Genomic DNA, 72,089 nt, shown 5'->3' with positions numbered 1-72,089 from the left:
CCTCAGTGTTTCGTCGACTAGCCCACGACACCTCAAGAGGGCTCGACAGTGACTCTGGCGTCCCAGAGTCACCCCCCTCCGTCCCCCACTCATCTCAGCCCAGCTTACTGACCTCTACATCCCTCCTGCTGCTGAGACCTAACCACAATCTCACAATCTCTCCGCAACCCGGCCATACGCGCCAACCCGTTTGACTAAGGCTGTCGAGCCCCACTGGTGCGTTAATATGCAGTTTCAGTGGACAACGGTTCCGTATGGCATACCACCTACCGCAAAACACAATATCTGCCCAACCACCCGTCATTCACGCAATATCCACAGGAACGTATACAAATAAACCAACAGACTCTTCAAGTTTTCAAGAATTCTACGAAACCGTAGCGTGGCGGCCTGTACACAGCCAGCTAGAATCTTTCCGTCTCAACCACAGCCAGTTGCTGCTCCTTTCTGCTGCTTCAGATAAGTTCTTTACTGTGCGACGCAACTCTTGGCCGCTGAATCCGATGTCTCTGAGGAACCGGGTTGTAGAGTGTGCCACAAAACCTCGGCAACCCACTTCCACTGGATAAACCTGGACTCTCCATCCTCGCTGTTCTGCTTAATTATCTCATTAACTTTAACACTCTTGAGTGTTAATTTAACAATCATATCTGCATCATATCTTCCATCTGAAAGCAGGTGAAGGTGATTTACTACTAATCAAGGAACCGGCTTTACTGAGGAGATGCGCATAACATTTCATTTATTTGTGTTAAGGAAAATACAAATTACATGTATTTGAAATACGTATTTAATTACTTTTGAGTATTTTGTAATTAAAATACTGCCCATCTCTGGTTATGTGGAACCGGTGGAACCTGTTTACATAAAAAAGTTAAGTAAAGCCAATATATTATTTTTTTTAGTGTGGGGAGAAATACTCTAATAATGTGACTTTAAACATCATGTGTGAGTTAATGATCACCTGCACATTGTTCAAAAACTTCAAATTCATAATTTTCTAGTATTTGTTGTGAATTTTCATTTTTGTCTTTAGATCCTCCCAGGAGCGTCTCAGTGTTGATGCGTGGATCTAGTGAAATAGTGGAGGGAATATCATCATCTTCATACTGTTTATACTGTGAGTTCAGTAAACAACGTCAGTGTTTGTACAAGTTCAGTTTTGGTCTGATATAGAAGAAAATGGCTATACACTCACCGGCCACTTTATTAGGTACCCCATGCTAGTAACGGGTTGGACCCCCTTTTGCCTTCAGAACTGCCTCAATTCTTCGTGGCATAGATTCAACAAGGTGCTGGAAGCATTCCTCAGGGAGTTTGGTCCATATTGACATGATGGCATCACACAGTTGCCGCAGATATGTCGGCTGCACATCCATGATGCGAATCTCCCGTTCCACCACATCCCAAAGATGCTCTATTGGGTTGAGATCTGGTGACTGTGGAGGCCATTTTAGTACAGTGAACTCATTGTCATGTTCAAGAAACCAATTTGAAATGATTAGAGCTTTGTGACATGGTGGAAGTAGCCATCAGAGGATGGGTACATGGTGGCCATAAAGGGATGGACATGGTCAGAAACAATGCTCAGGTAGGCCGTGGCATTTAAACGATGCCCAATTGGCACTAAGGGGCCTAAAGTGTGCCAGGAAAACATCCCCCACACCATTACACCACCACCACCAGCCTGCACAGTGGTAACAAGGCATGATGGTTCCATGTTCTCATTCTGTTTACGCCAAATTCTGACTCTAACATCTGAATGTCTCAACAGAAATCGAGACTCATCAGACCAGGCAACATTTTTCCAGTCTTCAACTGTTCAATTTTGGTGAGCTCTTGCAAATTGTAGCCTCTTTTTCCTATTTGTAGTGGAGATGAGTGGTACCCGGTGGAGTCTTCTGCTGTTGTAGCCCATCCGCCTCAAGGTTGTGCGTGTTGTGGCTTCACAAATGCTTTGCTGCATACCTCGGTTGTAACGAGTGGTTATTTCAGTCACTGTTGCCCTTCTATCAGCTCGAACCAGTCTGGCCATTCTCCTCTGACCTCTGGCATCAACAAGGCATTTCCGCCCACACAACTGCCGCTCACTGGATGTTTTTTCTTTTTCGGACCATTCTCTGTAAACCCTAGAGATGGTTGTGCGTGAAAATCCCAGTAGATTAGCAGTTTCTGAAATACTCAGACCAGCCCTTCTGGCACCAACAATCATGCCACGTTCAAAGTCACTCAAATCACCTTTCTTCCCCATACTGATGCTCGGTTTGAACTGCAGGAGATTGTCTTGACCATGTCTACATGCCTAAATGCACTGAGTTGCCGCCATGTGATTGGCTGCTTAGAAATTAAGTGTTAACGAGCAGTTGGACAGGTGTACCTAATAAAGTGGCCGGTGAGTGTATTGTGTTTTATTATTAATCTTTGAAAAGAATAATTATATTTTGTGCATGTCTGTGATTATAACAGAAAGAAACAAAGGAGTGTTAAAGCTGAAGATCTCATAGTGAAAGAGGTAAATCATCCAAACACAACATGACTTTACAGAAGCGAAAAATCAGTCGATCAGCCGTTATCTGTGTCTCAGACTGTAACTGTACGGACCGATGGCAAACTAACATTGTCAAAGACTTTATCAACACAATCCAATAAACTTTCATAAACTGCTCGGTTACTGAGGTAACTTCAGTTCTCTTACGAGAGATTCTCACGTATTGCGTAAGCTAGCTTACGCTACGGGAAAGATTCATCTTTTCTGAGAAATTGAAGCCAAAAAATTATCCTATAATTTTGTATCCATTGTCAACGCAGTTCAGCTGCAGCAGACCATGAGCGGGCTAGCTAGCAGCTCATTGGTTCGCTCACAGAGAACTGCTTAAGCCTATGAGGAGACGCGAATGAACTCTCGGCCAATGAGAGTCTGACATGCTCTCATTGCGTCAGAGCCCGCCGAAACGGGCGTGGTCAGAGAGTATAAATTCGCCTCTCAGGCTGCAAACTCTGATTTTCATCTCTTCAGCGAGGCTACACGCATCTGCTGATCCTGAGAGAAGCCGCCGTCGTCGAAAAGGCAACTCTAGCGAGCATCTGGGAGACTGAGGAAGCCGGCCGTCTTCGCCACCTTCAGCCGTCCTGCGAGCTAGCGCCATCCGACGGATTTGTATCCTTTTTACCAAAAAGCTTCTTGTATTGTGTATTGTATCTAAAAGAGCCGAGCGTCTTTGTAAAGATGTCTCGTATATCCTCCTGCGGTTCTTGCCGCGCTCCCCTCGAGACTGGAGACCGCCACGTCATCTGCGCTCTCTGCCTCGGATTGGAGCACGCCGAGTTTGCCCTCGCCGATGGCGGCTGCGATCTCTGCGAGGAGATGCCGTTGTCGACCCTGCGGGCTCGACTTCAGGCCACTAAAGTTGCTTCCGCGCCGCCTCTGACTTCGCCGCGGAAGAAGAAACGGCGCTCTCAGAGGCCGCCGGAACCCCAGCTGGAAGCGTTCATTCCGCCGGAGCCTGTCGTCTCCCGCTCTCCTTCTCCGCCGCTTCCGGACATACAGTTGCCGCCGAGTGGCCGCTCTGTCGCCTCCGATGACGCCGCGGACATCAAGGAAACCTGTTCGCTTCTCGCTTCAGACAGTGAGGAATGGTCCGGTTCTCACGCCTCCTCGGCCCGAGAATCCTCTGGGACCCGCGCTGGAATCGAGGAGGAATTAGTGCGCCTCCTCTCACAGGCCGTCGAACGCCTCGGGCTCGATTGGTCTCCTCCCCCCGAGCAGACCATCAACCGTATGGACGGCAGCTACTTCCGCCAGCGCTCGACTCCCGTCACTAAACGGGCCGCGCCCTTCCTGCCTGAACTGCACGCGGAACTCACGAAGTCCTGGAATGCCCCGCTCTCTGCCAGAACTCGCTCCAACTCTTCCGCCCCGCTTCGCGTTGTGGACGGAGCCGCAGAAAAGGGCTATCTCTCCATTCCACCTGTAGAGGACCTGGTCACCGCACATTTATGCCCGCCCTCCACGAGATGGCGCTCATCACCTGTGCTTCCTTCTAAAGCCTGCAGAGCGACTTCGAGCTTTCACGCCCGCGCTTACTCAGCCGCAGGCCAAGCAGCCTCTGCACTCCACTCCATGTCCGTCCTTCAGATTCTACAGGGCGATTTACTTCGTGAGTGGGACGAGAGCGGAAAAAATCCCCCCTCAGTCGCGGATTTGAGGAGCGCCACGGACATTGCCCTTCGCGCTACAAAATCTGCTGCTCAAGCCCTGGGGAAATGCATGACCGCCATTTGTGTGTCTGAAAGACATCTGTGGCTCACACTCGCCGACATGGGAGATTCTGAGCGCGCCGCTTTTCTCAACGCCCCGCTCTCTCCATCCGGCCTCTTCGGATCTGCTGTCACGGGTATCGTTGACCGTTTCTCCGAAGTACAGAAAGCCTCCCAGGCCATGAATCTCTTTCTGCCTCGTCGCGCTAGCTCCTCTGCAGGCCGCTCACGTGACCAGCCTCCTGCACGAGCCCCACCCCAGCGCCCAGCTCAGCACAGTCAGACTTCTCAGCGACGCCAGGGCGGCCGCCCTCGTTCTCGCTCTGACAGCCGCCACAGACCGCCGCCTCCCCGGGGGCCTCGGCAGAGGATCACGCTGAAACCAGATCACTCGAAGTCTGCCTAGCACAGCTGAGGAAAAGACGGCGCTCTCCCGCCGTGGCCGGACCGCCGTCAAAGTTTCGCCCTCTGTTAGTCCCCGCTCACGCGGCTACTACAGCAGTATACCCCGCCATTACCAAGCCGGTCCCCTTTCCCGCTTGCATGAGCACAAACGCCGTTTTCACGGCGACCCAGAGAAATCTCAAAAAGAGCATAAAAGCCTCCTGTGTAGAAAATGTGCCCACAACACTGTGTTCACTCATACACAAAAGCATTTCAGTTCCCGTGTTTCTCACAGAGCCCACTCTCAAAAAGCGGTCCCAACCAGCTCGAGTTTCAGAGTGCATAAGCGCGCCCACGAGCCCGTGTGCGCGTCCCACCTCTGCTCACTCTGTTACACGGCCCTTAAACTCCTCTCTGAGTGTAAGTCCCGCTGTCATAAACACTATGAGCGCGCCCGCGCAGCGCGCTATGTGCAGCAACGGGGACCATGTAGCCATTCACCCCTTAGCGTTACGCTTTAAAGCGTGGGAAGCTATTCCGGGAATTTCCCAGTGGGTGCTAAACACAATAAGGCTAGGCTATCGCTTACAGTTTCACCGCCGCCCCTCCACGTTTCCGAGCGCGGCTAGAAACTATTGTGAACCCAGAAGCAGTGACTCTGCTCCGTTCAGAGATAGCAAAACTATTGTGCAAAAGGGCTATAGAGAGAGTTCCTCTATCTATGAGCGAGTCGGGGTTTTACGGACGTTATTTTCTGGTTCCAAAGAAAGACGGCGGCCTCAGACCAATCTTAGACCTCAGATTTCTGAACAAAGTTCTCATGAAGAGACCGTTCAAAATGCTCACTATCAGAAAACTCCTCGCGCATGTGCGCCAGGGGGACTGGTTCATTTCACTAGATCTGAAAGATGCTTACTTTCAGATTCAGATAAATCCCCATCACAGGCCATTCTTACGTTTTGCCTTCGAAGGCCAGGTTTATCAATACACCGTCCTTCCGTTCGGCCTATCCCTAGCACCCCGCACGTTCACGAAGTGCATGGATGCGGCGCTCGCCCCCCTGCGGAGTCAGGGGTTGCGAATACTGAACTATTTGGACGACTGGCTGATTTTGGCACAATCACAGAGAGAGCTACTGTCTCATCGTACAGTTCTCCTCGACCATCTGAAAGGTTTGGGCCTCTCTGTCAACTGGACAAAGAGCGCACTTCAACCCAGTCAGACTATCTCCTTGGGTATAGAGCTAGACTCGGTCTCGATGACGGCTCGTCTGTCAACACAGCGCGCGCGCCGTGTTCAGCGTCTCGCCGCATCTTTTCAGATGAACAGACTCACACCTCTGAAAACTTTTCAGAAGGCGTTGGGTTACATGGCCTCAGCCTCCACAGTGCTCCAGCTGGGGTTACTGCGCATGTGCCCGCTTCAGTTCTGGTTGAAGAGCCGTGTGTCTCACCGCGCGTGGACCACGGGCCGCCAGCTGATAAAGGTAACGCAGACCTGTATCACAGCTCTGCAGCCGTGGACCATGGCAGAATGGTTTCAGCGGAGCGTTTCCATGGGGACCTTTTCTCGCCGAAAAGTCATTTCGACAGACGCATCCAACACGGGTTGGGGTGCGGTCTGCGAGGGCTCACCGGCCTTCGGCCCCTGGTCAGCTCAGGAGAGTCTCCTCCACATAAACTGTTTGGAGATGCTGGTGGTCGAGAACGCGCTCACGCGCTTTCTTCCGCGCATTCACGGTCACCACGTGCTGATCCGTTCGGACAATATAGCCGTGGTCTCCTATCTAAACCGTCAGGGCGGAGTCAGATCCAGAAATCTCTTCCAGCTGACAGAACGCATCTTAGTTTGGTCTCAGTGTCACCTGCTCTCGCTCAGAGCGACGCACGTGCCGGGCCATCTGAACGACGGTCCAGACAGTCTGTCCAGGAACCCCATTCCCCCCAGGGAATGGTCCCTCCACACTCTTACAGTCCAAAAGCTGTGGCAAATATTCGGCAGAGCAGAGGTGGATCTCTTCGCCTCAGAAGAGAACACCCACTGTCCAATATTTTTCTCAAAGAGCGAGGACGCTCTAGCCCAGACCTGGCACAGCCGCCCGCTTTATGCATTCCCTCCGGTTTCTCTGCTACCGCAGGTGCTTCAGAGAATCAGGGAAACACGCCACTCGGTGCTCCTCATAGCCCCGCGTTGGGAGGGTCAGACTTGGTTTCCGGAGCTCACTCAGCTGTCACAGACAGCCCCGTGGCCCATTCCAGTCAGAGCAGATCTCCTCTCCCAAGCTCGCGGCACGATCCGGAATCCCCACCCAGAGCGCTGGGCGCTTCATGCGTGGGTGATCAACGACTACCCGTTGCTTTGCCAGAGGGAGTGTTAAACACGATCATGCAGGCTAGAGCTGCTTCTACTAGAAGGCTCTATGCGTCTAAATGGTCTGTGTTCTCTAAATGGTGCACCGACAGAAATTTGGACCCACGGTCATGCGAGGTCCCTTCCTTGCTAGTTTTTCTCCAAGAGATGCTGGACAAGGGCAGGTCCCCGTCCACTCTCAAGGTGTATGTGGCAGCCGTCGCGGCGTTCGCTGAACCCCGGCGCGGCCAGTCACTGGGCAAAGATGGCTTGGTCATCCGCTTCCTCAGGGGAGCTAGAAGGATGAACCCCCCACGCCCCCCTTCGGTGCCGATTTGGGACCTTTCCATAGTTCTCGAAGCTATGAAAGCCCCCCCATTCGAACCGCTAAACACCGTGGACCTCAAATACCTTTCGCTCAAAACCGTTTTTCTGCTTGCGCTCGCGTCAGTGAAACGTGTGGGAGACCTTCACGCGCTGTCCAGTAGCGCTTCCTGTCTGGAGTTTGGGCCCAATGACTCCTTAGTCGTTCTCAAACCTAGACATGGTTATGTCCCAAAAGCGATTGGTACCCCGTTCAGGGCACAAGTTATTTCCCTATCGGCTCTGCCTGCATCCGATAGCGAATCTGACTCTAATCTCCTGTGTCCGGTCAGGGCCCTGAGATTATACTTTACTCGCACTGCTCCGGTCAGACGATCTGAGCAGCTTTTTGTTTCGTTCGGTGGGCGCACCAAAGGGTTGGCCGCTTCGAAACAGACTCTATCCAGATGGATAGTTGATGCCATTGCAGCCGCATACGCATCAAAAGACCTGCCATGCCCTCTGGGCATCAGGGCTCATTCCACTAGAGGCATGGCCTCATCGTGGGCATGGTCCAGCACAATTTCCATTCATGACATTTGTGTGGCAGCGGGATGGGCTTCCCCCTCCACCTTTGTCAGATTTTACAATCTGGAAGTTCCCGCCTTGCAGGCTAAACTACTAGCTGTCTAGTATGTTACAGCTCTTCTGGTTGAGCTGCACTATAGGGAGTTATTCACTCAGACCAGTTTCGCTCTGTCCCTCTCTATCATGTGCTTATGTACTACACAATCCCCGGCCCGCTCTGCTGGCCTTTGTCACATGTACATATATTTATTCCCACTCATAAGGGTTCCCTGGGGTCTCCCCTGGGACTCATAGTGGATGCTTAGCACGCACGGCGTTGACCAGGTGTTCCCGTAGCGTAAGCTAGCTTACGCAATACGAGAGAACCTCTCGTAAGAGAACGAATCGGTTACCTAACAAAACCTCGGTTCTCTCTAGATGAGGGAACGAGTATTGCGTTCCTGGCTGTGCTTGTGCTACTAGCGTTCTCGCTTCATTCTATGAAAACCAGAGTTTGCAGCCTGAGAGGCGAATTTATACTCTCTGACCATGCCCGTTTCGGCGGGCTCTGACGCAATGAGAGCATGCCAGACTCTCATTGGCCGAGAGTTCATTCGCGTCTCCTCATAGGCTTAAGCAGTTCTCTGTGAGCGAACCAATGAGCTGCTAGCTAGCCCGCTCATGGTCTGCTCCAGCTGAACTGCGTTCACAATGGATACAAAATTATAGGATAATTTTTTGGCTTCAATCTCTCAGAAAAGATTAATCTTTCCCGTAGCGTAAGCTAGCTTACGCAATACTCGTTCCCTCATCTAGGAGAACCGAGGTTACGTTAGGTAACCGATTCGTTCCCTGAGTTAGTGAACGAGTATTGCGTAGCTATACGCAGTGGGGAAACTCCTTTTCCTTGATTTACTGAAGCCTATATGTAAAACCCATTTGCAACTGCACAGCTAGCACACTGAGCATCTGGTTTGCTCATAGGCTGTGCTGCGGCAACTGCACATCCAATGGCGCGGGCGCCTCTGACATGCGACCAATGAGACAACTCCAAGTCATTACACGTCAGAGCCCGCCAAGGGGGCGTGGCCTCAGCCTATAATAGTCCTTGAATTTGCCATTATAGCAGGTTTAACGACTGAAGCGACAAACTCGCCATGTTACTATAGTGCGGCCGGCTACACAATACTCGTTTCCTAACTCAGGGAACTGAGGTTACGTCTGAAAAAAACACTTTCCTCCTGGAAACTATTCCCATTGTCACACCCTCGTGATACCAGTCCTGAGCCCGCCAGGGAATTAGGGTTCTTAAACAACCGTGATTCACCATGATGCGCAGGCTGCCTGACTGCCATGCATAGGTTGGCACACGGCGTTTCAGCCAGTGCTGCAGCGGGCGCATGCGCAGTAATCCCATGCGGAGCACCGGTGATGCTGCTGCCATGAGACTGAGCAGTTTCTGAAATTTCTTCAGGGGCGCGCGCTCGCGTGCTCTGAACGAGACTGCAAGCGCTCGCACCGAGAGCGCGCGCTCTGGTGTGAGCCGCACCATCTTTGTCACAGAGTCTAAAACTGTGCCCAGAAAGACCACGCTCTGGCTGGGGGTTAGTTTGCTCTTTGAAACATTGATTGTGAAACCCAGGCATTTTAAATGGCCGAGAATCAAATCCCTGTGAGCTAGTAGCTCGACTCACGACTGTGCCAGCACCAGCCAGTCGTCGAGATAATTTAGCACGCGCACTCCCTGATGTCTCAGAGGAGAGAGCGCTGCATCCACACACTTCGTGAATGTACGGGGTGCCAAAGACAGACCGAACGGTAGACCGGTGTATTGATAAGCCTGGCCCTCGAAGGCGAATCTCAAGAATGGCCTGTGACGAGGGTTTATTTGAATGTGAAAGTAAGCATCTTTCAGATCCATTGTAACAAACAAATCCCCCGGGCGAACTTGCGGGAGGATATGTTTGATAGTTAACATTTTGAAAGGCCGCCTCATGAGAGCTTTGTTCAAATGTCTCAAATTGTAGTTTTGATTATTTTAATTTCTTCCATGTAAAGCACTTTGAATTACCATTGTGTATGAAATGTGCTATATAAATAAACTTGCCTTGCCTTGCCTCAAATCTAGTATGGGTCTGAGACCGCCGTCTTTTTTCGGAATTAGAAAATAGCGGCTGTAGAAACCCGTATGTTTTTACGCAGGGGGGACTAATTCTATCGCCCCTTTTGCTAATAAATTCTGCACTTCGGCGCGAAGCACGTGACCTACGTTGCTTCTCACCAAAGTCTCGATAACTGCCTGAAACTTTGGGGGTCTGCGAGCGAATTGGAGTGAGTAACCTCGCTTTATAGTGTTTATGACCCAACTCGGCACATCAGGGATGGCTTGCCAGGCTATAACCCGTGTGGCTAGGGCTTGACACACTGATTGGGATGGGCCGCCTAACATAGGGGGACCTGATACCCTTATATTGTGATTTGGGACTCGTGAAGAATAAAAAAATATTTCCCATGGTTTAATTCTAATTTCCGATATATCTGTGATATATTTTGATGTAGATTATTTGTCTAATCATTTGATAATCATTAGCATTTACATCAGCAGTCTATGTCACATAAAATACTGATTCTGTCATGTTCTTCTGCTGTACAATTATATGTCTGTATGTTACATCACTACATTGTTGTGATTTGATCTGAACTGGCACCATGGTAAGCCTCTTTCTGAACCGGATTTAGCCAATGACGCTCTGTATGCCAGTGTAAAACCCCAAAATTGTAGAGGAAAAACTCATGAATCCAGAGATGCTGAGGAGATCCAGTACGCAACTGTCCAACATCACAAGACAGAGACGAAGAGAGCAGAGGAGAATGAAAGTCAATATGATGATATAAGAGTTCATCAGCCTGATGCTGCAGTGAGGTGAGAAAAAACAACTTAACCTAACCAGCACCAGCTTAACCAGCTTAAACATCAAGAACTTAATCAGCACTATCTTAACCAGCACCCGCTTAACTGCATGATTGTGAAATAAAGATTATGTTAAAATACAACCAACACCATCAGATCACCTTTTCCATTTGTTCATCTGGCTGTTATAACTCATGTACAGCAGCCAAATGCAATCTAAAGTTAATGATGTGAGGGTCAAGAGGCCAACTAAAACAAACACTGATCACCATAATGGTGACATAACATTCTGGTTTTCTCCTTCAGTGATTCTGCTTGTTAACATCAGGTGTTTTCAATAATGCTCAATCATCACTAAATTATTCACTTAATTATCTCATTAACTTTAACACTGCTTCAGTGTTCATTTAACACTCTGCTCAGAGTGTTAAATGTGTTCATTTTTACACTCTGCTTAAAATGACTTTTGTATGACTTCCATGATGTTAAAGTTACATGAACAAATTATGTTTAACGTAACCCAGTTATGTGGAACCTGTTGACATAAAAATGTTAAAGAAAGCCAACATATAATTTTTTTGAGTGTATAATCTGAGCTGTAACATCATTGTTGTCCTGTTTGTTTGTTTTTTAGGCGATCAGATGTACAAACTGTGGATGAGCCTTCAATAATCTACAGCGGCGTTAAATGAGTGATAGAGCATTATGTTGTATTATGTATGAATGTAAGTGTTTTATAAAGAGTTTCCACTTCATGTTTAACCCTCTGGGGTCGGCGGTCACGCCAGCGATACCAGCTCACTTTTTTTCTTATCAGTGCAAAAGAGACTCAAATTACTCTGTTGATTTTAATCTTACATATAAGTGTTGTACATCATTAGATCATGTTAAGTGTCTATTCTTTTGTGTATACTCACAATAAAAACAAAGTGTTCTGCTTTTTGTCAAATAAAGAAAAATAAACATGATGCGAATTTTCTCTCGGCCAGTGAAGTTCATTCTGAAATGCGTCCGAAAATGAACTGTAACTCAGTCAATACTTGTCACAGAGACACAAGAGATTTTTCTTTATGAAGCTGAAATTGTCTTCTTTTAAATGAAGTAATTTATATAAAAAACAAATATTCTCAGTTTATGTAATCTGTATGAAAAGAGAGAGATGTCTGTATTTTTCCTTTAAGCTCATTAAAGCTTATTAAGTGTTAATGTGACACACCCACGGAGAGCTTATTATTATTCTTAAGTGCTTTGTTCTAATCGCGTTATTGAATAGTGTCTGTTAACTGCACAAAGACTGTTTAAATATGAATTGCGTGTCTGTGTGTGAATGAATGAATGGCACAGACGTGCACGCGATGTTGTTTACTACAGATGTACATCGCATCTGTGCGTTCTTTCACTCTCGCTCCTACATTAGTAAACGTTATTTTTACATGAACACATCCAAACTATCTTGCTATAGCCTACTGAGATTTGTTCTAATCGCGATATAGAATAATGTCTGTAAACGCAAAAAGGCTGTTTAAATATGAATCGGATGTCGTTGACTAGTTTTGGATAGATAACAAAGTTTTTACTCTAAAATAGACATCAATGATTTTTGGACTTGTTATGTTCTGTGATTGTCATGTATTTACTAGCGAAACAAATATGATGACGGATAGTCTTGGATTGATGATATTTTTTTTGCTGATTAACCAAAAAGATTGGTCAGTTAGAAACTCATACAATTCAACTTAAATTGCTGTGCGCTGTGCGCACTTTTGACGGCGCACTCCCTTTTTATCTGTTTTTCTCACAGCCAATCACAAACACTGTTGCTCTCACAGCCTGTAGTACTGCAGTCCATACTGTAGTCCTAACAGTTTTCAAATACAAATGTTAATACAAAACAGTCATCATCTGCCTTTTGTCACTCATTTGTTGTCACGGACACTAATTATGTTCAGCTGTGCACTCATCAGTCACCATCATTGCCAGGGCCGGCTCTGTAAATCTGGGGGCCCTAAGCAGGAAAATTTTGGGGCCTTGCCTTGCAGTAAATAATGGAGTATTGCCACCACAAACCAGCAACTGTATACAATCTAACCCCAATAAATCTTCAATGAAGTTGTTGCATATAGCCTACTACAGGTGTAGCTGGAGTCTCGATCTTTGAACTTATTTTCCATTTTCCACACTTTAAAAAGAGGGAGAAGTTGGACAAGTAATTTCTTTGCTTCCTTCTAAAGTGATTTAAACATATTCTTCTTTTTTCTGCACCCGATAGATAGACTCGTTTCATTTTTGCGGTCAAATTTCCAAGTCCAGGGAAGACAACGATCTGACACAGTTGGTTGACTTAACGCAGTGGTTCTCAAACTTTTTCGGTCATTCCCCACTTTGGACAAGGGGGAATTTTCACGCTCAACCCTCAACCCAACCCCTCAACCCCCCGAAAATATGTGGAATAAGGGCTGCCTCCGACTAAAGTTTTTTTCTAGTCGACAAGTAGTTGTTTATTTAAGCCATTAGTGGACAAATCGCCCCTTTATATTGATTTAATAACTTACATAGGCTATACACGAGTGTTATAAAGCCGCACTCAAGCGCACGAACCGGCAAAAATAGGCTAATTATTATGAATGTGTAAAAAATAGCAAGGAGACATTGAATTGTTTATTAATAGCCTAAACTGGTGTTTTCTGCGTCGTTGCAAAGATGAAGTTGATGATGCGGACTCGCCATGAACGAATAAAGATATAAAGGCATAAAAAGGAAAATTTCCTCCCGTTCGCGCGCCCCACCTGTCACGTCTCTATTCCCCACCAGGGGCGCGCCCCACACTTTGAGCGGCGACTACCATCTGTAGTTAGGGGGCCCCCTAGTGGCGGCGGGGCCCTGTGCAGCCGCTTAGTTCGCTTACATGGAGAGCCGGCTCTGATCATTGCCACCTGTATATGTTCAGTGTCGTCTATGTAAAGTGTGTTGTTACGGGCCCGTTTGGCCGTCCTGTGGATTTAGTAGTGTTATTAAACTAGTTGGAACTGTGTCCATTGTCATCGTCTGTTTGCCAGCAACCACCCATGACAGAACACTGGACCAAACAAAGATGAACGTGTTTATAAGATTTTATTTTCTGTTTTCGTGTTCAGTGCTTTTGTTCCGTTTTCACCACTTCTTGCATCATGGACTTTCCAGCAGTTCAACTCCTGTGCCTTGAGCAGGGAGAATGGTCTCTTGAGGAACATTTACATACATTTATTGATCTCGCCCATCATACCAGCTTCCCGGACGACTGCCTGTGCACGTTCCTGCGTGTCGGACTAAATGCTGCCACGTGCACAGTTGTCCGGGGAGGTTCCTTGAGAGAGCTTCGCAACATATGTGGAGTTTGTGCTGGCATCCTGCGGATCTGCGATCTGTGAAAACGCTAACCTGTGAGAACGCTGATGCCGTGCACATGCGTATTAAGAGTTCATTCTATAGGTATGCGAGTTTGAAAATATGTGCGCCGGCATGTAGTCCTTCCCTAAAAAACCAACCCTCAACAAACTACTTGTCTGGATTTAAAATTTATAATACAGATTTTTATCGCTTCGGTGTAGCCACGTGAACCAGAATTATCCTGACAACGATTATCTGTACAGAGGTAAAGGGAAGGAGGCCTTCACAGGGAGGGACTAGTGACACATCAGGAGGGAGTCTGGACCACCTCTCCAGACTGTTTCGAAAATTAAATTTTGGGTTTTTTTTTGCATTGGACTTCAGTATATTCCCCAGTCTCCAGCCATCTGTGCCATTCAGTCATCTCTGTCTCCCACCAGTCCCTCGGCAACACCTCTGCCTCTCAGTAGAGTGGTACCATCTCAGACCTGTCGGGAGCCATCTCCTCCTGGGCATGAGGAGCCCGAGGCTCTGTGCGCTACGCTCTGCCTCGACCTGTCGCCCTGGCTCCAACACCTCACAGCAGGATTTGCAGACCATCCGCTGCTCTCTTGTCCTCCACCCCTTCGGCTGCCCTACCTCAGGCTCCACCTCCGCCCTCGTCGCTCCAACGCGCACTCAGACCTCCGGATCCCCACCTCCTTCTTAGCAAACTGCAAACTGGCAGCTCCAGTAATAATGAAAAGATTAACCTTGAACTTTCTCATGGAAACTACCATGTATAAACTTTAATCTTACAATTTAATAATCAACAAAATAAATGTATACCTTTATGATATTACGCTGTAGCCAGGGCTTAATTTGAGCCGGAACACGCCGGAACATGTTCCGGCACCTCCGACGTTGGATCCGGAACCTTTTTTTATTGGATCCGGCACCTCCTGTGTCACTATGGCAAATTAATCATTACTGTTTGTGTAGTGTTCAATGTTGTTATCTGTCTTGTTAGTCTTTATTCCCCATTGAAGTTCCACAACAATCTTGTGTTTGCAGTTTCGATGCGTTTTTGAGGTGAATTTTCAGGGTAAAGTGGGTCGCACACCTGACGAGAAGCGCAGCGCCGCGTCTTTAAAATTCGAACACATTATTCTCTACACACACCGGCAGCGCCATTCGGCGTTGTTAATGTAAATACTGTGTGACTTCACCCTGTGCTGCATGCAATATACATTTAGTTTTACATTAATTTACAGAAATCAGTTGCTTGAATTAAAATTGCTGATGTTATCGGATTTTCAGGTGAGATTCTCGTTATTTCGACATAATAACAGGGGTTTTGCTCTCTCTCTCTCGCGCGCATATTAATCAAAATCAATTGACACGATAGTAAAAGGTCAGAAGACCGCAGTTTCACGTGGAGCATTTGGAGATTTTTTCTCCTGAATTACCGCGGTGTGTGAATTGTGCAAAAAAAAAAAAAAAAACAAAAAAAAAAAAAACATGTTGCCTTATCTTCTCTAAAAAGCGTTCCGCCCATTCAGCTGACATAAACCACATTTCAATAACCGAAAAAACCTATCCAGTGATTACATGTTTTCTGTATTGACGCAAATCTTGTGCGATGTCCTAAACTGCCGAGATAATCAAACAAGCGTGCCGCCAAGGCTGGACGTCCACTAATGGCACGTCGATACGCAAACGAATGACTCATTTTTAACTATTCACTTTAATGAATAGTTAAAACAACTGACCTGTCCAACACTGAACTCACGAGACCTCTGAATCGATGTATAAAAAATCGGTAGGCTAACACTTATAGATTAGTTAACATTTAGCTCGTAACAAACTGCATTTCTACAGCATTGTTAATGTCAATGTCAATATTTAGAGAGTCTGTATATGGCCCACTATGTGTTGTTGTAGCCATTAAATAAGCGCATTTTGTTTCATTTTTGTAAAAATATTATAATGTTATTTTTTTTACATGCTGTTATGAAAATTGAACAGCATTAAGATGCGCCCCTCAGCACCTGCTTTATAATTATCTGGCGCCGCCCCTGCACGAGTTGTCCTAGACGCGATGCAGCGCTTCTCGTCCGTTGTGGGACCCCCTTGCTGCTTGTGAAAAGTTTTTTTTTTTTTTTTTTTTTTTTTTTTTACATTTTGCATGTTCTGAAGTTAAAATAAACATTGTCCTGATACACACACATGTTGTTAAGGTTTTTTTTTTGTCAGAGAATGGAGAGCGTAGGGTTTTTTTGTTGTTTTTTTGTTCCGTTACCTCCAACCCCCGTTTTGAGTCGCTGGATCCACCCCCCCTCTACGCTCCGGGACCTCCCACTTTACAAATTAACCACTGGCTGTAGCCACATTGGACCAGCGGTTTGGAAAATGGATGGATGGATGATTCAGCTGCGGACGACATCTTCTGGTCAGACCTGGGAATTAATTCAACACGACTCTCAACATTGCATTTTGGGTATTCTCTAGCCGTTGAGAATACATCTGTTGTACACTTGTTATTTCAGTGCATTGTGGGATTGAATGAGTGCACTCGATAACGTCCACTATGGTTTCAGACAACACAACAAATAGCTGTTCCCTCAAATAGTGCCCTATGAAGGGTATAGGGGGCGATTTCAGACACAGCCTCAATGACGTCAAAGGCTGTAATGTGATTGGTTATCAAGGCACACGTGATCCAAGTTAGCATTACACTTTTTCCAGTGGTAGAGCCACAGATCCTGGTATCTCCCAGTAATAAGACCATCTCTGGTATAAAGCAGGCTTTAGGTGATCGTCAGCTCTGTTCGGTCTGAAGCTGCTGGCCTGAAACTGCTGACACGTATATAGTTCTGCAGTCTGACACATCTCGACTCATATGTGCTCGTTCAATCCCTCAAACTGCCACCAGAGGTCACCATCTCCTGCCACTGACATCCACCTTGATGATCCTCACCTGGAAATCACTATCATTCATCTTCACAATTATTCACCTTTAACTTACAGAAAAATATCATAGTTTTTCTTTAGTTAGTTTTAGTTCAGTAATGTTGTTCTCTTGTTTAGGGAGGGACTGTGATATTTCCGTCGCTGGTCATTAATAAACAGTGTTAACCACACAAAGTCCTTCACTGTAAGGCTAAAAGTGCTTGTGTTAAAACAGTCAGTCATTTGGTTGCTGTTGATCTGATGAGCTTCAACACGGTAAGACAAACACACTCTTGCTTAAATGAAACTGATGATTATTGCTCATATAACATATGTGTCTTTACATGAGAAATGTTAAGAATAGGGTGATTTACATGTACTTATTTAAGTGATGATTATATTAACGCAAGTATTCATTACTTCAATGATATCATTGTTTCTGCCTTAAATTATAACAATTTTTTAAATTAATACATTTTTATCTAACTGTTATTTTGTATATGTACATTTCTGAAATACATAACTTAGACAGTTCCTCTGATAACAGATCACTCTAAATTGTAATGTGGACTCGTGTATTTTCTGTAAAGCTGCTTTGAGACGATGTGTATTGTGTAAAGCGCTATACAAATAAATGTGAATTGAATTGAATGCTGTATTATAGATATATTTTATGCTGATGATTATATTAATGCTGTATTATAGATATATTTTATGCTGATGATTATATTAATGCTGTATTATAGATATATTTTATGCTGATGATTATATTAATGCTGTATTATAGATATATTTTATGCTGATGATTATATTAATGCTGTATTATAGATATATTTTATGCTGATGTGGATCAGAATGGCTCCTCCTCTTCCTCTGATCTTCTTTCTGCTCATGATTCACGGTGAGTCTCTCTTACATTCACATTAGAAACACTGATGTTTTATTTAAGGCGTCATGAGCGGCTGATCTGCACTTTCTTCTGTCTTGTACTCGCATATTTCTCTCTGAAACAGGAAGTTTGTGTTGAACATGTCAAACGCTCGTCCCTTTTAGAAATGTCCAATAGTCTATTGCTAGCCTGACTTCGTCATACTCATATTCTAGTCAGAATGTGAGTCTGATACTGCTTCATAGGGCTTTGATTATGAGGCGTGTCTTAACCGAACCAGGACAAAACAACAACTCTGCACTCAATTGGATAGACCTACAACCAATGAGAGCAACGCAGTAAGTCAACTACTTTGCATAGCACAGTTGTCAACTACAGAACTCAAATGCACGCACGCTGGAAGAAGTAAAATAACGAGTGTTGCTTCTTTTACTTGGTCCTCTATGAGTGCGACCAAAGGAGAAACCACAACGACCACAGGGTTTTCATTGCGTCCCTTAGTTACCATCGGAGCCAGCTGATAAATTAAACTTTTGCCGAATCCCATAGGAAGGACTGCAAACACATCTTTCCGATCGACAAATGCCTTGATTGCAGTTCTATGTTCGTCTTTTAAAATGAATGCGCTGTCGATTTCTTTTACAACAGACGCGATAGCGGAATCTCTACATCTCAGTTCTCCAGCGGCAGTCATCTGTGAGGGAAACCAGTTCAACCCAAGCGCTCTTTGATAACGTGAGGATTACGTCCCTGCAGATCATCTGTCCATCATCGTATAAAGCCCGCCCTGGCAATTTGATTGGCCCGACGATTTCTGAACCGATCATAATTACTCCTCAATGGATCGAGTCCAGACCGAACTTCCCGACCAAAAAATGTTGTGGGCGGGGTTCGGGCTGGCACCCAGGCTAGTCTATTGCTACTTGCTAGTCAGTGTCACATGGTTTAGGGGGAGGGACTTTCTCAGTTCAGAGCATTTGATTGGGCAAAAATCACTATACCAGCAGATCATGAATATCTTTGGCTCATGTTCTCGGACGTGAATGTGTGTATTAAATATTTATCATGTCAAGGGAGTTCATTAGCATAAATGAGCTCTGAGCTGATAGATAAGAACTAAAAGCCTCAAAACTAATATTTTGATGTCATAGGGTATTTAATAAATCCACTATGATTATTTTATTTGTCTTATTTTTCATATATTTCATTATTTGAGAGTCCATCCTGTTGTTTTTGGCTGATTTTCTTGGTTCTCTCTTCACTCCTCTGTATCTGTACATTTTCTTCTGCTTTTCTGCAACACCCTCCATCAAAGCTCATCAAAAAATGTTAAAATGTTTACATGGTACAATGACTGGTAGGCTACTGTTTTTTTTTTGTTTTTTTTTTTTTTATTGCTTGACACAAATTTCATGATTTCAATTCTTTCAATCTCTTTCACGAATTCAATTATTGTGATTTGATTCCGATCTTGATTCAATATTGATTAATTTGGATAAATATTAGATACAGTAGATAAATGTTCATTTTTCTCAAGGAAAGAAAAAAATATCACACAATGCTGTAAACCAGGGATGGGCAATTCCGGATCTTGGAGGAGTTTAGAGTTTTTCATTTTCTGAGAGTGTTGAACAAACATCACATTATAACATTGACTTAACACCATTGATTTATGGATGAAATTTCAAAAACATGTCAACATTAATTGCTGGAGCAAAAGATATGTTGATTCAATACAGTTAATATTGACTCATTAACATTATTTTGATGGTTGCTATCTATCTGGGACTCTAATCAAACACACCTGAACCAGCTCATCAATCTCTTCAGGATTACTAGAAAGCTACAGACAGGAGAGTTTATCAGGGTTAGAGCTAAACTCTGCAGAGCTGTGGCCCTCAAGGACCGGAATTGCCCATCCCTGCCGTAATGTGATCAGGGCTGCGATCTGTCACACATTCAGCCTGAGACTCTAATCGACACGTTTCACACGCTCTCACGCCACACACACATTTTCTCACGCAGAGAAAAATCGCAAAGCGAAGAGGACACTGAGCAGAGGTTTATAGTCCAGGGGTCAGAAAGTAGAAGTCCTGCCATGTGTTTATTCCACCCATCTGAACTGGTGGAACGGGTTGAACTGATTGACAGTTGATTTCAGCTGAGTGTGAGTATAAGAGGAGGAAGAGTGTGAGTATAAGAGGAGGAAGAGTGTGAGTATAAGAGGAGGAAGAGTGTGAGTTAGAGGAGGAAGAGTGTGAGTATAAGAGGAGGAAGAGTGTGAGTATAAGAGGAGGAAGAGTGTGAGTTAGAGGAGGAAGAGTGTGAGTATAAGAGGAGGAAGAGTGTGAGTATAAGAGGAGGAAGAGTGTGAGTATAAGAGGAGGAAGAGTGTGAGTTAGAGGAGGAAGAGTGTGTGTATAAGAGGAGGAAGAGTGTGAGTATAAGAGGAGGAAGAGTGTGAGTATAAGAGGAGGAAGAGTGTGTGTATAAGAGTAGGAAGAGTGTGAGTATAAGAGGAGGAAGAGTGTGAGTATAAGAGGAGGAAGAGTGTGAGTATAAGAGGAGGAAGAGTGTGAGTACAAGAGGAGGAAGAGTGTGTGTATAAGAGGAGGAAGAGTGTGAGTATAAGAGGAAGAGTGTGAGTATAAGAGGAGGAAGAGTGTGTGTATAAGAGTAGGAAGAGTGTGAGTATAAGAGGAGGAAGAGTGTGAGTATAAGAGGAGGAAGAGTGTGAGTATAAGAGGAGGAAGAGTGTGAGTATAAGAGGAGGAAGAGTGTGAGTATAAGAGGAGGAAGAGTGTGAGTATAAGAGGAGGAAGAGTGTGTGTATAAGAGGAGGAAGAGTGTGAGTATAAGAGGAGGAAGAGTGTGTGTATAAGAGGAGGAAGAGTGTGAGTATAAGAGGAGGAAGAGTGTGTGTATAAGAGGAGGAAGAGTGTGAGTATAAGAGGAGGAAGAGTGTGTGTATAAGAGGAGGAAGAGTGTGTGTATAAGAGTAGGAAGAGTGTGAGTATACGAGGAGGAAGAGTCTGAGTATAAGAGGAGGAAGAGTGTGAGTATAAGAGGAAGAGTGTGAGTATAAGAGGAGGAAGAGTGTGAGTTAGAGGAGGAAGAGTGTGAGTATAAGAGGAGGAAGAGTGTGAGTATAAGAGGAGGAAGAGTGTGAGTATAAGAGGAGGAAGAGTGTGAGTTAGAGGAGGAAGAGTGTGTGTATAAGAGGAGGAAGAGTGTGAGTATAAGAGGAGGAAGAGTGTGAGTATAAGAGGAGGAAGAGTGTGTGTATAAGAGTAGGAAGAGTGTGAGTATAAGAGGAGGAAGAGTGTGAGTATAAGAGGAGGAAGAGTGTGAGTATAAGAGGAGGAAGAGTGTGAGTACAAGAGGAGGAAGAGTGTGTGTATAAGAGGAGGAAGAGTGTGAGTATAAGAGGAAGAGTGTGAGTATAAGAGGAGGAAGAGTGTGTGTATAAGAGTAGGAAGAGTGTGAGTATAAGAGGAGGAAGAGTGTGAGTATAAGAGGAGGAAGAGTGTGAGTATAAGAGGAGGAAGAGTGTGAGTATAAGAGGAGGAAGAGTGTGAGTATAAGAGGAGGAAGAGTGTGAGTATAAGAGGAGGAAGAGTGTGTGTATAAGAGGAGGAAGAGTGTGAGTATAAGAGGAGGAAGAGTGTGTGTATAAGAGGAGGAAGAGTGTGAGTATAAGAGGAGGAAGAGTGTGTGTATAAGAGGAGGAAGAGTGTGAGTATAAGAGGAGGAAGAGTGTGTGTATAAGAGGAGGAAGAGTGTGTGTATAAGAGTAGGAAGAGTGTGAGTATACGAGGAGGAAGAGTCTGAGTATAAGAGGAGGAAGAGTGTGAGTATAAGAGGAAGAGTGTGAGTATAAGAGGAGGAAGAGTGTGTGTATAAGAGTAGGAAGAGTGTGAGTATAAGAGGAGGAAGAGTGTGAGTATAAGAGGAGGAAGAGTGTGAGTATAAGAGGAGGAAGAGTGTGAGTATAAGAGGAGGAAGAGTGTGAATATAAGAGGAGGAAGAGTGTGTGTATAAGAGGAGGAAGAGTGTGAGTATAAGAGGAGGAAGAGTGTGTGTATAAGAGGAGGAAGAGTGTGAGTATAAGAGGAGGAAGAGTGTGTGTATAAGAGGAGGAAGAGTGTGTGTATAAGAGTAGGAAGAGTGTGAGTATACGAGGAGGAAGAGTCTGAGTATAAGAGGAGGAAGAGTGTGAGTATAAGAGGAGGAAGAGTGTGTGTATAAGAGGAGGAAGAGTGTGAGTATAAGAGGAGGAAGAGTGTGTGTATAAGAGGAGGAAGAGTGTGAGAATAAGAGGAGGAAGAGTGTGAGTATAAGAGGAGGAAGAGTGTGTGTATAAGAGGAGGAAGAGTGTGTGTATAAGAGGAGGAAGAGTGTGTGTATAAGAGGAGGAAGAGTGTGTGTATAAGAGGAGGATGAGTGTGAGTATAAGAGGAGGAAGAGTGTGTGTATAAGAGGAGGAAGAGTGTGTGTATAAGAGGAGGATGAGTGTGAGTATAAGAGGAGGAAGAGTGTGAGTATAAGAGGAGGAAAAGTGTGAGTTTAAGAGGAGGAAGAGTGTGAGTATAAGAGGAGAAAGAGTGTGTGTATAAGAGGAGGAAGAGTGTGAGTATAAGAGGAGGAAGAGTGTGTGTATAAGAGGAGGAACAGTGTGTGTATAAGAGGAGGAAGAGTGTGTGTATAAGAGAAGGAAGAGTGTGAGTATAAGAGGAGGAAGAGTGTGAGTTAGAGGAGGAAGAGTGTGAGTTAGAGGAGGAAGAGTGTGAGTTAGAGGAGGAAGAGTGTGAGTATAAGAGGAGGAAGAGTGTGAGTATAAGAGGAGGAAGAGTGTGAGTAAGAGGAGGAAGAGTGTGAGTTAGAGGAGGAAGAGTGTGAGTAAGAGGAGGAAGAGTGTGAGTTAGAGGAGGAAGAGTGTGAGTATAAGAGGAGGAAGAGTGTGTGTATAAGAGGAGGAAGAGTGTGAGTATAAGAGGAGGAAGAGTGTGTGTATAAGAGGAGGAAGAGTGTGAGTACAAGAGGAGGAAGAGTGTGAGTATAAGAGGAGTTAGAGGAGGAAGAGTGTGAGTTAGAGGAGGAAGAGTGTGAGTTAGAGGAGGAAGAGTGTGAGTATAAGAGGAGGAAGAGTGTGAGTATAAGAGGAGTAAGAGTGTGAGTAAGAGGAGGAAGAGTGTGAGTTAGAGGAGGAAGAGTGTGAGTAAGAGGAGGAAGAGTGTGAGTTAGAGGAGGAAGAGTGTGAGTATAAGAGGAGGAAGAGTGTGTGTATAAGAGGAGGAAGAGTGTGAGTATAAGAGGAGGAAGAGTGTGTGTATAAGAGGAGGAAGAGTGTGAGTACAAGAGGAGGAAGAGTGTGAGTATAAGAGGAGGAAGAGGAGGAAGAGTGTGTGTATAAGAGGAGGAAGAGTGTGAGTATAAGAGGAGGAAGAGTGTGAGTATAAGAAGAGGAAGAGTGTGAGTATAAGAGGAGGAAGAGTGTGTGTATAAGAGGAGGAAGAGTGTGTGTATAAGAGGAGGAAGAGTGTGAGTATAAGAGGAGGAAGAGTGTGAGTATAAGAGGAGGAAAAGTGTGAGTTAGAGGAGGAAGAGTGTGAGTATAAGAGGAAGAGTGTGAGTTAGAGGAGGAAGAGTGTGAGTATAAGAGGAGGAAGAGTGTGAGTTAGAGGAGGAAGAGTGTGTGTATAAGAGGAGGAAGAGTGTGAGTATAAGAGGAGGAAGAGTGTGAGTATAAGAGGAGGAAGAGTGTGAGTATAAGAGGAGGAAGAGTGTGAGTATAAGAGGAGGAAGAGTGTGAGTATAAGAGGAGGAAGAGTGTGAGTTAGAGGAGGAAGAGTGTGAGTATAAGAGGAGGAAGAGTGTGAGTATAAGAGGAGGAAGAGTGTGAGTATAAGAGGAGGAAGAGTGTGAGTTAGAGGAGGAAGAGTGTGAGTATAAGAGGAGGAAGAGTGTGAGTATAAGATGAGGAAGAGTGTGAGTATAAGAGGAGGAAGAGTGTGAGTATTAGAGGAGGAACAGTGTGAGTATAAGAGGAGGAAGAGTGTGAGTATAAGAGGAGGAAGAGTGTGAGTATAAGAGGAGGAAGAGTGTGTGTATAAGAGGAGGAAGAGTGTGTGTATAAGAGGAGGAAGAGTGTGAGTATAAGAGGAGGAAGAGTGTGAGTTAGAGGAGGAAGAGTGTGAGTTAGAGGAGGAAGAGTGTGAGTTAGAGGAGGAAGAGTGTGAGTTAGAGGAGGAAGAGTGTGAGTATAAGAGGAGGAAGAGTGTGAGTATAAGAGGAGGAAGAGTGTGAGTATAAGAGGAAGAATGTGAGTATAAGAGGAAGAATGTGAGTATAAGAGGAGGAAGAGTGTGAGTTAGAGGAGGAAGAGTGTGAGTTAGAGGAGGAAGAGTGTGAGTATAAGAGGAGGAAGAGTGTGAGTATAAGAGGAGGAAGAGTGTGAGTAAAAGAGGAGGAAGAGTGTGAGTATAAGAGGAAGAGTGTGAGTTAGAGGAGGAAGAGTGTGAGTATAAGAGGAGGAAGAGTGTGAGTATAAGAGGAAGAATGTGAGTATAAGAGGAAGAATGTGAGTTAGAGGAGGAAGAGTGTGAGTTAGAGGAGGAAGAGTGTGAGTTAGAGGAGGAAGAGTGTGAGTAAGAGGAGGAAGAGTGTGAGTTAGAGGAGGAAGAGTGTGAGTTAAAGGAGGAAGAGTGTGAGTATAAGAGGAGGAAGAGTGTGAGTATAAGAGGAGGAAGAGTGTGAGTATAAGAGGAGGAAGAGTGTGAGTATAAGAGGAAGAATGTGAGTATAAGAGGAAGAATGTGAGTATAAGAGGAGGAAGAGTGTGAGTTAGAGGAGGAAGAGTGTGAGTTAGAGGAGGAAGAGTGTGAGTATAAGAGGAGGAAGAGTGTGAGTATAAGAGGAGGAAGAGTGTGAGTATAAGAGGAGGAAGAGTGTGAGTATAAGAGGAGGAAGAGTGTGAGTTAGAGGAGGAAGAGTGTGAGTATAAGAGGAGGAAGAGTGTGAGTTAGAGGAGGAAGAGTGTGAGTTAGAGGAGGAAGAGTGTGAGTTAGAGGAGGAAGAGTGTGAGTATAAGAGGAGGAAGAGTGTGAGTATAAGAGGAGGAAGAGTGTGAGTTAGAGGAGGAAGAGTGTGAGTTAGAGGAGGAAGAGTGTGAGTTAGAGGAGGAAGAGTGTGAGTATAAGAGGAGGAAGAGTGTGAGTATAAGAGGAGGAAGAGTGTGAGTTAGAGGAGGAAGAGTGTGAGTTAGAGGAGGAAGAGTGTGAGTTAGAGGAGGAAGAGTGTGAGTTAGAGGAGGAAGAGTGTGAGTTAGAGGAGGAAGAGTGTGAGTATAAGAGGAGGAAGAGTGTGTGTATAAGAGGAGGAAGAGTGTGAGTTAGAGGAGGAAGAGTGTGAGTTAGAGGAGGAAGAGTGTGAGTTAGAGGAGGAAGAGTGTGAGTATAAGAGGAGGAAGAGTGTGAGTATAAGAGGAGGAAGAGTGTGAGTAAGAGGAGGAAGAGTGTGAGTTAGAGGAGGAAGAGTGTGAGTAAGAGGAGGAAGAGTGTGAGTTAGAGGAGGAAGAGTGTGAGTTAGAGGAGGAAGAGTGTGAGTAAGAGGAGGAAGAGTGTGAGTAAGAGGAGGAAGAGTGTGAGTATAAGAGGAGGAAGAGTGTGTGTATAAGAGGAGGAAGAGTGTGAGAATAAGAGGAGGAAGAGTGTGAGTATAAGAGGAGGAAGAGTGTGTGTATAAGAGGAGGAAGAGTGTGAGTATAAGAGGAGGAAGAGTGTGTGTATAAGAGGAGGAAGAGTGTGAGTATAAGAGGAGGAAGAGTGTGAGTTAGAGGAGGAAGAGTGTGAGTTAGAGGAGGAAGAGTGTGAGTAAGAGGAGGAAGAGTGTGAGTATAAGAGGAGGAAGAGTGTGAGTATAAGAGGAGGAAGAGTGTGAGTTAGAGGAGGAAGAGTGTGAGTTAGAGGAGGAAGAGTGTGAGTATAAGAGGAGGAAGAGTGTGAGTATAAGAGGAGGAAGAGTGTGAGTAAGAGGAGGAAGAGTGTGAGTTAGAGGAGGAAGAGTGTGAGTTAGAGGAGGAAGAGTGTGAGTTAGAGGAGGAAGAGTGTGAGTTAGAGGAGGAAGAGTGTGAGTAAGAGGAGGAAGAGTGTGAGTAAGAGGAGGAAGAGTGTGAGTATAAGAGGAGGAAGAGTGTGTGTATAAGAGGAGGAAGAGTGTGAGTATAAGAGGAGGAAGAGTGTGAGTATAAGAGGAGGAAGAGTGTGTGTATAAGAGGAGGAAGAGTGTGAGTATAAGAGGAGGAAGAGTGTGAGTATAAGAGGAGGAAGAGTGTGAGTATAAGAGGAGGAAGAGTGTGAGTATAAGAGGAGGAAGAGTGTGAGTATAAGAGGAGGAAGAGTGTGTGTATAAGAGGAGGAAGAGTGTGTGTATAAGAGGAGGAAGAGTGTGTATATAAGAGGAGGAAGAGTGTGTGTATAAGAGGAGGAAGAGTGTGAGTTAGAGGAGGAAGAGTGTGAGTTAGAGGAGGAAGAGTGTGAGTTAGAGGAGGAAGAGTGTGAGTATAAGAGGAGGAAGAGTGTGTGTATAAGAGGAGGAAGAGTGTGAGTTAGAGGAGGAAGAGTGTGAGTTAGAGGAGGAAGAGTGTGAGTTAGAGGAGGAAGAGTGTGAGTTAGAGGAGGAAGAGTGTGAGTTAGAGGAGGAAGAGTGTGAGTATAAGAGGAGGAAGAGTGTGAGTATAAGAGGAGGAAGAGTGTGAGTAAGAGGAGGAAGAGTGTGAGTAAGAGGAGGAAGAGTGTGAGTTAGAGGAGGAAGAGTGTGAGTTAGAGGAGGAAGAGTGTGAGTAAGAGGAGGAAGAGTGTGAGTTAGAGGAGGAAGAGTGTGAGTTAGAGGAGGAAGAGTGTGAAAATGACTAAACTGTAAACATATAGAGCCCTTTGTTTGTGAGGCGGGGTTTATGTAAATTCTGGGGTTTGTGATGTCACTGTTGTGGCAAAAATTCATCTCAAACAAACATCACTGCGTAAGAGACACTCAGAGTCAAATTATATAAAATAGAAGTATTTATTCTTGCAAGAATAGGAGCAGTCTAATACACAGTTGTTACCCTGTGCAGAAGAGTGACACACCCCCAGACAGACTGAACTAGCCTTTATCTTAGTTTCAAGGCCTTCTTCCCCCCAGAGCCTTCCTCCCAGTAGTTTTCCATAGACGTCACTAGTTGGCCCACTAAGCCCCCCTGCACCAAATGGCCTTCTGACATCTAGGTCAGAGGTCCTTGTTCGTCTGTTCTCTGGAGTGTCTCCCTCTTCAGCTATTATTATTAAAGGTTAAAAAATAAAAAATGTTAACAATATGGTGCACATATTTACTCTATGGCTAATTTTTCTAGCTAACGTGCTAGTGCTGTGTTGAAAAAATCGATTCACCAATTCTGAATCGATTTTCATATTAATTTCTAAAGATCGATCCGTAACTCAGAGGATCGATTTTAATAGGTTTACATTTTCCCCGTGAACTTTAACTTGCCGCGACTGGGAGATCCCTGTATGCGCATTGAAAGGCTTTCACTCAGCGCGCACATTGTTACGACAACGGGCTTTGAGTGAGTCATTAAACCGTTCATTCAACGAACACGTTCAAAAAAGCTGATTCATTAAAAGAGATGTAATGAAACAAGGTGTTAATTATTTTTTAACTTTGAGTTCCACTTTTCAAGGCTCAGCTGAGCAGCAATGCGTCGCATGGGTAACGCTGAAGCTGATGCTTCACTTATTAGAGACCAATATGGCATTGATTCAATGCGTGACTCGCTGATTTTATTTCCCCGCGGCTTCCTCGCGCAGTGGGATGCTGACCAGCGCTGCTGCTGACGCGCATTTATGGTAAATACCCGTGACGTGAACGTTAAAAGGATGATACGACAAATATTTCGCTTTCCTTTGACACGGCAACCTTTTTCACAAATACATATGACTTCAAAGACAGACGCAGGTAATCGCACGCGCTCTGCCGATCTCTCTCATTCACTGTCTGTGCGAAGCCTCTGTAGGCTACACATCACCACGATAAACAGTCTTGTTTGTTATCATTATGAACTTGTTTAACATTCAATACACATGCATGAAGTTCAAAACAAGAAGGGTATAGCCTTATAAAAAACGTGAATATCGCGGTTGCTGTGGTTACTTGCAATCCTCTGCGGTTACTGCTGCTGATACCTCTGCGTCCTCTGTCGTCTACACCAGTGCAAGTTTGTGAAAGCAGTTGTATCAACACTCTGGAAGGGGGATTGTTCTTTACAACCATCAATACTCCATTAATTTGCAGTTAAATGTCTATAATAATTGTATCAATATGTTGCATAACTACAGTCCTGTAATTCAACAGCTGGAAAAAAAATATGCTTTTTTCAAAAACACTTATCTTAATCTCGAAGATCGGATCGGATCGAATCGAATCGAATCGAATAATGATAATCGATTCAAGATCTTGAGAATCGGAATCGAATCGATTCTTGAAATTTGAATCGAAACCCAGCACTATAACGTGCTATGTTCATTAAATGAAATGTAATGTTTTTCTCCAGCTGTTTTATTGACATCTTTCCGCGGTTGAAAAACACTGATTGATCGATATAATGAATGAGGCATATACATTTCGGTAACTTGTAGGCTACTGTATCTTTCAACATACCTATTGTTCATTCTTGTTTATTTACTATTAACTAGTATTAAAGAGTAGCCTAAGAGATGATCGGTTCACGTGCCGCATGAACTGAACTGTGGTCTTTCACGTCACATTTACAAGCGCCAAAACGACATTTATTGTTTGCGTGACAGTTCGCAGTCCTGCTGTAGCTCTAGATCGAGAATATCCTTTGCTCATGTTCTCAGAAGTGAATCTGTATGTTAAATATTTATTTTGTCATATTCCATGATTTAATTCTGCAGCTTGTTGTTTTTGGCTCATTTCTTGGTCTTCACTCTGTCTCTGTACATTTATTTCTGCTTTTCTGCAACACCGTCCATCAAAGCTGACGAAGTAATTCACACAGAGACATTCTGAGAAGATGAGCTTATATTTCCTGGAATGAGTGTTTTCAAATAGTAATAAAGTATCATCATGTTTTCATGGCCCAATATAACTGATAAAACAACATTTACAGTTTGATGAATTCTGTGTTTCAGGGGTTTCTAGTGCTGGTTGGGGTGTGAGTTACAGTCCTTCACACATCTGTGCACTAAAGGACTCAACAGTGATAATGAGATGCACTTATACATACCCTACTGGATATCAGATCAAGAAAGTGTTCTGGACCAATACATCGGTAACATATCCTGACGAGCCTCCAGATCTGTCTAATGACCCTGAATACAGTCAGAGGCTTCAGTATCTGGGAGATCAACAGCAGAACTGCACCGTCAGACTGAGTCATGTGACACTGAAGGATTCACACATGTACTATTTCAGATTCATCACTAATATAACAGAAGGAAAATATATTGCTTATCCAGGAGTGACTCTTACTGTCACAGGTGACTTTGATGAGGTTTATCTCTTCTTCTGTGCATTATGTTGAATAATAATCAGTGTATGACAGCAGCACTAGATATAATGTGTGTGTTGTGTTCAGATCTTCAGGTGGAGTCTCCTGAGAGAGTGACAGAGGGAGATTCAGTCAGTCTGACATGTAAAAGCAGCTGCGCTCTGACTGACAGAGCAACATTCATCTGGTACAGAAACTCACAGCCATTAACTGAGAGAAGAGACAGAAACAATGAACTCCTGCTGCAGTCAGTCAGAAGAGAGGATTCAGGCAGATATAGCTGTGCTGTAGACGGACACACTCACGTCTCTCCTGATGTTCAGCTCAATGTCATGTGTGAGTGCAGATTCACTTTTCTCTTTAAAGTTGTCTTTGAAAAGCTAGCAGAGTTTAAGACATAATGCTAATAAATAATCAGTAAGTTTTGTGGGAGCTCTTGTGTTTCACGAAAATCTAGAAGAAAAAAAAAACAGATTTATATCATGTGTCTCAAAAACAACAGATTTCTGTGACACTAACAAATAAACAGACGTCGTCTGAACAAAATACCTCGTTACAGTTTAGTAGTAATGATTTCATGAACTTCTTCACCGAGAAAATTGAAAGCATCAGAATTACAATCGTAAACGCTCAATCTTTGCTCGCGCCTTATAATTCAGCCGCAATTATCACCCCGCAAGAACAATTACAATGCTTTACAACCATAGAACAAAAAGAGTTAAATAAACTTATCACTTCATCTAAAACAACAACATGTTTATTAGATCCTATACCAACTAAACTATATAGAAGTGTTACATACACTCACCGGCCACTTTATTAGGTACACCTGTCCAACTGCTCGTTAACACTTAATTTCTAAGCAGCCAATCACATGGCGGCAACTCAGTGCATTTAGGCATGTAGACATGGTCAAGACAATCTCCTGCAGTTCAAACCGAGCATCAGTATGGGGAAGAAAGGTGATTTGAGTGACTTTGAACGTGGCATGATTGTTGGTGCCAGAAGGGCTGGTCTGAGTATTTCAGAAACTGCTAATCTACTGGGATTTTCACGCACAACCATCTCTAGGGTTTACAGAGAATGGTCCGAAAAAGAAAAAACATCCAGTGAGCGGCAGTTCTGTGGGCGGAAATGCCTTGTTGATGCCAGAGGTCAGAGGAGAATGGCCAGACTGGTTCGAGCTGATAGAAGGGCAACAGTGACTGAAATAACCACTCGTTACAACCGAGGTATGCAGCAAAGCATTTGTGAAGCCACAACACGCACAACCTTGAGGCGGATGGGCTACAACAGCAGAAGACTCCACCGGGTACCACTCATCTCCACTACAAATAGGAAAAAGAGGCTACAATTTTGCAAGAGCTCACCAAAATTGAACAGTTGAAGACTGGAAAAATGTTGCCTGGTCTGATGAGTCTCGATTTCTGTTGAGACATTCAGATGTTAGAGTCAGAATTTGGCGTAAACAGAATGAGAACATGGAACCATCATGCCTTGTTACCACTGTGCAGGCTGGTGGTGGTGGTGTAATGGTGTGGGGGATGTTTTCCTGGCACACTTTAGGCCCCTTAGTGCCAATTGGGCATCGTTTAAATGCCACGGCCTACCTGAGCATTGTTTCTGACCATGTCCATCCCTTTATGGCCACCATGTACCCATCCTCTGATGGCTACTTCCACCATGTCACAAAGCTCTAATCATTTCAAATTGGTTTCTTGAACATGACAATGAGTTCACTGTACTAAAATGGCCTCCACAGTCACCAGATCTCAACCCAATAGAGCATCTTTGGGATGTGGTGGAACGGGAGATTCGCATCATGGATGTGCAGCCGACAAATCTGCGGCAACTGTGTGATGCCATCATGTCAATATGGACCAAACTCCCTGAGGAATGCTTCCAGCACCTTGTTGAATCTATGCCACGAAGAATTGAGGCAGTTCTGAAGGCAAAAGGGGGTCCAACCCGTTACTAGCATGGGGTACCTAATAAAGTGGCCGGTGAGTGTATAGTGGAAGTGTAACAGTTCGAAATAGACCCAAAAGCGAAAGCTGGTTAATGATTTATTGAAAAGGAAAATGATAAATGCAACACAGGCTGTCTGCCGATCACAGGTAGTCTTGAACGCAGAACAGGAAAATGATCTCCAAAGAGAAACCAGGCCGGATGATCGTAGCAGGAGCAGGAGAGTGAACGCTGATTAAGAATGGGTTCAGCTGTGCGAGAGCACAAGTGAAAGAGAGAGAGAAACAAGCAGAGGAATAAGACTAGACTCCTGACAGGAAGAGCCTCTTCTCAATATTATTAACTCATCTTTATCTTTAGGTCATGTTCCAAGAACGTTCAAGCTGGCAGTTATAAAACCTCTTATTAAGAAACCACAATTAGATCCAAATAACTTAGCAAATTACAGACCCATCTCAAATCTTCCATTTATGTCAAAAATATTAGAAAAAGTTGTGTCCGCTCAACTCGGCTCTTTCTTGCAAGAAACCGACATCTATGAAAAGTTTCAGTCTGGATTCAGGCCACATCATAGCACTGAAACTGCGCTTGTTAGACTCACAAATGATTTACTTTTAGCTTCGGACCAAGGCTGTATCTCAGTACTAGTTTTACTTGATCTTAGCGCTGTGTTCGATACTATAGATCACACAATACTCTTAGATCGACTACAAAATTACACTGGTGTTCAAGGATAAGCATTAAGCTGGTTCAGGTCATACTTATCTGACCGCTACCATTTCGTCTACTTAAATGGAGAAAAATCAATCATAACTTCGGCAAACTATGGAGTGCCGCAGGGATCTGTGTTAGGCCCTTTATTATTCTCAATATATATGCTGCCACTTGGTAATATTCTAAGGAAACATGGAATTAGTTTCCATTGTTATGCCGATGACACTCAAATATATATTTCATCACGGCCAGATGAATACGCTAAATTATCCAAATTGACAGATTGTGTTAAAGATATAAAAGATTGGATGACGCGTAATTTTCTTTTATTAAATCCAGACAAGACAGAGGTAATACTTATCGGTTCTAAAAAACGTCCACAAAATCATTCACAGCACGCCTCTTAACCTGCAAGGGCCCGCCGGCGGGCCCATTTGCCATTGCATGTTTAAAACAATAATATCTTAGTAAAAACCTAAAGTTATATTGCCAAACTATATATCATTTGAAAGCTTAAAATCTCTAGTTTTCATATTTGGTGGCTGTTATCTAAAATAAATTACAGAGGAGCAGTAATTTATCAATTTGCAACAAGAATATTTCATATTCATTAGGAGTATTTAGGCCTTTATTTTGAAATAACAATAAACACGAAAAATCATGAAAGATTGGTAGAAACCTCAGTTTGTTTTCATGCCATGAGTTCAAAAGATAACACCAATTCCATTTTATGAGAAAAAAAGGTCAGAAAATGTTTTAAATATAAAGAAAAATGTATGGATTCTCGATTTCTGATTGGCTGCGAGCTATAACGCTATAACGTAGTCTTTTTATGCATTTATTAGAGGTTGAATTCAAATCAAATACTGCCAAACCACCCATACTACTTCTGAATAGGATGTCTACTTCATAAATTGTATGACAATTATGGAAATACATGGTTCAGATCACTCAAAACATATATGAAAATGGCGGCGCCCTTATATGGGCAGTAATGGAGTCTAGTGAAAAAGTTGGGTACTGCGCCCAAATAAAATCTTACTGAAAGCTAATTTTTTTAGATATCAACCTAAAATTTGGAATACAACTTGTTCAGATTCTTGTCTTTAATTTTCTTGCAGTTTTAGAGTAAAATATATTTTGTAATATATATATTTTATATAAAATATTAATAATTATATTTTTACATTACACCATTTCATAAACTCAAACTTATATAACTTTTTTTCTGTTTCATTTTTTATCATTTCTAGACTTCTACAATAATCTGGAAAATGTCTTCTTTAAAACAAGACTAGCCATAGGTCTATATTCCAAAGCATTCCTGAATTACAACCATTTAAGTTTGGATAGTGATTTTTATGTCTATGCAAAAAAAAGGGGGGTGCCAGTTAACAGGTATAGTAGGATGCCCTGTTACTTTATCCGCTACAGTAAAAGACCTGGGTGTTACATTAGACTGCAACCTGTCTTTTGAAAAGCATATTTCATATGTTACAAAAACAGCCTTTTTCCACCTTAGAAACATTGCTAAGCTACGTAATATGCTATCAGTCCCTGATGCAGAAAAGTTAGTTCATGCATTCATGACTTCGAGACTAGATTACTGTAATGCTTTATTAGCTGGTTGTCCTGCATCTTCAATAAACAAGCTACAGTTAGTCCAAAATGCAGCCGCTAGAGTTCTTACTAGATCAAGAAAATATGATCATATAACACCGATTCTATCATCACTTCATTGGTTACCTATAAAGTTCCGTATTAATTACAAGGTATTGCTTTTGACTTATAAGCTCTGAATGGTTTAGCTCCAGTCTATTTAACGGATCTTCTATCGCCCTATAATCCATCGCGCTCTTTAAGATCACTAAATTCGAGGCTTCTGATCATTCCTAGGATATCCAGATCCACCAAAGGAGGGAGAGCCTTTTCACATTTAGCTCCGAAGCTCTGGAATAGCCTTCCTGATATTGTTCGTTGCTCAGACTCGGTCTCCCAGTTTAAAACTAGACTAAAGACGCATCTATTTAGCCAGTCATTCATATAAATATTTTTTTATCTTACAGTTACTGTAAATTCGGCCTCTACTTCATAAACGCCAGAGGAGAACTGGCCCCGACTGAGCCTGGGTTCTCCCAAGGTTTTTTTTCTCCATTGGGTCATCTGATGGAGTTTTTCGGTTCCTTGCCACTGTTGCCTTTGGCTTGCTCAGTTGGGGATATTCAAATTAAATGACCCATCATACCACTGATCAGCTCTACCAAACTTGGATGTCTTTTTCCAGTAATAAACAAACACTGTTAAGTTGTTTTGATTGATACTGTGAAGCAGCTTTGATACAATCTGTATTGTGAAAAGCGCTATATAAATATATTTGACTTGACTTGACTTGACTTAAGGCTGAGAAGGAAACATTTTTCAAATGCAGTGCTTTGTCAATTAATAAAAATGCTTATCAATTATGTATATAAATAAATATATATATATACACAGGTCCTTCTAAAAAAATTAGCATATTGTGATAAAGTTCATTTTTTTCCATAATGTAATGATAAAAATTAAACTTTCATATATTTTAGATTCATTGCACAGCAACTGAAATATTTCAGGTGTTTTATTGTTTTAACACTGATGATTTTGGCATACAGCTCATGAAAACCCAAAATTCCTGTCTCAAAAAAATTAGCATATTTCATCCGACCAATAAAAGAAGTGTTTTTAATACAAAAAAAAAGTCAACCTTCAAATTATTATGTTCAGTTATGCACTCAATAGTCAATACTTGGTTGGGAATCCTTTTGCAGAAATGACTGCTTCAATGCGGCGTGACATGGAGGCAATCAGCCTGTGGCACTGCTGAGGTGTTATGGAGGCCCAGGATGCTTCGATAGCGGCCTTAACCCTTTAGGCGCCAGAGGTTTTTTCCTAAAACGTTCGATTTTGACATCTTAATTTCAAAAGGCTATATCTTAAAAGTGATAAAAGATAGAGACTTTCTGTAAATTAGAGAAATATTAAGGATGACCCAAAGTTTATGTAGGGATTACATTTTCCCATCTAATTAGCATATTATGACGTCATATGGTGGTGGCAATCTTGGATTATAGAATTTTCATGAAAAGTCAAATGTTTAAATGATAAAATGCAGCACTTCTTTCCCCCAAAAATGTCCATCACCTTCTGTATGCTATATTGCACAATACTGAATGCTCAGGTATATAGTAAGTAGTAAACAAACTGTGTAAATCATTACTAATATATGGTAGAAACAAACCGAATGCATGTAGTGGTTGGCCTTTTGCTGTAGAGATTTTCCATTTACTAAATACAGTAGTAGACAAGACCTGTTTAGTTCAAACGCTCACTCGCACAGATCATGAGTGAGATGATACGAGCAGCGCGCCCAGATCTGCCTCGCGCGTGCGCCGAGTGTGCACAGCTCGGACTACTGTCATTGTCATTGCGACTCCCCACCCTGCCTCCACGTTGTCTCCTAACTGTCCTATGAATACTTCGACCTCGTCTAACATACCCAGTGGCATTAGACAAAGTCTCCACCACAATACTGTCGCCGCGATCGCGGAGAGGATCTGATAACATGGCTCACTCGCACACTAGCTCCGCTTTTGATCTCACTGATTCAATGCGCTCTAACTCGAACATTTTGTATAGAAACATGACGTTTTTTGATTCGGGGATGAAGTATGACATGTCTGCCATCCAGTGGAGGGGAGGTCGAACGAAATTTGACACCCAATTTGACAAAATCGGCCGTTTTATTCAGTGTCGCATCTTGTCGAGTAAACTCGACCGTGGCGCCTAGAGGGTTAACCCTCTGGGGACCAGAGTGTTTTTGGGGCCCTTGGGATGTTTTGACATGCACTGACATTTGTGCTTTTTTCAGTTATTTATAAACATGTTAATGGCAAAGGTGTAAATTCACTCTATATAGCACAAACTTGGCTACCATGATGAGTGAGCAACATGTATGTACAAGTTTGTATTTTTAATAGAATAATGTTTATGCGTGGTTATTGAAAAAAATAAAAATGAAAGTTGCTGAAATAAGACCACAAAACACATATTGATTATTTCTTCACAAGACTTTTGAAAATTGTATCACATAGCCTAGAATATTTGCTCCAAAACTATGTGAGAATCATCCTGACTACTCATTCAGATAAGTCAATAAAGTCTTTTACATTTTTAATGACGTGTTTTGTTTGAGAAAGCTTTATGCGAGGAGGCGTGGTCTCTCATTAATATGTGTGGAATTTCACACCTGAGAAAGACAAAGACCCTCCCCATAATGGCCCTATTAGGTGCTATCAGGCCATATCATTACAGGAGCCTTGCACAAAGAATGAGGAGATTTAAAAAAGAATGGCTTTTAGATTGTTTGGATTTATATAAGGAAAATACAGGGTGCATAAGTCTGGACACTTCTATCACACACCCTTCACCGTATAGACATGGTTTTATTTCAGTTCAAAGTTCAAAGTTAGAGTTGGAAACATCTTGAAAAGAAAATTGTCTTTCTCCATAAATGTCTTAGTTTGATCATACATATTTCAAAGTTGAGGATTCATTATTTTGATAGCTTGAACAAACACTAAAACATCTTAGTTGATTAGTTTATTGACAAAACATACTATATATTTAACATATGAGCAGAAACTCCTAAAAAAAGCTTATTTGATGTCTATTTTAGAGTAAAAACTTTATCCAAAACGAGTCAACGAAATGTTATTTAGTCTGTAACAGTGCGTATCTGTGCGTTCATTCATTCATTCACACACACACACACACACACACACACACACACACACACACACACACACACACACACACACACACACACACACACACACACACACACACACACACACACACAAACATGATTCACATTTAACAGTACGCTATTTTTCCGTTTACAGACACTACGTTATTCTATATCGCGATTAGAACAAAGCACTTGCAAAAAACACTTACTTCTCAGCTGAATCTGTTCATCCTCGCAGTGAAAATAAACCCAGTGGTAAATGTCCCAGGATTGTTCCTCATATAGCCGCGCAAGACGACAGTAGATTAATCTGACTAAAAAATAATGTGTGTTTTCAGAGTTTATGGGCGTTCACGCGTCTCAATGTGTTGCTTCACATATTTGCGTTTGAATAGCGCGTGCTCTCCGTGGGCGTGTCACATTACCAGGGATAATCAGCTGAGAGAACGATAATGAGACGGGCTGACACGTCTCTCTTTTTATATAGATAACATAAACGGAGAATATTAATTTTAGTTTTGAATCGGATCATTTAAAAGTACAAACTCAAACGATTTAAAAGATATATTGCTTATGGCTGGGTGAATAGTATAAGCTGAGTTGTGTTGAAGATTAGAGACGTGCTCCAGAAAAAAAGTTCACGGTGACTGAGAGGCAGAACGCACACCCTGTTTATTTTCTTTATTTTACAAAAGCACAATATTTTATTTCGATTGTATGTGGGCACATAAAAAAGTAGACATTTAACAGATTATTTTCTCATATTTCTTAACTCTATATGAACAGAAATGATGGTAGTACTTTAAGTCTATTTTTCTGCTATGTGAAAAAAAACGAGCAAAACGCGCCCGCGCGTTTCTGGTCCCCAGAGGGTTAAGCTCATCCAGAGTGTTGGGTCTTGTGTCTCTCAACTTTCTCTTCACAATATCCCACAGATTCTCTATGGGGTTCAGGTCAGGAGAGTTGGCAGGCCAATTGAGCACAGTAATACCATGGTCAGTAAACCATTTACCAGTGGTTTTGGCACTGTGAGCAGGTGCCAGGTCGTGCTGAAAAATGAAATCTTCATCTCCATAAAGCTTTTCAGCAGATGGAAGCATGAAGTGCTCCAAAATCTCCTGATAGCTAGCTGCATTGACCCTGCCCTTGATAAAACACAGTGCACCAACACCAGCAGCTGACATGGCACCCCAGACCATCACTGACTGTGGGTACTTGACACTGGACTTCAGGCATTTTGGGATTTCCTTCTCCCCAGTCTTCCTCCAGACTCTGGCACCTTGATTTCCGAATGACATGCAAAACTGAGCAACAGTCCAGTGCTGCTTCTCTGTAGCCCAGGTCAGGCGCTTCTGCCGCTGTTTCTGGTTCGAAAGTGACTTGACCTGGGGAATGCGGCACCTGTAGCCCATTTCCTGCACACACCTGTGCACGGTGGCTCTGGATGTTTCTACTCCAGACTCAGTCCACTGCTTCCGCAGGTCCCCCAGGGTCTGGAATCGGTCCTTCTCCACAATCTTCCTCAGGGTCCGGTCACCTCTTCTCGTTGTGCAGTGTTTTTTGCCACACTTTTTCCTTCCCACAGACTTCCCACTGAGGTGCCTTGATACAGCACTCTGGGAACAGCCTATTTGTTCAGAAATTTCTTTCTGTCTTACCCTCTTGCTTGAGGGTGTCAATGATGGCCTTCTGGACAGCAGTCAGGTCGGCAGTCTTACCCATGATTGCGGTTTTGAGTAATGAAACAGGCTGGGAGTTTTTAAAAGCCTCAGGGATCTTTTGCAGGTGTTTAGAGTTAATTAGTTGATTCAGATGATTAGATTAATAGCTCGTTTAGAGACCCTTTTCATGATATGCTAATTTTTTGAGACAGGAATTTTGGGTTTTCATGAGCTGTATGCCAAAATTATCAGTATTAAAACAATAAAAAACCTGAAATATTTCAGTTGGTGTGCAATGAATCTAAAATATATTAAAGTTTAATTTGTATCATTACATTATGGAAAATAATGAACTTTATCACAATATGCCAATTTTTTGAGAAGGACCTGTGTATATATATATATATATATATATATATATATATATATATATATATATATATATATATATATATATATATATATATATATATATATATATATATATATATATATATAGGCAGCTAGGCAGATCCAGGAGAAGTCCCGAGAACAACACGTTGATCTTTATATGATCTTTATTGACCTCACGAAAGCCTTCGACTCAGTTTCCCGCACCGGGCTCTGGCTCATTCTGCATAAGATTGGATGCCCAGAGAAATTCATTAATATCATCCGTACATTTCATGATGGTATGCTTAGTCAGGTGCTGGATGATGGCGAGCTGTCTGACCTATTTGGCATCTCCAATGGTACCAAACGGGTCGCTCATTACATCGAAGCGACAGAACAGAGGACTCTGGTAAGAGCCGTGGAGGTGGACTTTGCATAAATGTGAACGAGGACTGGTGTACAAATTCTACTGTTACCGATAAGCATTGTTCACCTGACCTGGAGCTTCTAGTTAAGTGTAGACCTTTTTATTTGCCACGAGAATTCACTGTTGCTGTGGTAACAGCAGTCTACATTCCACCAGACGCCAACGCTAATTTAGCACTGGGCCATGTATTAGCAGCTACAAACAGCTAAACAATTACCCAGAGGGCATTTTTATAGTGGCTGGTGATTTTAATCATGTTAATCTTAAAACTGTGCTACCCAGCTTTGATCAGCATGTCAAGTGTGCAACACGAGGGAATAATATACTGGACTGTGTATACTCTAATATTAAAAAGGGATACAGAGCCTCTCCCCTCGCACACCTGGGCCAGTCTGATCATCTGTCACTATCTCTGATTCCAGCATATCGCCCTGTTATTAAAAAGCAGAAACCTATTGATAGAACTATTAAGAGGTGGCCTGAGGATGCATCTCTACAGTTACAAGACTGCTTTGAACAAACAAACTGGACCCTGTTTTTGTTTTTTTATCAGGATGTGAATGAATATGCTTTTACTGTTCTTTGTTACATTAAAACCTGAGTTGAAAACATTACTATCAACACACGCATCAGCATTCATCCTAACAAGAAACCTTAGATGAATGCAGAGGTACATGCCCTTCTGAGGGAGTGCAATATAGCCTTTAAATCTGGGGACAGAGCATTATATAGCACAGCCAGGCACAACTTGAAAAAGGGCATCAAGCAGGCAAAAGCTGTGTATAAGGAAAAGATAGAGGGCTACTTCACCAACAAAGATCCAACACGGGTGTGGCAAGGGATACAACAAATCACCAATTATAGGGGCAGCCGTGAACCACCTACAAACAACAATGCCTCCTTGGTAGAGAAGCTCAACCGTTTCTACGCCCGCTTTGAAACATCTGGACCAGATAACGGAGCCGCTCCTCCCCTTGTTGATACAGACCTCACACTTACGGTAACAGCAGAGGAAGTGAGACGCACCTTGAGGTCTGTGAACACTAGGAAGGCCGAAGGACCTGATGCGATTCCAGAAAGAGTGTTCAGAGAATGTGCCCATCAACTTGCAGATGTCTTTACAGACATCTTTAATATGTCAATGGCCATAGCAACTGTACCGACCTGCTTCAAAACAACAACCATCATTCCAGTGCCCAAGCAAAGCCACATCAGCACTCTGAACGACTACAGACCTGTGGCGCTTACTCGTATGACTGCATCTCCACCCACCCCTCGAATACAATGATAAAATTTGCAGATGATACAACTGTGGTGGGAGAAATCTCAAACAGCGACGAGAACGCCTACAATGATGAAGTTGACAGACTGACAGGATGGTGTAAAGACAACAATCTGACCCTTAATGTCAAGAAAACAAAGGAGATCATAGTTGACTTCAGAAGGTGTAAGGAGGACCCTCAACCCCTCATCATGAATGACGGGGAAGTGGAAAAAGTCTCCTGCTTTAGATTCTTGGGGATCATGATCTCAGAGCACCTAAAATGGGAGATAAATACAACCTCCATGGTCAAAAAGGCGCAACAGCGGCTCTACTTTTTACGAATACTTAAAAGGAGCAACCTGTCTGCTGAGCTGCTTAAGATCTTCTATCAATGTTCCATCGAGACTGTTCTAACATACTGTATGACTGCATGGAATGGCAACTGCACGAAGAAGGACAGAAAATCACTGAATCGAATTATAAGGTCTGCTGAAAAAATAATTGGTCTTCCACTGCATCCACTGGATCTATCTAAACAGGGCTGTGTGCTCGCCCCATTGTTATTCAGCATATTTTTTTCCATGATGCTGTCCGTGGCTTTTAAGGACTGCGACATGGGCATTCCAATCCAGTTCTGTACAGATGGCTGTGTCTTCAATCTACGCAGGCTTCAGGCTCGTACAAAGACACATTCCGCAATTCTGCTTGACCTCCTGTATGCAGATGATTGCTCACTGATGGCGCACACCCTTACCGAAGCTCAGTCACTATTCGTTCGTTTCCGAACTGCAGCTTCTACACTCAAAAAAATGATATGTTGGCTTTACTTAACTTTTTTATGTAAACAGGTTCCACCGGTTCCACATAACTATGTTTCGTTAAACAAACATAATATGGTCATGTAACTTCAACATCATAGAATTTGGTCATTTTAAGCGACACAATTAAACTCTGAGCTAATGAGTTAATTAAGTGAATAACTGAGTGATGATTGAGCATTATTGAAGACACCTGATGTTAACAAGCAGAATCTCTGAAGGAGAAAACCGGAATGTTTAAGTCACCATTATGGAGATAAGTGTGTGTTTTAGTTGGGCTCTTGACCATTAACTTACTAACTTTAGATTTTGTTTGGTTGCTGTATATGAGTTATAACAGCCGGATGAACAATAAACAAAGGTCATCTGATGGTGTTGGTTGTGATTTAACATAATCATTATTTCACAATCATTTGACCTCAATCACTGAACTTATATTGAACCCAATTACTGAGTTAATTTTACCTTACTGTCATTGTAGAGCATACTATTTTTAGGCTTTTCAATTAAATTCAAATGATCAAATCAAGAAATAAAAAATAAACTTCTTAAAAAATATGTTGAGTAGGCACACACAGACATCAAGAATCAGCATATGAATCTCAGCAATGGTGACAAACAGATCATAAGCTCATTATTTATTCATGCAGCAATGCATGATGGGAGCCATGAATGAGTTTTGATTGGTGGCACCCAGAATGCACTGCAACATGCTTTATAATTGTCACTATTGTTGAGATTCACAGGCTGATTCTTGATGTCTGTGTGTGCCTTCGCAAACTATTGTTTTAGGAAGTTTCTTTTTTATTTATTGATTTGATCATTTAAATTTCATTGAAAAGTCTAAAAACAGTATGCTCTACAATGACAATGCTGCTATTATTCGTAAGGTAAACTTAACTCAGAAATTCGGTTTAACATATTTTTCAGTGACTCAGGTCAAATGATTGTGAAATAATGATTATGTTGAAACACAACCAACACCATCAGATGACCTTTGTTTATTGTTCATCCGGCTGCTATAACTAATGTACAGCAACCAAACAAAATCTAAAGTTAATAAGTTAATGGTCAAGAGCCCAACTAAAACACACACTTATCTCCATATTGGTGACTTAAACATTCCGGTTTTCTCCTTCAGCGATTCTGCTTGTTAACATCATTTGTCTTCAATAATGCTCAATCATCACTCAGTTATTCACTTATTTAACTCATTAGCTCAGAGTTTAATTGGGTTGCTTAAAATGACCAAATTCCATGATGTTGAAGTTACATGAACATGGTATTAACCCCAGTGACGGGTAGGTTTAGGGACGGGGTTGGGGTAGGTCATATATTTATATATACAGTAATGTAACGTTAAGTCAAGGCGTTGATAAACACGCTGAAAAGCGATTATGCGTGTTGATAGCACGCCAAAAAAGGAAATACGAATTGGCGTGTCATACATATACGCCCAGCGCTTGACATTAACTTTTTTGCTCACTAGCCAATGTGGCTAGTGGTTTTCCAAAATGACTAGCCACGCAGCATTTTTACTAGCCACAGTTTTGTTGTTGTACGTTTTATATGATTAAAATTGACAATGGGGCTGAAAACGTGCTAAAATGAACTAATATTATCATTAGCTCTGATAAGGTTGTTAAGCTCCTTTTTTGATAACATGTTGTCTAAGATACACACATAAAATAGCTTCTTATTGTATATAATAAAAGTGCTGCATTGTTTGTTTGTTTTTTGTTTTACAGCAGTAAATACTGCAATACAGAGTAGAACAATTATCTGCATTAGAAACAACGAGCAAAGAATAAATAATAATTTTAAAGAAAAAATCCACAATTAAGGCACGAGGATTACAACTTTATATAGGCTATATAGGACTATATAGGACTTTGGATTGTTTGTTTTGCATCAGCTTTTCCTCAGAGCTCTGACTTAATAATTATCATCATGAAGCTCTGAGTAACTGGAGATATGTCCACCTGAAACAAGTATAGGCCTACAGGTCTTTATTTTCCAGATTATTCCCACAAGCGCATCTCCTGCTTTCTTTCATGGCATGATTAATTTTATTAAAACATAGAATTAACTCTGGAAAGATAGTTGTGATATGACGTGACATAAGGGCAGCCCTGCTAGTAGTTAGGCCTACACCGTGGCCCTTAATCATGAAGATGATTTTTGCTTTAATACCGGCCATGCACACTCACGAACTGACTGAACGCTGTGTTGATGTGTGTGTGTATGCGACCAGTCGCGTGTGATGATCGTTCGTTTGGCGCGCGCACCCTCGCGCAGCGGCACTGCAGGAGAGCGTGAGACACGCCGGTGGTCTGGATTCTCCTGCTATTAAAAAAAGATCGCTATATCATCACATTAAGTTGATAATTAAGGGCAGACTAAAACAGCCCAGTTCGTCGCACAGTCCGCGAGTTTAATCTCCGCGTGTCTTCTTGTTTGCAGTGTTGTCGTTCAAGAGGATTCACGAATGGACCAATGAGCAAACACTAAACTATGTGCAGGTGGTACTCATGGGAGTGGTAGTGGCATAGTGTCAAATTGCAATTCGTTTGTTATGTCAGATGTCCTTTGACAAGACTACAAATCTTCAACACGCCAAAGTGGCTAGTGAGAGTGACTGTGTTACCCGCCACGGGTGAAATGCACCCGCATTTGGCGGGTTGGCGGGTGTTAATGTCAAGCCCTGTATACGCCATTTCATGAGATCAGTCTGCCCAAGGAGGGCAACTAGAACGCTACAAGGACGGCCTCAAAGCCAATTTAAAACTATGCAACATGGACCCAAATGCCCTTGAAGAGATGGTTGCAGACAGGACATCATAGCAAGCACAGTGCCATACTGCCATACACTCCTTTGAGTTCAGCCGCATCACTACTGCAGTAGATAAACGAAGATGCAGAAAGCACAATGCCTGAACAACATCTAGCCAGTTTGTGTGCGACGCCTGTGGCCGGCAATGTGCGTCAAGAATCGGCCTCTATTCGCATCGTAGGACGCACCAACAACAACAACTGTGACGAGATCTGTCGTGTCGACAGCTCAGACCATTATATATATAAAAAACACAAATAACAAATTTACCATAAATACTAGGGCTGGGTATTGCGAACAATTTGGCAAGTCGATTTGATTCTTATTTATATAGTTTCGATTTTGATCCAATACTGATTAGTTATCAATATTTTATTTCAAATGTTAATTTTGTAGACTTGGAATCCATATTTCAATATAAATGCTGGTAACTGAAACCCTCCTACTTGGCTATATTACTGAAATACACATTTGCATTAACGACAGGGCCCACACGCACTGTTCATATGTAGTGTTGCCCTCTGGCCAGTCCATATGTGTAACTCCACATGCCGCCTTCCTGCGGGCAGGGTTTGCTCCCTTTCCGATTGGAGTAGGCACGCTTTCCCAGTGTTATCCAATATCCTCACTGCGTGGGAACAAGTAGGAACAGCAGTGATTGACTTCTTTGTGTAAAGCCCTGTCCTTCTCCAAGGGTGCGGGCGGATCAGGCGGTTTACACAAGGTGCTGGAACACACAGTGTTTGTGGCGGGTTTTTTTAGGGATACCAATTCATCAGTCACTGACGTAACTCATAGTGATGACTGAATGGGAAAGTCTAGGTTACTAATGTAACCCCTCTTCCCTGAAGGAGAGAAGTGAGAAGTTACGTCCCGTTGCCACAATCCCTGTGTTCATCGCTGAGCAACTGGGCATCACTACAGGGGGTCGAGCTAAGAAACGGGGAAAGGAAACGAGGAAAATAAATGAGGATGTACAAATAAGAAATGAGACGCACCCTATTTGTATATTAAAATATTCTTGATCACTGGAGCGTCACTTCAAAGCGTCAACAGCTGCGCTCAAGGGATCTTCCCTTATGTTGTTAAAGTTTGGTTATATAAGAAATTCAAAAATAATAAAGATAAAGCAAGATGCCCTGTTGATATATGTTTGACATATAATTTATTTAAACTACAAAAAGCATAAATAAATAAAAATTATTGTGACATGTGAAGGGAATTGAGAGAATTGAGATGTCCTTCAAGATCCTGTTTGATCGGTTTGTGGGTCACAGGCTGGAGGACGAGGAGCAAGGAAACGAGGAAACATCAATTTGAGTATTGAGAAGCACCCACAAACTCTCCCTCGATTCCTGCGTCTTCATTCCTCCGTCTTTCTTTCCTTGCTACCTTCCCTTGCATCCTCCAGGCGGTCGAGCTGAGACACAAGGAAAGGAAGCGAGGAAAGGAAACGAGGATGCACAAATTAGAAATGAGAAGCACCCTTAAGTTTCTTCATGCTCGCATGTGTGGAAGTATTTCCCCACTCACCCCTAGTGGTCTTTAGGCATCTCCACGTGGTCCTGTTTGGTATCGCACATTGACTTGTAATTACAGGTGAAACTTGAAAAATTTGAATATCGTGCTAAAGTTAATTTATTTCAGTAATTTTACTTAAAAGGTGGATCTAATATATTATAGACTCATTACATGCAACGTGGGATATTTTAAGCTTTTATTTTTTATAATTTTGATGATTATGGCTTACAGATGAAAACCTTTTCACAATATTCTAATTTTTTTTTTTTTTTTTTTTTTATAAGCCTTAAGCCATAATCATCAAAATTATAACAAATAAAGGCTTGAAATATCTCACTTTGCATGTAATCAGTCTATATAATATATTAGTTTTACCTTTTAAGTCGAATTACTGAAATAAAATAACTTTTGCACGATATTTAAAAAATTTTAATAGTATGTTTTAAAAAAAATCTCTAAACAAACGTAACATTATTTTTTTTTCCTCCTGGTATTTGCGGTTGCACTATATACATTCGTCGTAAATTAGGACAAGTAAAAAAATATTAAACTCTTGCAGAAAAAACTATTTTGTGAGTATCATCCTCAAACTTAATCCAGAACTTGGTAAAACATTTGTCTGTATGTCAAATGTGTCAAGCCTCTCAAATTCTTAATAGTTTTTTCTTCTGTTAACTTTTTTGCTTAAACTTTCACTGTTGATCATTAAACAGTGAAAAATGTAACTGGGATGTTTGTTGAAATTGTCCAATAATAACCAACACCAGTCCTTCCAACATTTTCCACCAGTCGCATAAATACTTTTACCTGACATCTGTAGATCCTCCAGTGAAACCTGTGATCTCCATCAGTCCATCTGGTGTAATAGTGGAGGGAGATTCAGTGACTCTGAACTGCATCAGTGACTCAAACCCTCCTGCAGAAATCCGCTGGTTTAAAGGAGGAACGATTGTAGGATCTGGAAGAATCTTCAGCATCTCAAAGATCAGCTCTGATGACAGTGGAGAATACAAGTGCAAGTCCATCAATGAACATGGAGAGAAATACTCTGATGCTGTGACTTTAAACGTCATGTGTGAGTTAATGATGGTTCAGTAACTGTGACATTAAATCCTCTAAACATCTGTGATTTCAAGTTTAATATGATTGTTATTGATATAAATGTTTCTCTGTTTTAGATCCTCCCAGGAACGTCTCAGTGTTGATGCGTGGATCTGGTGTAATAGTGGAGGGAGATTCAGTGACTCTGAACTGCATCAGTGACTCAAACCCTCCTGCTCTGAACTTCAGCTGGTTTAAGGAGAATGAAACCTCAGCTGTTGGATCTGGACAGAGTTTCAGTGCACTACAGAGTGGACGCTTCTACTGTCAGGCTCACAATCAACATGGATCTCAGAGATCAGACGCTGTAACTGTCACAGGTGAAGCTTTTATTAACACACTCCTGTATCTTCACATCATTCATCAGTTTGGAGAGTTAATCATGATGACCTTCCTCTTTCAGTTCATCATGTTGCTGGTAGGAATGTGATTGTGATCACAGCGGCATCTGGAGGATTATTCATCATCATCTTCATCATCATCTTCATCCTGTTTATACTGTGAGCTCAATAATAAACTGCAGGGACTGTATAAGTTCACTTTTGGTCTGATATACGTAGAAGCTCATTTTTATTTGATTATTAGTAATCTTTAAAAACAGTGTTCATATTTTCTCTTAATTTAATACATACGTCCATATGCTTTTAATGTCTGTGATTATAACAGAAAGAAACGAAGGAGTGTTAAAGCTGAAGATCACAGAGTGAATGAGGTAAATCATCCAAACGCAACATGACTTTTTAGCAGAAAATCAGTCGATCAGCCGTTATCTGTTTCAGACTTTAACTTTACAAACTGATGGCAAACTAACATTATCAATCTAACTATCATCTTTATCAACACAATCCAGAATTTTTATTTTTATTAAATTATATGCCCTATTTCTGCCCTATTCTTCTCCACTCCATGTGTGAATAAATGCAATATACATGTACACTACATTGATGTGATCTGACCTGTTACTTGATCTGAAAAGTTTGAGGCAAACTGCTCTAGACTGAGAATCTACACTTCAGATCAAACTGATTTACATGTCTTAATAATTACAAATGTTCTTGTATTTTAGAATGATCTCTATTCTGATGCGTCACAGAGAGTTTCAGTCCATGATAAGCCTCTTTCTGAACCAGATTCAGCCAATGACGCTCCGTATGCCAGTGTGAAACCCAGAAGATTCAGAGGAAAAACTCCTGAATCCAGAGACACTGAGGAGATCCTTTACGCAACTGTCCAACATCACAGAAAGACAGAGACGAAGAGAGCAGAGGAGAATGAAAGTCAATATGACGATATAAGAGTTTATCAGCCGGATGCTGCAGTGAGGTGAGAAAAAACAACTTAACCAGTACCAACTTAACCAGTACCAACTTAACCAGTACCAGCTTAACCAGCACCAACTAAACCAGTACCAGCTTAACCAGTACCAACTTAACCAGTACCAGTTTAACCAGCACCAGCTTAACCAGTACCAACTTAACCAGTACCAACTTAACCAATACTAGCTTAACCAGTACCAACTTAACCAGTACCAACTTAACCAGTACCAGCTTAACCAGTACTAGCTTAACTTGTACCAACTTAACCAGTACTAGCTTAACCAGTACCAACTTAACCAGTACCATCTTAACCAGTACCAGTTTAACCAGCACCAGCTTAACCAGTACCAACTTAACCAGTACCAACTTAACCAATACTAGCTTAACCAGTACCAACTTAACCAGTACCAACTTAACCAGTACCAGCTTAAACAGTACTAGCTTAACTTGTACCAACTTAACCAGTACTAGCTTAACCAGTACCAACTTAACCAGTACCATCTTAACCAGTACTAGCTTAACCAATACTAGCTTAACCAGTACCAACTTAACCAGTACCAACTTAACCAGTACCAATTTAACCAGCACATGTTATATCAGCTATAATATTGTTGTGCTGCTGTTTGTTTGATTGTTTAGGCGATCATCTGTTCAGATTGTGGAAGATGCATCAGTGATCTACAGCAGCGTCAAATGAGTGATAGAGACCAGCGAACACAAAGCCTGTGTTCAATCGTTTAATGAATGATTGTTGGATGATTGTTTAGTTGTGGAAAAATGTACCCATCTATTCAAACCACAGCCAATATTAACATGTTCATCACACACATTAAGACTCATTTGTTCTCGTAACCCTGTGTGAGAGAATGACAGTAGATGTGTGCTGGATTGATGTAAAATCTGTTTCTTATTTGTTTAAATTTTTTGTGTGTAATTGTTGCTGTTTTTTTAAATAATTTGATTTTTTTTTAAAGTGTGTTTGAGTTTAATCTGTTAGTATACGGTTTGTTGTTATTCAGGATTTTTTGGTCTTCAGTTTGGGGAGTAAGATTAGAAATCAGACAAGTGATATCTGCACAACTTATTAATATTCAAATGCAAGTATTTTGTTGTATGTATTAATGTATTTATAAAGAGTTTCCTCTGCCTTTTTTACTTTGTATGTTTTTACAACTAGGACCAGTGCTTCAATAAATTCGATTAACCTTCAAGACATGTAAGTCTGTCGTGTCTTTACTGGACTCACAGCACTGGTAGGACATCTAGTGGTTGACTTGTGAATTATTGTTCTTTGATGAGACATAAACAATATCCCAGATTACATTGGCATCCAACAACTTTACACTCCTGAAAACTGTTTATTCTGTCAGTCAGGATCGACAGAGTCTCTTTCAGTCTGTTTCAGATATCAAGCAGACAGCGAAGAAATAAGGTAAATGATTAAATTTGGGCTTTGTGGGTAATAAAATGTAAATAAGGTAACAGAGACCAATAGGCTACCCCATAGAGGGGTTTCACCAACGTCACGTTCTGGGCGGTAACCCGGATGCGTGGCCATTATGGAGGCACTCGGATGTAAACAACAGCATGGATTGCACTGTTTATGTACTACTGAACACATTGTTACACTAATAAACCACGGAAAAAGGACTTGGAAGGACTTGGGAAGCAGGAGAGAGCGCAACATTTTGACAAACTAAAGTTAATATGTGGTAAAGATCCGAACGAGTTAGCTTCTCTAGCACGTAACATTACTGCAATTATTCCTTCTATTTATTATCCCGACGTTCAGATTGTCAGTCCAAAAAAAAATCTGTTTCAAGTTACATCCATATGTGGTTTTCTAATCCTATTCCAATCACATATCAGGACATCAGCTTCAGTCTGAACGATCGGATTTCGCGTGGTATGTCTTAAAATGCAAACGTCATTTATAGGAAACATGCTGAAAGTCACTGCCGAAACAATGCTGTGTTGTTGCAAAGTGCCGGACGAGCAGAAAAGTATTATTTCTGAAACCGGCGCAGACGAGCGTGGGAAAAAAGCAGTACATCCCAGCCTCCTACAGTTGTCCAGCGCGGCGGCTACACATTTCCATGTTGTAACATTTAAATAAGACAACATCTAACATTATATTGCAAATGCAAACCCCTCCATCAACGCAAAGTCATTGCCATATTACCAAATAACATGCATGGACACACACGTCGGATCTGAACAGTTGCGATACACAGTGTGGACATCATTTTAGATCAGATACCAATTTGATACAAAGATAATCGTATTTGGACTGACAGTGTGAATGTAGCCATAGTTAACTACGTCGACATTTTAGCCATAGTCAACGCTTCATTTACATGTGACTGATGCTGTACCTCTCTCAACCACAAACGCCTTCTTTCATCAGTTTTTTGCACTCTTCTCTTTAACTTTTAACAGTCTATAGCACTCGACATGTTTTTTCTCGATGTGACCGATTAGTACAGACCAAAACTCGACCATTTTTCAGCAGCGGAAATAATCAGCCAAATTTGCGAGTCCGTTCAGTTCAGTGGCATTATTTACGTTCAGTGCCTCCAAAATGGCCGACTTCCGGATTGATGACGCTTCGTGAAACCCCTCTATAGGGAAATATGTGTTTCAAATTAACATAAAAACAACAGAGGCCCTTGAGAATCAAAAAACACAAATTAATTACTATATTACTGTTGTAGAAACTAGAAAGATATAGTGCTTGAAACAGTGGGTTGCCATGACATAATCTTATCTAAATTCATGCATGCTGCAAGATTCTGACAAATAAATTATCTGGCATCAAATATTACTTCTTGTGTCTTAAATGCAATCTTATTTCTGTTTATGCACAGTTTCTTTGTGTGGTGTCAGTGTGGAAAAGCACATACATGTGTAAGGAACATTTCCCATTTTGTTTAAATAGGTTTTATCCCAGTAACGATAAATTGCCTCAGTTTTCAAAATGAATCCTGCATACGTCACCGTATCTCAGGATGAATGAAAACCAATCAGAATTTACTGTGGGTGGGACTAGTCAATATGACGCAATGCAAATAATCTGTCTTGACAGGCTAGTCAAAATAAGAGATTGTAAATTTATAATGAGGAAATTAATTAAATAAATAAAATACAAGATACAGTAAAGTTGTTTTATTGACAATATTATTGATTCACCTGTTTCTTTTACCCCAAGATGCAGTGCTTTGACTCTGTGTGAAGAGCCGTGGCACTAGACTTTATTTGCATTTTATGTCCATCAGAAGACTCTAGAATAATATGTGGATGCACAACACAATTTTCCCCACAATTATTCTCATTTATTTGATGAGAATAATCAACTTTGTCTCCTAAATTATTTTAGAAAAAAAAAATAGTCATAAATTATTTAAAAGTATGGAGCTTTAAAAATGAATAGCAGCTCAGATAATTTGCTCTTCGGTGAGAAATGTTTTATTTTATTTGCAGACTTTAGTATTTTGTCAAATCGCTTCTAAAACTCTAGAAGAAATGTGTGAGATTACTGGGATTTTTTGTAAAAAAAATAAAATAAAAAATAAAATCACTCTGTTTTGTACTTGTGACACTTGAAGTTTTAAAGATATATTTATAAAATATTATCAAAAAAGATTTGTTCTCAAAGATAGTCAGATTAATAATTGGATTTGATGTTGTTCTCAGCTGAAGATGCTGATGTTGGTGTTTGTCAGATGATATGTATGTAATGCTTGTATGTATATATGTAATTTGTGTGAATTATTTCTTAAAATGTATATTTTGCAGCCAAAACAATAAAACACACCTAATTTTTTAGCAAAACTGTGTAAAACACATGTCTAAAACAGAGAGAGAGTATGTGAAAGAGTTTGTGAGAGTGTTCGTGTGTGTGTGTGTGTGTGTGTGTGTGTGTGTGTGAGTGTGTGAAAATGGCTTTGAATGTTTTGCTGATATCCTTGTGATCTGTTGATATCTTTAAGTTAAATCAGCAGGATCAGGTCAAAAGGAGTCTGTTCCAGGGAAACACACCTCTGTAATCTTGTCTGATTTCCACAGAACATCATGTGTGTCTGCAGGGAGAGAGGGGAGATGGAAAAATAAATGCAATAATAGTCCACAACTTCATATGGGAAATCTAAACTGATATAATGTACTTTTACATTTTAATTAAGCCATCAGTAATGTTAACTGAATCCACAATCCATTTTTATGTTTTATTTTTTTAGCTTTTAGTTTTTAGCTCAGTAATTGAGACGAAAGAAGAGTTACTGGCTCAGTTACTGCATGAGAAGAGAAAGTCACGTGGAAGATAAACTGGCATCTTGTTGTGGTTATTTTCAATTATTGTCCAACAGTTAAATCTGGAGAAATGATGCTGAAAATGTTCTCATGAATTTGTGGCCTGTTCCGTAACAAACACATTTAAAGCAGCAAGAGAAACCCCAATGTTAAAATATTAAGGGCCAACTGCCCAACCAAAGCAAAAACTGATCACCATAATGGTGACAATTATAACTTTCAATAAAACAACAACATCTAAATCTCTGTCAAACCTTGCAGGGCCCCGTGTAGATAGTCCAGGTGCAGCTCATGTGTGCTGGTAGGGCCCAGATGTGTAATAGAAACCTCTGGCTCCATCTAGTGGCAAATATTTATTTATTCAGGACAGTGCACATTAATGAACAATCTTAACATTTCTGTACAGACTGTAAATGAGCCAGGTTATAGCATAAATGCTCATTTTCACCTGTAGTCCCAAATGAGTTAATGTCTATTGAAAGGGCCCATATTCGACAAAGTGGCTCATTAGGAAACACCGTCGACTCACAGCAAGATGGTCTCCGGTTCGAGCCAGGAATCCTTTCTGTGAGGGTTTGCATGTTCTCCCAGTGTTAACGTGGGTTTCCTCCGGGTGATCCGGTTTCCCACACAGTCCAAAGACATGCAGGTTTTGATGATTGGTGAGTGCTGGGTTGCATCAGGAAGGGTATCCGGCGTAAAATCTGCCAAACCCAATGTGTTTGTGGGGAAGTGGACACTGCAAATGAGCGGGACTAACGCTAGGAATGCTTTTCTTCAATATGTTCCTTCAGGTTCTCTTATACGTCATATATTCATCCAAAAAATATTATTTTCTAACATCATTTGACACATTCTCTTTCAGAAACACTTTGTGGCTCATATAACATAAATGTATAGGAACAAGTATCAACACATTAAGTGGCTGGACATTCAGTAAAGTTAACTAAAAAGTGTTAGTGAGGACATTTGTTGTTTTTTTGAGTGCACACAATACATTCTCTAAAAGCACTGTATACCCCATTAACTCTTCAGCAAACCAATGTATCCTCACCAGTACACATTTGAACAAACAACGTGCATTTTGACAAACCAATATTCTTTACTAAAACAAAGTATCCAATGTGTATTTGATCAAACCAATGTAACCAATGGGTTTGTCATTAAAGCACATATTCAACCTGTTAACCAATGCATATTGACACAATACATACAGTATGTTTTATTTCCTGAACAGCCTCTCATAGTTTCTTCTTCAGGTGAGCTCAGATTACAGCTGGTGTGTGTTCAGTCAGTTCAGACGATTAAACACTTTTTCTTTCTTTTCTCCACTGGGGGCCGACGTAGAACTGCATGAATGGCTTCATCAAACACAGTCTTAAGGCCTAGCTGTGTTAATGCTGAGCACTCCAGGTACTTCACAGCTCCTGTTTCTTTAGCCATAGCCAGACCTTCAGTGTAAGTGATGGGGGTCATTTTCATCTTTTCCAGCCTTTCAATGGTGTCCTTGTCATCTCTCAAATCCAGTTTAGTCCCAACGAGAATTATCGGAGTGTTCGGGCAATGATGACTGACTTCTGGAAACCACTTTGCACGGACGTTCTCATACGAGACTGGACTCACAAGAGAGAAACAGATCAAAACCACATCCGTCTGAGGGTAGGAAAGTGTTCGAAGCCTGTCTAATTCCTCCACTCCTGATGTATCCCACAGTGCCAGTTTCACTGGATTCCCATCAACAGTCTCATTGGAAGAATAGTTCTCAAACACAGTGGGGACGAGCACCTCTGGAAAAGCACCGGTGGTATAGCTGATCAGAAGGCATGATTTTCCAACAACCCCGTCCCCGACAATCACACACTTTATGGCCTGCATAGTGTTCACGTATCATGCTATCCTATTAGCTTTATCTGTCAATGAATCAATTAAAGCTGATTTCCCAATTCAACACACAGCGATTCCACACAGAAAAGAAGTACAGAGTTGATGAAAGTCGAAGGAGAATGTGAAGTTTCTATTTGAAGTTAACCCGCCTGATCGACTGCATTCCAACATATTTGTTGCTGTTCCAGATAAAGGTGCAGTAAGCGCTTTCTGAGAAACACTGTTGAAAGTGGATCGAGCACTACAAGACACTTGCAGCCAATCAGCAGTAAGGGGCGTGTCCACTCATGAGGGGGGAGGTGCTTGTGCTGCTTACTGGGTTTGTGAATTTGTGGGGCGGAGCTATCAAGATAGGGATGTGGTTCTTTTAGGTAGGCGTTTGTTTTGGTGATTTCAAATATAAACAGTGTTTCTCAGAAATCGCGTACTGCGCCTTTAAGTAAACAGCCACTGCCTCAAACTCTCAGATGTTAAATGAGGTCAGAAGAAGGTCAAGTTGCCAACTCTCTTAATTATGTATTAATAATTCTGACATGGTGTGAACACAACATAAGCTCATTATTTTAGTTGAGGAAGGAACTGTAAAAGATGGCTGCTGATTGTTTGTGGTGCTCGATGACTGACGTCTGTCTACACCTGCTGATGATGTGTGATGCGCGGAAGTATGAGACTATTGATGATTACGTCTTTTTCATCAATAACAACATCTTATCATAATTTCTCTGGCTTTTCTTTCCATGGAAAAACACAGTTACAGAAGAGAAAAACTAACATTAAAATATCAAGGGTCAAACAACACAACTAAAGGAAACACTGATCACCATAATGGTGACACAAAACGTAACTATTATTTTAAATAAAACATCTACATCTAATCCAAAAAAAATATTTAAAGACGCAAAAAATGTCACAGTACAAGACGATTTATTGTTTGTAAATATGTAAGTTGTGTTTATAAGTTCTTCAAAGGGATATTTTGCAGCCAAAACAAAAGCTGCAGTCCTCTAGAGGTTAATAAACAGAGAACTGCTGTGTTTTGTGGAAGAACATTGTAGCTGAAGCTCTTTCTCTCTGTTTGTGTCTATGAAGAGTCACACAGGCACTGGATATCTGGATTACTCCTCAACAGTGTGACCCGACCGGTCTAAAGTAGTCCCAGTATAAACACATATTAATAAAGGTTTTATACCGTAGTGATTCAGGATATGACAAAATTCCACGGTTTGGAAAATGGATTCATGATGTACTCTCTCATTTTATAATTTTTGTCCCCCTTTTTCCTGAGCATGTATTGGCCAAGACTTTCCGTCCCTGGAACGAGCTTCTCATCTATAACAATCCTCTTTAATAAACACTAGATGGCATCATAAAGCCTGTTTTTTCACAGATGATTGCTTTTAAAATATATTATTTGGGGTTTAAACCATTTTGCCCAAATAGAAGAAAAAAAATCAGGTACAGTATCTTTAATGTTCATCAAAGCTTTTAAGTAAAACACGTCTGTGTTTGTGTGTGTGTGTTCCAGGGAAACACACCTCTGTAATCTTGTCTGATCCAGGGAAACACACCTCTGTAATCTTGTCTGATCCAGGGAAACACACCTCTGTAATCTTGTCTGATTTCCACAGAAAATCATGTGTGTTTGCAGGGAGAGAGGGGAGATGGAAAAAATAAACGCAATAATAGTCCACAACTTCATATGGGAAGTCTAAGCTGATATAGGCTACTTGTTTATATGTCTGAACAACTATGGCCCCAGCTCCACAATGTGCTGTTTTGTACAGTTTTCAATGATGAACATTTATTTTAGTAAGTTAACTTTAAATTAATATTTGTGGAGCAACCCAGATTATGTGACAGTGTAACTGGTCTCTTTTCTGTGTTGTGTTTTGGTTGGTATGAGAAGAACAGGACAGCATTCGGCAGTTTCACTGATCTTTTATTCCTGATATAAAACAAATGTAATCAGCCTCTTAGTGTGAGAGTCGCCCTTGCTTTATCTATAAAACAAATGTGATGTACACTTATCACGTGTGCTCTCATGTCCACATTTAGGCCCAGATGCAAAAATATAACTTAAACGGGATGAAATGACAAAAAATAACCACACAGATAGGTAAAATATTATTATATACATAGATTACAGTGAAAATATAGACACAATAGCAACAATTCAAATTAAGATTAAAAAAGATTATCAAGAGCCCAAAATAACCTCACCTCTCCACTGCATCACCAATGCAAAGAGGAAGAGGAGGGGACAGAACAGGACATTATATTGACTTATGATGTCATCACCACAATTAAAGGGGAAGGCACTCACACTTCAATTAGGCAGTCATATCAGGTGTATGTAAACAAACATTTTTGTGTTAATTCTTATAAACATGTGTATTAAACAGGAAACTTTATGTACCTGTTACAACTGCATGCATACGAGAAAAATAAACACAATTCATTTGTAATTTAAATTAAAATCTTTATTTAAATGCAACTTAAATTCTGCAGTAAGCAGGAAGTAGTTCCGCATGATCACTAACACTGACATGCAATATAATCCAATATAAGAAAGATGTCTGACAAGAATAATATAATTTTATGTTTGCATGGACAATTCACAAAGCAAATCCTTCCCTATAAAAGGATGATGAATATCTGAAAGCATATTGACAAATATGCATACAGAATCTGTTTTCTGAAGAAAACAGAGATTAATTTGATGTGACATTTTTCAAGTAGGCTATACAAACACTGAAAACAAGAGGACCAGAGAAAAAAATGGGCAACTTTAGTTAGCATAATTGTGAAATGATGTGTTGATTTATAATGTTACAATATTAAGAAATTTGTAGACTTCATCAAACCATCTTTAACTGGGATTCCGTGGAATATTTTATTTTCACTAATTCACTTTTTATTTTCAGATCTCAGATATTTTTTTGTAATATACACAAGGCTGTATTAATTCTCGTTGGCAGCAGGCGACGTTGTTTATGGGTATTTCTCAGATTAAGGGCCAAATTGGGTTGCTGCAATTTTGAAAATTAAAATCCGAAATTTGACTAATTGGTATACATCAAATTATCAGTCCTTAAGTCAGGTACAATGTTATGAGCTTGGTTGAGACCATAAGATAAGGGAATTTATGATTTTTTGCCATTTTTTTTAACTATGTCAAGTAAATGTGTCATTACCATCACATCATCGAATGTATGTAAAAAAAATAAAACTTAAATGATAAATCAGTGCTTTTAAAACATTTTGTGGTTTCACATGGAATCTATTTTATCTTGAACTTAATGGGATTGTTGATGTTTACTTGTAAGATGAATTATAGTCACTTAAGTATCTACATTTCTGATTCATCAATCTACCCTGGATTGGAATATAAGCTTATTTTAAGTGAATGCCATATATCAAAACTTTTTTAATACAGTGATAATTTAGACTGTCCAACTTTGTCAGAAATATATAATTGTAGGATGTTTTTGTAATTTATACATCATTTATTGGCAAAAATATGTATGGTAATGGTGATGGTGATGACATTGCAGTTCTGGTAATGACAGTTTGTTGCGGTGATGACAAATCACTGATCATAACCTATTGTAATTTAAGAGCCTAAGTGACTTCAGACCAAAAAACAAACAAACACACATCTATTAATTGGCTTAAACATCATAGTTTAATCTGATGTAAGACAAAACAGGAACTGTGTGTATCTGCCGTCATCACCACCACAACCTGTCATTACCAGCACAAGCTGTAATGTGCTGGTAATGACTGTGCTGGGAATGGCAATTTAGTCAAAAAACTAGCCTTGCTAGCAAAGATGATGACTAAGCAAGTGTAGCTAGCTTTCTACATGTAATTTACACTTTTTTAACTAATAAAGTGATAAAAATAATCCAAAAATGTAAAAAAATAAATAAATACAGAAATACAACACATATGGTAATGCCGCATAATAAGTGTACATGCCCAACACAAAGAATAAAGAGTAGATTTATTACTTTTCTGGACATCAAGGCATCAGTCTTGCAGCTTGAAATCCATGTGCTATTAGGTTACCATGGCTACCAAATAAACTTTTGATGAAAAAACTGTTAAAAAGTGCCTTTATGTAGAGCGTGTTGGTAATGACAGCTAAACCATGGGACAGGTAGAAATTAAGCAAAATAAAGTACAAAATGCATATATATGCTTAATCTGTGCATGTAGTTTATTAGTTCAGGTAACATTTAATTCATATGCATATTTTTTTTTATTAATTTGTGATAAATAATGTTTGAGATTTGTTATGACAAGGGAAAACTCTGGTGGCGGACAACACCAAAACACAGATATTGTACCACAAAACACCAATAAAATGTGTTAAAATCAATAGTAAGAGCAGCCATAAAATAAGTCTAGGCTTGTTTTTGTTTATACTAATTAGTGGTGCTAAAATGTATTAGATTGAATTAGTTTTTAATAGAATGAATTACCCCTCTGGACAGAAATAGGCCCGAATTCTGGGAAATACCCTTATGCAATATCAATATCTAATCATAATAACCTAATCATCAAAAACTCTCTTAACACCATTAACAACGCCATGCACAACTTTTTCTGGCGCCTTGATGATCTCTTTAGTTCCTCCGACCACCGCGCCGGTCACTGGAGACGCCAGCAGAACCACAGTCGCTCCTACAGCTTCAGCGAGCGAGCCGGAGCTGATGAGTTTCCCTCCGGCCTCTGCGGTGCTGTAAACGACTCCCTTCACGATCCCGACAGGAACATCCGCCACGGCTCTGACCACGCCCACTGCGCACTCGCCCACGCCCATCACCACAGATCCAATCACGTTGAAGAGGTCCATGCCGTCTCGCGTTTGTTTACTAGCCTTCTGATTCCTGCAAGCAGAGTATGGAGATAGCTTGTGTACCGGTATGTATGTTTATTCAAGAGTCCTTCCTGGGATATGAATATTTTAATATTAAAATGTCAGTCCCCCAGACTTTTTAAAGTGGCGTTTCACCAAAATGAAATGTTAAAAGTAGTGCTGGGTAACGATTAATCGCATCCAAAATAAAAGTTTGTGTTTACATAATATATGTGTGTGTACTGTGTATAATTATTTTGTATAAATACACAAATAGTCTATGCATGTAAGAAATATATGCATACTGTTCATATATTTATACATCATTTATATTATATATAAATATAAATATTTTATATATAAATAACAAATTTTTCTTAAATATATAGTCAAATCAAAAAATATTCAGACACCTTGCTTTCCTCACTTACATAAATTAACTATATAGTGTAGTGTCCTGCACCCACTAGTAAAACAAATATATAAAAAATTATATCTGGTGTGTGAATAATTTTGGTTTGACTGTACATGCATGTGTGTGTGTATTTATGTATACAAAATAATTATACATAGTACACTCACATATATTATGCAAACACAAACCTTTATTTTGGATGTGATTAATCACGATTAATCATTGCCCAGCACTAGTTAAAAGAGTTTAGACTAGTTATAATGAATAAAAAATAATTAGCGCATTTAAATAATTTTTTATCAAGAAATAATGTCTTATTTCTATCTTACACTTTTGTCATGTCCCTTGGGCACTTCACTAAATTTGTACTTAGAAAATATTAAACAAAATGTGCACTGCATCTATAATTTTTGGCAGTATTGTATGCTTTCTAAAAAATGCAGGATATATTTTTATAAAAAAAAAATATATAAAAAAACAGACTATAAAAATCCAGTGGCCATTTTGAGCAAAAAAAACCTCAACGCCGTCACATATATGTATATTTCTCATTGTTTCGGCGTTGAAAACTTGTGGTTGAAATTTTTATTTCATTCATGAATAATTTTGATTCAAAAATATAATTGTTTCAGTAAATATATTTGAACCAAAATCATGACAACTCATAATTTTGACAAAAGTAGAATATTTGATTTAATGTTTCCACTTAATCTTCGACAAGCATCCTATGTCAGAAATGGCAGCCACATCCGCAGCAGAAACATATGTTCACCCAGAAAGAAGGGCACAATATGACAGAGAGACTAAATTAATTCTATAAAACTGAAGGCAATTTTATCTGTAATGTATATCAAAATGAGCATTTATGTTATTGCCCCTGAAATGAAGTTACTGTACATGCTAAACATGCTAAACACATAGTAAACATGCTAAAGTTAGCTATAATGTCACTCACCAAACAGATTGTGAATACTGACCTGCTGTCACAGATGGTCTTGATGTTGGGCAGCTGAAACTTCTTTAAATTAATGTTGGGTTACTCTCTGGTCTTTATAGACTTAATAGAGGAACTGAGTTGAAACTGTGGGAGTCACTGATCCAAAACGCCCAGGAAACAAGTGGAGATGTTGGTAAAGATGTTTATTTCTGGCTGAGAAGACATAGCCTTTACTTCCACATTTTTACTTTAATGTTGATATGAACTTCCACTCTCAGATTTCAAGTATCATGAAGAACATCCTCCTCCTCATCATCAAGAAATCCCCTGTTGAAATGAGAGGAGAAAACCTCTGGCCTTTATTTATTTTCACTTTCAGGATCACAGACTTTCCTGTAAACTCGGTTGATGATTCATCAAGTTTCTCATTCTCCCAGATTTAAGGCTTTGATGGGGGAAACCTTCACACATCTTTATTTTCAACTTCCACAATCTTTCCTGTAAACTAGGGCTTACTAGTCTTGAAGCTGCTCTTTCATACGGTACATCAAATGCACATGTGAAGATTTGGGCATCTGCTTAATACAATGTGTGAATTAAAATTGATTATGACCTGATCCACTGTACAATAAATATTTGAATGGGATCTTTAAGGCCAAAAGACACAGTTTTATATCTTTTTGGTTGGCCATTGGTTGATAGTTTGTCCTCCATTAATATCAAAACCAAAGGTCACATCTGATGACAATCCGATGCAACTGACGCTCACGTGATAAGGAATATGCTGATGGCGTATGATTTCTGCGCGAATTATGGAAATACATATGGTTTATTTGTTTATTTGTTTATTTAAAAGGATCCCCATTAGCTGACGCCGAGACAGCAGCTAGTCTTCCTGGGGTCCAAACAATACATCCAAAAGCCAATAATTACAATCACAATTACTCCCAAATATATCAAATATAAATAAACATAGAGAATAACATAGCACATAATACAACCTCACTCAACCAATCCAGACAATATTATGATATTGAAAACAAATACAGTCTAAGTCTTTTTTTAAAACCAGTTTTTCCCTTGATTTCACGAACACTGCAAACCCGGATAAGTAGAATCTACTTAAAAAAACTAAGGTAACTCGTTGCCTTAATTTAATTAAGTAAGCATAACTTAATTGCATCAAGTTTTTCTTACTTAATCCGTTTAAGTTTTTTCAACTTAATTCTATCAGTGATCTGATGAAGTGTACTCCCAGAGTGCATTGCGGCATTAATAAATTAATTGCTTTGTTTTACTATTTTTGGCTTTATTTTACCATTACAATTGTATTTGCTATCGTTATTGGGGTTATACTGACAAGAGACAGCAAATAAAATTGTAATGATCTAATTAATTAAATTCATTTTAAAAAATGTGTTACCATTGTTTTGGTTCGCATGCTGAATGTTGAAGTCTGTGTGTGACTCAAGCAAAATTGCGAGATATTGTCACAAATATAGAGGGGTTATATCAACCCAATTAAAAGGTTATGCCATAAGTGTTAGCAATAAAATGTTAAAAGATCATTATTATACATGAAGTATAACGATAGTTATCATATATATCATTAATAAATTCATTCAAAACATGGAAATAATTTAAGTATAAATATATATAATATTTATTACTTCACTTCCTTTGAAATCATATAACTGATTTCATGTTGCATCACTGCATCAATTGGAAGAAAATTATAATAATATAAATTAAGTTCCCAGTGCCCAACCAAAGGGAACACTTATCACAATAATGGTGAGAAATTTTTGGAAATCAACATGAATTTAAGAAGTCAACTTATGTGACGTTCTCCCAAAATTGTTAGTTGTTTTGACAATAACATTCAAGATGACTGGAAAATGAGCAAATGCAACTAAGAAGAACGATGACTGCAGAAATTAGTGAAAAGTCTATTAAGATTTACCCCGCCTCAAAAAACATTTGCCCCGCCTGCTTTTTTCCCTTTTTTTTTTTGCTTTTGCAAAATGGTACTCAAACCAGTCAAGTAATGTGTACTTGGGTTTTCTGAGTAAAGAAGGCATAGCATGCAAACAGTACAGATTACTAAATTGTTTTAAGTAAGTTCAACTAATTATTCAACATTAAGTAAAGTTAACTAAAAAGTGTTAGTTAGAACAACTGTTCGGTTTTACAGTGAACCCCAACTGGAAGATTGTTCCAAAATACAATTGACCTATAAAACACAGTCCTCTTCATAGAGTCAGATTTAGGTAGGGGTAAAGAAATCTGTCGACTATTCACCCCCCTTGTGTATTGTGAATGCATATCTGAACAATCAATTATATTATAAAGAAATTTAGGAATCCGAGTGTTAATAATTCTATGCAAATATACTAACATATTAACAGATAGTCTATGCTTGACCACCAGCCAAGCAAGACGTTCATGCATCTCTGCAACACCAGTTCTCGAGAACCAGTCTTGCAGCCTTATTTTGCACCACTTGTAATGACTGCTTGATGCAGCATACCATACATCAGAACAGTAATCCAAATGTACAAACAACACGGCTAAACAACTGTAAGTTTAAAAACTGTGCACATTTACGCATTACTGCAACAGCTCTACCCATTTTAGCAACAACTTTGTTGATGTGATCCGACCATGACAATGTGGAATCGAGCCAAAGTCCCAAAAGCTTCACATTTTTTACTTGCTGTACATTTTGACCATTTACTTGTATATCAATTTTAGGATTATCAGATAATCTATACTTAGAACCGAATATTATACTCACAGTTTTTGAAATATTTAGAACAAGTTTATTTGTTTTGAACCAATTATACAATTTGCTAATCTCGCTAGACAGAACCTGATTAAGCTCTGAACATGTAGGGGCTGCATAATAAAGAGTAGAATCATCAGCAAACATAGTCAATTACTGAGTATATAGGGCATATCATTTGTAAAAATTGAAAATAACAAAGGTCCGAGGCAACTTCCTTGAGGAACACCACAATCCAGGGACTTGCTACTAGATAATGCACTATTAAAATAAACTCTTTGCGACCTCTCCGACAAATAGCTCTTAAACCACTTTATTGCTGAGAAAGTAAAACCATAACTAATAAGTTTAGAAATCAAAATGTCATAGTCAATCACATCGAAGGCAGCACTGAAGTCTAGTAGTAGTGTACCCACTAGCATTGAGTTATCAATTGATGTTAGCCAGCTATCCGACATTTGTGTCATTGCAGTGCAGGTGGAATGACCATACCTATAAGCATGCTGAAACATCGTAGTCAAATCATTGTTAGAAAAGTAATCTTGCACTTGCTCAAATACAATCTTTTCCAATAATTTACTTAGAATAGGCAAGATGCTAATAGGCCTACTATTTGGACCACAGAAAGTTGATTTCGTGTCTTTGGGTAAAGAAATTATCTTACCCTCCTTCCAAAGTTTTGGACACACACCACTAATCAAACATCTGTTGAAAATGTGACAGATTGGTTTAGAAATATGTCCAGCTGATAACTTCAACAGCCGACTATCCAAGTTGTCTGTGCCAACAGACCCACCAACAGTCAATGATCTCAACAACATTTCCACCTGCACAACATCAACCTGATGAAATTCAAAACTACACAGTTTATCTTTTATAATACACCTTTCAATTAGCTCAACTGAGTTTTAATCAATCGTGTATTTCATTGTCTCTCTAAAATTAGAAACCTTATTAACAAAATAATCTTTAAAATAATTTGCAATCTGTATTGGCTTAGTCAAATAAACTCCATTCAATTCAACAAAAGAAGTACAAGTAGATTTTTTCCCCATGATTTCATTGAGTACCTTCCACATTCTCTTACTATCTGTACCACTATCATCAATTCTCTTCTTAAAATATTCTTTCTTTTTCACTCTGTTCACCTTGGTCACCTGATTCCTTAAAATACAATTAAATGTTCTGTCCTTAGAAGAATCAGAAATAACCGCAACCTTTTTAGCCTCTTCCCTTTGAGCCATTAAGCTCCTTAACTCAGTATCAACCCAGGGAGCACTTTTGGCTTTAACTGTACATTTCTTTAATGGGGCATGATTGTTAACAACTCTCATAAAACAATCCATAAATAAATGAAGGGATGCATCAACATCATCAATGTCACTTATCAAATTCCATTTAATACTATCCAATTCATTTAGAAAACTCTCCTCATTAAATACCCTATAAGATATTTTCATAATAATTTTAGGTAGCTTAGTTCTCCTGGAGACAGCAATACAGTTGTGATCACTAAAGCCAACTGTTACAGAAATGGGTATTGAGCACATATCAGGATTATTAGTGTTAATATGATCAATACATTTTGATGTTAAAAATCCTGTATTGTTACTAGAAATTCTTGTTGGTTGATCCATTAATTGAGATAACCCACAGACAGGCAGGCAGGTCATTGTATCATTGCATTTGGACCTAACGCAATGATTGGACAAACGTTTTTTGCTTCTGAGACTTCCACAGACAATATGTACATGTTTTAATATTTAGACCACTTCTATTATTGACTCCTATGAGGATGTGAAGAGAGTTTCAACCAGAAGGCCTATAACAAAAAAAACATAACAATAAAAAAACACAATAGCTTTAAACACTATTATAAGTATTCAAATGCTGAAAAAAAACAGAAGGACCAAAGACAATTTACACAAAAGACAAAATGTGTGACATAGTGAAGTTTAATTCGCATAATTGTGAAACGATCAGTGTTGAGTTTAATGTTACGATATTATGAAGTAATTTGCAGAGACAACGTCAAACCATCATTAACTGTGAGAGTGTGAAAGTTTTAATTAGTAATTTTTCTTCAATTTCCAGATAATTCACAGATAAAAGTTATTAAAAGGTGTACACAATATGAGTGTTAAATGTTTGAGTCTTTAATCGTCTAAAACTCTCTCAACACCATTTGCAGTACTCTGCACAACTTTAAATGGCGCATTGACAATCTCTCTAGTTGCTCCGGACACCGCGCCGGTCAGCGGAGACGCTAGCAGACCGAACACAGCGTTCACTCCGTCTCCGGGTGTGCTGACGCTGTCCATCTTACTGCTGGCCTTCTCCAAGCTCTCAATGGTTCCCTTCACCATCCCCACCGGGACGTCCACCACGGCCCGGACCGCACCCACCGTCCCCTCCGCCACACCGGACGCTATGGCGCCCACAACTTTGAAGAAGTCCATGACCTCGCGGGATTCCTGCCAGCGGAATAAGAGACAGCATGTGTATGTGCTTTTGCTTGCTTTGTTTTTGCTGCTTGTTCAAATTGCTTAATTAAAATGAGCTTAAGCAACTCAATTGCTATACATTTTGTCCAAACTTAATTTGATTGTGTTCAGTCTGCTTAAATATATGTCAAATTTAAGTTTACTTAATCTGCTTGTGTTGGATTACATGCTTGCTTTGTGTTGCATTAACTGAAACTGGCCGGTGCTTGTTAGTTCCCAGCATGCTTTGCATATGGCTGAATAAAGCGAGAATAAATGTTGAAATTAAGAGTTATTTTGTGTGTTTTTGAGAAAATTAGAAAAGGGGAAGACTTAATAGCGCGTAATTGTGTTTAATGTTCAATTACATTGCAATTATTAGAACCATTTAAATTTAAAAACTGTGGGTTACCATTGTGGAGAAGAGTGGAGCATTTGGTTATAGGCTGAAGACTGATTCAGCAATACCCACTTCAAATGCTTTGGATGATGATGCATGCAAATCTTATTATTTAAGATGTTAAAATGTGCTATTGGTTGCTCAAATTGGCTATTAATATAGCCAGGAATAAATATGAATTTGAATACCTGAATCATATCAGGGAGCCTTTTTAAATTCATTTAAAAGCTCGCCCCAACGTTTCTGATTGGTGCCTCGATTTCGGCGGATTGGAAATGGGCTTGAATGAGCTCTTTGCCAGACTAACTTTTAGAGCAAATCTAAATTTGCCGGAAGTTGTCTGGGTTTTCCCAGGCCAATTTTTTACCAGACGGTGCCATTTTTTTTTTTCAGGTTTGGCCCATAAACCAAATACTCACTTTATTCCTGTTTTCTGCTTATGCATATTATAGAGCCAATTGGATAAATTATGCAGCGATAATTGTGTGGGTAAAAATTTGGTACTGCACCCACAAAGTCTTACTGAAAGCTAATTTTTAGAGATATCATCCTCAAATTTTGAACACGACTTTTTAACACAAAGTTTATGGCTTTGAATTTGTATTTCAACATGTTTTATAAAATATACATTTTATATAAAATAATGTTCATAAATAATTGTCATAAACTTAAACCTACATTTTTTGTTTTACTTAAAAAAAAAAATATGACAGTGTTTTGACAGACATTTTTGTCCTCTATGGACCTATGTGTAACTTTTTTTAATTGATGCACAAGGGTTAATATTCACACAATGGTAATACATTTTTCATAATTTATTTGATTCTCTCTGATTTTCTTTCAATGTGATAAAGTTAGGTCAAAAGTAATCTAAATGTAGTCTGATTATATTACCTAAAATGTGTAATCTAATGGGTTACATTAGTAACTACAATTTTTGACATGTAATTTGCATGATTAGATTAAGAATGTCATCAATATATATATATATATATATATAATGTAAATTGTTTTTTATATAACCAATATTTGACCCATTTTTATATATTTTTATATATTGATGATATTCTTAATTATTTAATCGTTCGGAATCATAATTGTTTATATTAAGAGATAAATCCCTGACACAATACTGACATGAGCAAATATCTTTGGTTTCATTATTAAAACTTATAATCGATTTCTTACTGTCAACTTCTGAGGAGCTGGAAGAGTCTGTAAAGTTGATAAAGTTGAGGACACCTGTAATGTAAATGAAAATGAGGTTAATCATTCTAAACATGCTGAATAATATCGTATCATCAAATATAGCTTGTGAATACTGACCCGAGGTCACGGATGGTGTTGATGTCAGATGAGGTTCTTCAGATCAGTGTGGACTGAGATCACCTGACGGGGGTTTATATACACACTGGGGGATAACGCAAATCAAACGGTGGGAGTGATTATGTTACAATGCTTTTTTTGGAGTTCAGTTTTGGATGATGCTGTGAACTATTAACCCGGTATGTAACTTCTCTGTTAATGTTTTACAAGATGCAATGACTGGGTCAATTCATTCTCAGGAGACGATCACATGCAGTCAAAACCCCTCGGTAACTTAGACCAATGGTGAAACTTCCAAAACACTCGATAATGAGGATAAAAATGAGGATGTCTACTGTCTTATCTACTCAACTTTCTAAAATGCACATCAGCTTCTCCGTGAAGAATAAGCTCAGTTTAAATGAAAAAAATGACTGTGAATTAATTGTGAGGAGAAACTTTCACTTTCTGTTTCAGTGCTGCTCATTCACCCAGTAAAGGCTGATATGAAGATGGTAAAATGTGCTGAAGTTTTCTAAGTCAACATTGATGTGTCATCACCAGTAGATAAACACTGCGACGTAATGTAGAGCCTCAGTTATGCACCCTACTAATGTTAAAATTTCAATAATAATATAAAAAACAATCAATAGTAATGTCACTTAAATTCGATTCTACATCACTTTTAGTTACAAAAATGTTAAAAATACATAATGTAAATGTAAAAATACTTAACATGATGAATTTAATGTTGAATCAATGCTAAGTGTTTATTTATACACTTTAATAAAAAAAAATTATGAATATGTTTAATTGCAATCAGTATCAAGTCAGGCCATTGAAGGCCATCTCATTTTGAAAGATTGGGAAGGCAGCCTTCATTACATGGTCTTTTTATTTTGTAATTTGTATTTTAAAGGATGCATTAGTTTCTCATTCATGTCCTCCAATCTCTGGACTAGACTGAGCCTTTCTACAATGCAAACTTTCATTTGAGAAGCATCCCTTCATCTTGCTATTTAGGGACGCTCTGAATGTTCAGGAATGTCGATCACACTGTTCCTTCGGAAATGGATCTCCAAGTCCTTGAGTTTCACTCCCTCGATTTGTTATTCCCTTTCGACTTATATGCAATTGTCCATTTGAGAGACTCTCCCAAATCCTGTGTGTGTTCGTCATGAGGATGTAAGGCCCGGCTAAATCGATCCAATGGCGGCATTCGATCAGCGGGGAAGGTCTCTGCACGTTACTGTCTTTTGGATTTTTGATTAAATGCAATACATTTTCTCAGGTATTACCTCGTTATTTCATCTGACTCCATAAATGAAAAGGTTTTAATGATATCTGTGCATCATTAAATGTGACTTTTCTTTTTAACTCTTTAATGAAAATAACAAAGTCCGTTAGAATAAAATCAAATGTTTACAATTTATTATGTCAGGTAAATGTATCATGGCAATTTCATAATCAGTTCAAAGATAATCAACACAATAACATTGAATGCTCTGGAATAAAGAGAAGAGATGCGAACCCGACATTAAGAAAGACGTGATGCTGAGCGTCCCGGCGGCTCTCAACATTCACGGGCTGATCTGAGGTACAGAAGGTCCCGAACCCTTTTCTGCATTTCATTATATAGACAGAACCTCTTTCACATGGAAACGTGCCAACAATGGTCATTTGCATTCAGAGGTTACACCTTTTGGGGGGTAGGAGGACCATTTGCCTATCTTACTTTGTGTGCCAGTTTCTGTAGACTTCTAAAAAAACGTATTACCTTGTGTTTTACTCTTTGGGAATGAGACATTTGTACCAGTCACCCTAAGACATTTCAAATGATACTAAACATGTGTTATACTCCATGGTAATCATTCACATTAAACCATATATATTCTTGTGTGAGTTTTAGATGTGAATGAGAGAGAGAATGAAATGTAGATTAGGTGAGACTGCATGATAAATGTTCATTTTCAGCAAGGTCCTTTGTCTTATTGGTCGTTCTTCAACCAGTTTTTCCAGTCTTACAAGGATCAAATACCTTCGAGATGTTCCTCATGTTCTCTGCACGATCCAGGGTTGCAACATCTTCTGCTGTTTGTGGCACTGAAAAGCAAATCACAATTTCACAGAAATTTAGCAAAATCACAACATGTTGTTTGAGGAAGATTTGCAAGACTTTCTACAGTCATTGTTAGGGGTCACTGCAACCATTTTCTATTTAACTTTAGATAGTTTAATTAAGTTTCAGAGAGAAGCGACGAGCAGAATCAACAGATCAGTTGGATTGAAACAACCCAGCATTTTTAGAGTGAATGATCAACAGAATTATATTGATATTAGAAAATATTTTAACAAATGTTCTTCAATATTTGTGTTGTTACTTGTATTATTTCTGTATTCTATGTCAAAGAAAGTTTTCTTAGGAAATGCTCAGCCAGAAAATGCCATCCGTCATTAGTACCGGATATGAGTTTACCCCAGTAAAATCATAACACATATCTTATAATAAGCAACCCTACTGTTCATGTCCCCTATTATTAAAGAATCTTAATGCTGTTTATCGGCTAAAGTGAATCAGTGCAGTGAAAAGTGAAACTGAATCTACACAGTGCTCTGTCTGACCGAAACAGCCCTGATTTACAAGAAAAGGTAGGGGTTGGGGGTCTTGTTATTTCCTTGTTCCTTGTTATTTTCCAGTATTGAATACGTGCCTCTAATACTGACATCCGGTAAAGTGAAACAATACTTTCTGCTGTGTAAAGTGAAACAGGAAGTGCACAAGTGCTCTGTGGAACAAAAGACATTAACATCAGAGCTGTGTTTGTTGGCTCTTTTACTATAAAATCTTACCAATACTTGATGAAATTTCACAGCTGAAATCCAGTAATCCCTAGAGGAACCCATGTGATCGTGAGTTTCACATGAGAACGAAAAAGTTCCCCATGCAGATTTCACTCAGATCCCTACATGATGACTATATCCTATACTAAAGAGTGATCAACGTCATCAGATTAGTTTCTACTCCGCAAAATCCCCAGTGTTAAATGAACACTCCTGGTGTACATATAGGTCCAACTACAGGGTGTTAAAATGAACACTGAAGCAGTGTTGAAGTTATTGAGATAATTAAGTGATTAATTAAGTGATGATTGGCCATTAGTGGTGACACCTAATGTTAATAAGAAGAATCAATGAAGGAAAGAGAAACAACAAGAACAGAAAAAAAGAGAGAAACACAAGAACTACTGACTTCGGGCCATTACACATTATTCATTTTTAACACCCTGTAGTTGGAACTATATGTACACCAGGAGTGTTAATTTTTACACTGGGGATTTTGCTGTGCAGAGTGGCGTGCTAGACACTACAACTACTACTTCTGCATTGTTTTCATTAGACTCACTGTTGCCATGGTTTCTACAATGTAAAAAGTGAATCTCTTGCAGTTAACAACTATACTAGCCTGGGAAAACCCAGACAACTTACGGCAAATTTAGATTTGCTCTGAAAGTTAGTCTGGCAAAGAGCTCATTCAAGCCCATTTCCAATCCGTCGAAATCGCGGCACCAATCAGAAACGTTGGGGCGGGCTTTACACGATGACGACAGCTCTGGGATTTTGAAGCAGATTTTGTAGCCTACATTACAAAGATGGATGCCGCCGTCGAACATCACTCGTTCGAATCAGCTATCGCTATCAGCTATCAGCTATCAGCTATCAGCTATCAGCTATCAGCTATTCTGTTTTAAGCAATTTAAACCTTTCCTTTTTGTTAAAAACCGAGCAAAGAACAACACTCGGAGATGTTTCTCCGCCGCTCTGCATACGTCATCTCCTTCATCGCTCTGATTGGGTTTAGGTCTATCCGCGACGTCCGTTGGTGACGCCCCTCTGGAAATGATTTGTCAATGACGCTTTGCCAGACCATAACTCAGTTACAACTGAGAATGGTCTGGTTTTAACCAGGCTACAACTATACATCACGGGATCATTAACTACACAATCACCGCTTGTTAAATAAAGCAACATCCAACATATTCTCAATGTTACTTGCTCTTCTCCTGGACTGAAGCACAGGCTCTACTCTTCAACACAATGGTGACCCACAAAACCCAACAGAAACACTTTAAATCCCAACAGAACATTAAACCCTAACATATCTCTCAAGATCTCAACAACAAACACAGCATTACCAGCTTCACTTATTACTAACCAGACTGACTTTATTTCTGTCAGACGTCTACAGAAGCTCTTATTGAGAATTAACAGAGGTTTCGATGTTGATATCTTATTGGAAAAAAAAAGTTGGAGGTTACCATTATGATGATCAGTGTTTGCTTTAGTTGGTCTCTTTACTTTTTAACATTAGTTCTGTGGTTGTTTTAACTGTGTGTTTCAGATACATGTTTGTTATGACAAAAGATGCAG

General features: G+C 40.3%; 1 protein-coding gene, 1 long non-coding RNA gene and 1 pseudogene across 2 annotated transcripts; 1 reads left to right on the top strand and 2 right to left on the bottom strand.

Annotated features, from left to right (window-relative positions):
- Nucleotides 1-29,139: 29,139 nt before the first annotated feature.
- LOC130105851 (B-cell receptor CD22-like) lies at nucleotides 29,140-47,711 on the top strand. The gene is made up of 6 exons (XM_056272053.1): nucleotides 29,140-29,491; nucleotides 29,590-29,838; nucleotides 46,684-46,938; nucleotides 47,042-47,284; nucleotides 47,368-47,464; nucleotides 47,631-47,711. Exons 1-6 carry the CDS (start codon nucleotides 29,218-29,220, stop codon nucleotides 47,698-47,700), a joined length of 1,188 nt encoding a protein of 395 aa, XP_056128028.1. The 5' UTR covers nucleotides 29,140-29,217; the 3' UTR covers nucleotides 47,701-47,711.
- Nucleotides 47,712-53,883: 6,172 nt separating this feature from the next.
- LOC130105867 (ras-related C3 botulinum toxin substrate 1-like) lies at nucleotides 53,884-54,528 on the bottom strand (annotated as a pseudogene).
- A 10,884-nt stretch (nucleotides 54,529-65,412) lies between these two features.
- Nucleotides 65,413-67,749, bottom strand: LOC130105884 (uncharacterized). The gene is made up of 3 exons (XR_008809671.1): nucleotides 67,683-67,749; nucleotides 67,545-67,598; nucleotides 65,413-65,947 (listed from the first exon to the last, which is right to left on the bottom strand). It is a non-coding gene; the product is annotated as an uncharacterized LOC130105884 (long non-coding RNA).
- Between the last annotated feature and the right edge of the window lie 4,340 nt (nucleotides 67,750-72,089).

This window comes from Rhinichthys klamathensis, unplaced genomic scaffold, assembly GCF_029890125.1.
Source record: "Rhinichthys klamathensis goyatoka isolate OS25496 unplaced genomic scaffold, OSU_Roscu_1.1 h1tg000330l_1, whole genome shotgun sequence".
Classification (NCBI taxonomy): Eukaryota; Metazoa; Chordata; class Actinopteri; order Cypriniformes; family Leuciscidae; genus Rhinichthys; species Rhinichthys klamathensis.
This window is presented reverse-complemented; position numbering and strand designations above follow the sequence as displayed.

Coding starts and splice junctions, on each gene's coding strand:
- LOC130105851 (XM_056272053.1), top strand. CDS start 29,218: ATGAGATGCACTTATACATACCCTACTGGATATCAGATCAAGAAAGTG. Junction 29,492..29,589: donor AGTGACTCTTACTGTCACAG/GTGACTTTGATG, acceptor TGTTGTGTTCAG/ATCTTCAGGTGGAGTCTCCT. Junction 29,839..46,683: donor TGTTCAGCTCAATGTCATGT/GTGAGTGCAGAT, acceptor TGACATCTGTAG/ATCCTCCAGTGAAACCTGTG.